The following is a 72,089-nucleotide window of genomic DNA, read 5'->3' as shown; positions in this document are numbered from 1 at the left end:
TTTTGATACTTCACATCTGTCACCAGAATGATTTAATAAGCCACTTGGAAGCCTAAACTTGTATGGAGAGGATTGTCAGTGATTAAGGCTGGCTACAGTATACATTGCGCGTATCTGTGGGATTTCAACAACATCAATGACGCATTCTTGACATCTAGCTGTGCTTGTCATTTCAATGGATTGGGAAAGCTTTTCATTATGAAATGCAAAGTTGGAAGTTCTAATTTTGAATGTATTATGCAGGTACTTTCAAAACCTGATTGGGGGCAAATGTTCACAGGTAAAGGGATGGCTGGAAAATGGGAAGCCTTCAGAAATGAGAGTCCAGAGACAGTATATCCCTGTGAGGGTGAAAGGGAAGGCTGGTAGGTGTAGGGAATGCTGGATGACTAGAGAAATTAAGGTTTTGGTTAAGAAAAAGAAGGAAGCACATGTCAGGTATAGACAGGAGAGATTGAGAGAATCCTTAGAAGAGTATAAAGGCAGTAGGAGTATACCTAAGAGGAAAATCAGGAGGGCAAAAAGAGGACATGAAATAGCTTTGGAAAATAGTGCTAAGGATAATCCAAAGGGTTTTTGCAAGTACATTAAGGACAAAAGGGTAATGAGGGAGAGGATAGGGTTCTCAAAAGATCAGCAATGCAGCTTATGTGTGGAGCCGCAGGAAATAGGGGAGATACTAAACAAATGTTTTGCATCAGTGTTTACTGTGGAGAAGGACATGGAAGATATAGAATGTAGGGAAATAGATGGTGACATCTTGAAGAATGTCCATATTACCGAAGAGGAAGTGCTGGATGTCTTGAAATGCATAAAAGTCGACAAATCATCAGGACCTGATCAGGCATACCCTGGAAGCTGGGGAAATGATTTCTCAGCCTGTTGCTGAGATATTTGTATATTTGCTGAGATAGTCATAGGTGAGGTGCCAGATGACTGGAGGTTGGCTAACGTGGTACCATCATTTAAGAAAGTTGGTAAGGAAAAGCCAAGGAACTATAGATCGATGAGCCTGACATCGTGGTGAGCAAGTTGTTAGAGGGAATCTTGAGGGACAGGATGTATTTGGATTTGGAAAAGCAAGGACTAATTAGGGATAGTCAGCATGACGTTGAGCATGGGAAATCATGTCTCACAAACTTGATTGAGATTTTTTGGAAAAGTCAATCAAAGATTAATGAGGGCAGAGCAATGGACATGATCTATATGGTCGTCAGTAAGGTGTTCGACAAAGTTCCTCATGGGAGACTGGTTAGCCAGGTTAGACCTCATTGAATACAGAGAGAACTAGCCATTTGGATACAGAACTGGCTCAAAGGTAGAGCACAGAGGTTAGTGATGGGGGGGTTGCTTTTCAAACTAGAAGCCTGTGAACAGTGGAGTGCCACAAGGATCAGTGCTGGGTCCACTACTTTTCGTTTTATATATATAAATGATTTGGAATAAATGATATGAGGCATAGTTAGTAAGTTTGCAGATTTCACCAAAATTGGAGATGTAGTGGATAGTGAAGGTTACCTCAGATTACAACAGGATCTTGATCAGATGGGCCAATGGATGAAGTTTAATTTAGATAAATGCGAAGTGCATTTTGGAAAAGCAAATCTTAGCAGGACTTAAACACTTAATGGTAAGGTCCTAGGGAGAGTTGCTAAACAAAGAGACCTCGAAGTGCAGGTTCATAGTTCCTTGAAATAGAGTCTCAGGTAGATAGGATAGTGAAGAAGGCGTTTGATATGCATTCATTTATTAGTCAGAGTATTGAGTACAGGAGTTGGGAGGTCATGTTGCAGCTGGATAGGACATTGGTTAGGCCACATTTGGAATATTGCATGCAATTCTGGTCTCCTTCCTATTGGAAGGATGTTGTGAAACTTGAAAGGGTTCAGAAAAGATTTACAAGGATGTTGCCAGGGTTGGAGGATTTGAGCTATAGGGTGAGGTTGAATAGGCTGGGGCTGTTTTCCCTGGAGCTTTGGAGGCTGAGGGGTGACCTTATAGTGGTTTATAAAATCATGAGGGGCATGGATAGAATAAGTAGGCAAGGTCTTTTCCCTGGGTTGGGGAATCCAGAACTAGGAAGCATAGGTTTCGGGTGAGAGGGGAAAGATATAAAAGGGATCTAAGGGTCAATGTTTTCATGCAGAGGGTGGTGTGTGTATGGAATGAGTTGCCAGAGGAAATGGAGAAGGTTGGCACAATTACAGCATTTAACAGGCATGAGGATGGTGACATGAACAGGAAGGGTTTGGAGAGATATTGGCCTAATGCTGGCAAATGGGCCTAGATTAGGTTGGGATATCTGGTCAGCACAAATGAGTTGGACTGAAGGGTCTGTTCCAGTGCTGTCCCTTTCTATGACTCTAATATATCAGGTCATTTACAATACTTTGTTTAAAAAATCTAGTATTAATTGGGATGTGCAAGGTGCACTGTCTCTTGAAATAGCTTGACCCACTAGTGTTGGATTGACTTCCTCATTTTGCCACTTGGTGAGTCAGCTCGGCTAACCTACTGTAAGCATTTATACCAAGAGATAGGGAGAGAAACAGACCAATGAGAGTTCACAACGGGTAAAACGAATGAAATAGCAGATGAAGGCATGCAAACGGTCACCAAATATTACCAACTTTGTGCCATCAAAGTTTTATAGTATGACGCAGGCTTAAGAGGATCAATGTTAAACTTCCCATGACAAATTCAAATGCACTTCCATTTCCTTCTGACATATTTTCTATGTAACATCAGAAAGGCTGCACAGCACTTTAAATGATAAAGAGAAACATTTCCTCTGGTAGGACCTCCAGGTCAGGGGAGCACACTATAGAATTCAATAGGCTACTCATGGGTCATGTCAGAAGGTCTGTCATCACATACAGGACAATGGAAACACAGGACTCTTCTTCAAAACATCGTTTTGGGATAACACAATAACAATGGATGGATTGTTATTAAGCAAGGATAAAACAGGTTTTAAAAACTTAGGTGCAATCACCCTATCCATGCCTCTCATGATCTTATGCACCTCTATAAGGTCCCCCTTCAGTCTCCTATGCTGTAAAGAGAAAATCTAGTTTGTCCAGTCTCTCCCTATAATTCAGACTGATCATTTGGGAACTTGGGAAGTTGGTGGTGATATCTTGGGGACAGTCCATATCATAGTAAAGGAGGTGTTGAATGTATTAGAATGTATGAAGGTGCATAAATCTCCTGGTCCTGACTAGGTATATCCAAGAACACTCCAAGAGGCTAGAGAAGAAATTGCGGGGGCCCTGGCTGATATTTTTGCATCATTGTTAGCCATGAGTGAGGTCCTGAAAAACTGGAGGGTAGCGAATATGATGCACTTATTCAAGAGGAGCTGCAAAGAAAAACCTGGGAACTATAGATCAGTAAACCTAACAGAGTCGAAGGGTGTTGTGCTAGAAAAGCACAATGGGGCAGGCAGCATCCCAGGAACAGGAGAATTGACGTTACAAGCATAAGTCCTTCATCAGGAATGAGGTTGGTCAAGGGGGCTGAGAGATAAATGGGAAGGGGTGGGGCTGGGGGGAAGGGAGCTGGGAATGCATTAGGTGGATGAAGGTGAGGGTGAAGGTGATAGGTCGGAGAGGAGGGTGAAGCAGATAGGTGGGAAGGCAGATGGACAGGTAGAACCTTTCAACTGGGCAGTGCCGAGTTAGAAGGTTGGGACTGGGATAAAGTGGGGGGAGGAGAAATAGGGAAACTGGTGAAATTGGGTGTATCGGATGAAGTAGATCATGTGGCCAATCGCTGTGGTCTCTTCTACGTTGGGGAGACAGGGCGCTAACTTGTTTCAGAGAACATCTCTGGGACCCCTACACTGACCAACTCCATCGCCATGTGACTGGACACTTCAACTCCTCCTCTCACTCCACCAAGGACATATAGGTCCTGGGCCTCCTCCATCGCCAAACCTTAATCACCTGACACCTGGAGGAAGAATGTCTCATCTTCTGCCTTGGGACTCTCTAACCACATGGGATCAATGTGGATTTCACCATTTACCCCATTTTCCCTTCCTGCACCTTATCCCAGTCCTAACCTTTCAACTCAGCACTGCCCTCTTGAACAGTCCTGTCTGTCCATCTTCCTTCCCACCTATCTGCTCCACCCTCCACTCTGACCTATCACCTTCACCTCCATCTTCATTTACCTATCGCATTCCCAGCTAGCTTCCTCCCAGCCCTACCCCTCCCATTTATCTCTCAGCTCCCTTGACCCACAAATCTCTTTCCTGACGAAAGACTTATGCCTGAAACATCGACTCTCCTGCTCCTCGGATGTTGCCTGACCGGCTGTGCTTTTCTAGCACCACACTCTTCAACCCTGATCTCCAGCTTCTGCAGTCCTCACTTCCTCCCAGTAAGTCTAACATCTGCAGTAGGTAATTTACTCGAGAAGATTCAGAGGGATAAGACATACATGCATTTGGAAAGCAGGGTTTGATTAGAAATAGTCAGCATGGCTTTGTGCATGGGAGATCATGCCTTAGAAATAAGTCAGAGTTCTTTGATGAAGTGACCAGGAAGGTTGACGAGGGGAGGGTGGTAGACATAATCTGTATGGCTTCATTTTACGGGAGCCAGAGGGAGAGGTCCGGGGACTGTCAGGAATATATTTGGGCAGCAGCTAAACCTGAGATACTACACTGTAGTGTCTCCCACTCGCCCTCTCCTTGAACCAAAAAAAAAGAGGCCTCTGTGGTTTGTTGACAGAGTAGGGTTTTTCTATTTATATTTCTTCTGTATCATGTGATTGGTTAGATATTTACTTTCTTTTTTATTTATTAACTGATTATTTGAATAAGACCATGGGAGAAAAATATTAGAAATTATTTAACTCATAAATTTGTATAAATTAATTACCTAAGTAGAGATGGCTGGGCAGGTGATGTGCTGTAGCTGTATGATGGGGGAGCTGGCTGATCCCATTGTGAATGGCAACAATCACATCTGCAACAAGTGTTGGTTGCCGGAAGAACTCCAGATCAGAATTGATGATCTAGAATCTGAGCTTCAAAAACTGCGGCACATTCGGGAGGGGGAGAGTTACCTGGACGCTTTGTTTCAGGAGGCAGTCAACATCTGGTAGATAAGTAATTTGAATTCAGTTTGTGATCAGGGACAGAGGGTGTGTTTGCAAGTGAGGCAGGTAGGGGGATCCTGAGTTCAGGAACAGAGGACCTCAGCTCTTGACCTTATCCAACAGGTATGAGGTACTTGCTCCCTGTGTGGATGAGGGAAAGGGCTGTGAGGAGGATGAGCCAGCTGATCACGGCACCATGGAGCAGGAGGCCACTCAAGAGGGGGGAGCAAAAAGACAAGTGGTAGTTATTGGGGAGTCTATAAGTAGGGGGACAGATAGTATCCTTTGCAAGCCAGATTAGGAGTCCCACATGGTGTGTTGCCTGCCCAGTGCCTGGATGCAAGGCACCTCTGATTGGCTTCAAAGAATATTGGAGTGGGGGGGGGAGGATCCAGATGGTGTGGTCCAAAATGGGACAAACAGCATAGGCAAGGCGAGGAAGGATGATCTGTTTGGGGATTACCAAGCACTAGGAAAGATATTAAGGTACAGGTCCTCAAGGGTAATAATCACCAGATTACTGCCTGAGCCACCTGCAAATTGGCTTAGGGATAAGAAAATTAGGGAAGTAAACACGTGGCCAAGAGATTGGTGTGGGAAAGACGGATTCCATTTCATGGGGCATTAGCATCAGTTTTGGAACAGGAAGGGTCTGTACTGATGGGACAGTCTCCACTTGAACTGATCTGGTACCAGTGATCACTAGGACTTTAAACTTATGAGTCAATGGGAAGGGAAAGGGAAAGCGACAGGAAGTATGGTGATAAATGCAAAGATAAGCAGCAGGTTAGCATGTGTGGTGGGGTGGGGGGGTGGTTTAAAGCAGGCTATGAAAGAAGCAAAAAGTAAGGAGAACTCTGCAGACATTATTAGAAATGTTGTGAATCATGATGGCAAGAAAGCCAACATAAAGGCACTTTACCTGAATGCTCGCAGCATTCGTAACAAGGTTGACAAGTTAGTGGCACATATCATTGTGAATGAATATGATTTAGTAACCATTACAGAGACATGATTACAGGATGGTCACAACTGAGAGTTAAATATCCAGAGGTATCAGACTATTGGGAAGGACAGACAGGAAGGTAAGGGAGGTGGTGTAGCTCTGATATTCAATGACGATATCAGGGCAGTGCTGAGAGACGATAGGGGTTCTATGAAATATGAGGTTGAATACATTTGGGTGGAAATTAGAAACTATAAGAAGGAAAAGTCACTGATAGGCCCCCAGATAATAACATTGCATTGGGGTGGGCAATAAACAAGGAAATAACTAATGCCTGTAAAAACGGTACAGCAATTATCATGAGGGATTTTGATCTACATGTAGTTTGGTCAAACCAGCTCGTTCAGGGTAGCCTTGAGGAGGAGTTTGTTGAGTGTATCCACGATAGTTTTCTTGAACAGTATGTAATGGAACTGACAAGGGAGCAAGCTGTCAAAGATCTGGTCCTAGCTAATGAGTCAGGAATAATTAATAACCTTATAGTTAGGAACCCTCTTGGAAGGAGTGATCACAGTATGGTCGAATTTAGAATTCAGCTGAATAGTGTGAAGATAAAGTCCAATAGCAGGTTCCTGTGCTTGAACAAGGGAGACTACAATAGAATGAGGGAGGACCTGGCTAAAGTAGACTGCAAGCAAAGATTTCACGGTGGGACAGTTGACGAGCAGTGGAGGACTTTCAAAGAAATGTTTCAAAATGCTCGGCAAAAGTATATTCCAGTGAGAAGGAAGGGCAGTAAGGAGAACCTGTATGGATGTCTAAGGACATAAGGGAAGCTATCAAATTGAAAGTGAAGGCATTCAAAGTGACCAAAAACAGCGTGAAACCGGAAGATTGAGAAAACTTTAAAGGTCAACAGAAAGCCACAAAAAGAACTGGAAAGAAAAATAAGATAGAACAAGAGAAAAAGCTAGCACAGAATATAAGGACAAATAGCAAAAGTTTATATAAATATATAAAAGAAAGAAGAGTGGCTAAAGTAAATGTTGGTTCTTTATAGGATGAGAAGGGGCATTTAGTTATGCGATATGATGAAATGGCTGAGGCATTGACAGATATTTTGTGTCAGTCTTCACAGTGGAGGATAGGGATAACATGGCCAGTAATTGACAAAAAGGTGAAGGGAGGTGAGGACCTGGAAACAATAATTACTACAGAAGAGGTAGTATTGGGCAAGCTAATGGAGCTAAAGTCTCTTAGCCCTGATGGAATGCATCCCAGGGTACTAAAAGAGATGGCAGGAGAAATAGCAGGTGCACTAGCAGTAAATTTCCAAAATTTGCTGGACACTGAAGCAGTCCCAGCAGATTGGAAAGCAGCAAAAGTGACACTGCTGCTTAAAAAGAGGGGTAGACAAAAGATGGGGATTTATAGACCAGTGAGCGTAACCTCTGTAGTAGGGAAGATGCTTGAGTCTATTATCAAGGAAGAAATGGCAAGGCATCTTGAAAGAAATTGCTCCGGTGGACAGATGCAGCATGGGTTCATGAAGAACAGGTCATGCTTGACAAATCTTTTGGAATTCTATGAAGACATTTTGAGCAAGGTGGACAACGGGGACCCAGTGGATATGGTTTACCTAGATTTCTAAAAGGCCTTCGAAAAAGTGCCACATAAGAGGCCGCTGCATAATATAAGAATGCATGGTGTTACTTGTAAAGTCTTAGTATGGACTTTATATTGGTTGACTAATAGAAACCAAAGAGTGGGGATAAATGAGTGCTATTCTGGCTGGCAATCAGTGACTAGTGGTGTGACTCAGGGATCGGTGTTGCAATTATTTACAATTTATATAAATAATTTGGAGCTGGGGACCACATGTATGGTGTCAAAGTTTGCAGATGGCATTAAGATGAGTGGCAGAGCAAGGTGTGCAGAGGAGTGTGAAACCTTGCAGAGGCTGAGTGAGTGGGCAAAGGTCTGGCAGATGGGATACAATGTTAATAAATGTGAAGTCACACATTTTGGTAGGAGTAATAGTAAAAAGGATTATTACTTGAATGATAAAAGGTTGCAGCATTCTGCTTTGCAAATGGACTTAGGTGGCCTCGTGCATGAAGTACAGAAGGTTGGTCTGCAGGTACAACAGGTAATTAGGAAGGGAAATGGAATTCTATCCTTCATTGTTAAATGGGTTGAGTTTAAAAGCAGGGAGGTTATGTTGCAGCTGTACAAGGTGCTGCTAAGACCATACCTGGAGTACTGCATGCAGTTTTGGTCTCCTTACTTGAGAAAGGATGTACTGGCACTGGAGGGGGGCAGAGGGGGTTCACTAGGTTGATTCCGGAATTGGGGGGGGGAGTTAACTTACGGGACAGGCTGAGTAGTTTGGGATGATATTCACTGGAATTCAGAAAAATGAAGGAGATCTTATAGAAACATACAAGATAGAAGTAGAGAGGATGTTTCCACTGGCAAGTGAAGCTAGGACGAGAGGGCACAGCCTCAAAATTAGGGGGAGCAGATTTAGGACTGAACTGAGGAGAAACTTCTTCACCCAGAGGATTGTTAATCTATGGAATTCTTTGCCCAAGGAAGTAGTTGATTCAGTGAATGCTTTTGAAGCTAAGATAGATTTTTTTTGAAAAATAAAGGAATTAAGGGATACAGCGAGAGTGCAGGTAAGTGAAGCTGAGGCCACGAAAAGATCAGCCATGAACTTACTGAATGGCAGAGCAGGTTCGAAGGGCTGGACGGCCTACTCCTGTTCCTGGTTTTTACGGATTTTAGAAAGGCTTTTGATAATATTCCACATAGTCGGCTGCTCTGGAAGATTAGGGCGCATGGAATCCGGGAGAGCTGGCAAACCGGAGACAAAATTGGCTTGATGGTAGGAAGCAGAGGGTGCTTGTTGGACTGGAGGTCTGTGACTAGTGGAGTGACTCAGAGGTCAGTGCTGGGCCCATTGCTGTTTGTTATCTATATCAATGGTTTGGATGAAAACATACAAGGCATGATTAGTAAGTTTGCAGATGACACTAAAATAGGTGGTATCTTGGGTAGTGAGGAAAGTTATCAGAATTTGCAGCAGGACCTTGATCGGCTGGTAAGTGGATCGTGAAATGGAAAGTGGAATTTAATATAGATAGGTGTGAAGTCTTGCATTTTGGAAAGTAAAATTGAGGTAGGAGTTTCATGGTAAATGGTAGGGCTTTAAGGACTGTAGGGATCTTCGGGTTCATGTGCATAATTCTCTGAAAGTGGAGACATGGGTAGAAAAGGCAGTGAAGAAGGCTTTTGGCCTTCATCAGTAAGGGCAATGAGTATAGAAGTTGGGAAGTTGTGTTGCAGTTGTACAGGACATTGGTGAGACTGCAGTTGGAGTATTGTGTTCAGTTTTGGTCACCTTGCTATAGGAAGGATGTCATTAAACTGGAAAGAGTGCAGAAGAAATTTACAAGGATGTTGCCAGGACTCAACAGTCTGAGTTATAGGGATAACTATAGTTATACTATGTCTCCTACGCTCTAAAGAGAAACATCCTAGTTTTTCCAATAAGGGGCAATCTTATTAAAGTAGACAAGGGCGGCATGGTGGCACAGTGGTTAGCACGGCTGCCTCACAGCGCAGTGAGATCCGGGTTCAATTCCTGCCTCAGGCGTGAGTTTGCACATGTGTCGAGTTTGCACATTCTCCCTGTGTCTGCGTGGGTTTCCTCCGGATGCTCTGGTTTCCTCCTACAGTCCAAAAATGTGCAGGTTAGGTGAATTGGCCATGCTAAATTACCCGCAGTATTAGGTGTAGGGGAATGGGTCTGGGTAGGTTGCGCTTCAGTGGGTCGGTGTGGACTTGTTGAGCTGAAGGGCCGGTTTCCACACTGTAAATAATCTAATCTAAAGATCATGAGAGGTATGATGAATGCATTCAGTCTTTTTCCTGCGGTTGGGGAGTCAAGGACTAGAGGGCATCTGTTTAAAGTTAAATGGGAAAAAAATAAAAGGGTACCTGCGGTTCAACCTTTTTACACAGGGTGGTATGCATATGGAATGAGCTGCCAGCAGAAGTGGTTGAGGTGGGTATATCAACATTTAAAAGCTATTTGGATAACACATAAATAGGAAAGGTTCAGAAGGATCTGAGCCAAGTGCAGGGAAATGGGGTTGGTGTGGATGGACATTTTGGTTGCCATGGACCAGTTGGGCCGAAGGACTTGTCTCCCTGCTGTAGAACTCTATGACTCTAAAAGATAATCTAAAGGCTACTTCTAATCTGAAGGAAGGAAACCACTGACAGTTCTGGTTTTGTAATTGAGCAATGTGAGCAGCTGATGTTGATAACATCTTTATCCACGGTTTAAAGCCAATTCTGACTGACAACTAACAGAGAAACAGATGCTCCTCTAACTTCTTGGCTCCATTGTCACATGTTTGTGTCTGCACTCAGTCTGTGAGTCATCAAGATGGTTTGCTTTGCCATCAGCTGTGATTCCTAATGGAATAAACACTTGGGGGAAAAGGAGACATGGTAATTGCTTCACAACCAGCATTTAAAATCATTGTGCCCTATAATAACAAACAAACTGTGCAACATTTCCCTAACTGAGTACTAATTCATTGCATATTGAGATCAGCAAGTTGCCTAGTGGAGACTTAACTATTCAATACAATGAGAAAGACCACATGAATCTTCAGCTCGTTATGAAGGTCTGATTCACACTGAAGCCTTCCGTGTTCACAATGCAGCAAGACCTTGACAATATCTAGGTTTTGGCTGACAAATGCCAATTAATATTTGCATCACAAATTGCAGACAATGACAAACTCCAGTCAGAGATAATCTAACCACCACCCCCTCATATGCAAAGGTATCATCATCAGTGAATCCCACGTTATCAACACCCTGGAGGTTTCCATGGATCAGACCTGAAATGGACTAGCCATGTCAACACATTGGCTATGAGAGCAGGTCAAAGGCTAGGAATACTGGAGTAAGGAATACAGATCCTGACTCCCCAAAGTCTGGCCACCATTTACAAGGCGCATATCAACACTGTAATGGAGTACTCCCCGCTTGCCTGGATGAGTGCAGCTTTAACAACAGCCAAGAAGCTTCACACCATTCAGCACAAAGTAGCCCACTTAATTATCTCCCCACCCACGAAGGTTCACTCTCTCTACCACCAATGCTCAGTAACAACAGTGTGTACTAACTTAAAGATGCACTGCAGAAATTCACAACGGTTCCTCAGACAGTACCTCCCAAGCACATGACCACTTCCACCTAGATAGACAAGGGCAGCAGATACATGGGAACACCGCCTCCAAACCACCCACCATCCGAATTTGAAACCCTATGACCAAGCTTTTAATGTGTTTTCCTTCCATGAGTGTTTTCCTGTACTTTTCCTCAGTTTGCATGTTTCCCCGTGAAAGTAAAAAAACCATTTAAAGGAAAAGGAAAACCAAGCACTGAAACTGAGAGTCCATTTTGTTTATTAGTAAAGCAATACCTTAGTTATAGCTGGTTAGGATGTGAGCACCTCTTTAATCCACAACTTCTTTCTTCATGGTGAATCTAGTGGTTTTGCATATGAATATAATGGATCAGAATGGACCCATTGGCCTGAACTACACACCTTATGACACCATATCCTTCACAATACACACATTCCCAGTTTGAAGGAAAGTGAATGTGATCTGAGAGAGATTTAAAAAATCTAATAAAATTCCATGCCAATCAATGAAAAGAATTCTTCCCTTCAACCACATTAGTTGGTAAAAATTAATCAGGAGACCACGCTGGCCCTGAGGAATGCCAGCCTGTGCCGACCATTTGTATAAAGTGGTCTGCATTCTAACCATGGGTTATATCTGAATCCAAAGTTCCCATTTGCTGTTAAGGCTTCACACATTCCTATAAAATCCCAATTTCAAAAATTGAAAATAACTTATCTTACTCTCATACTAACTGCTCCCCACTGCCCCCCCCCCCCCCTTCCCAAGACAGGGTCAGTACAGGTTAGATACAGGATATGCTGCTTCCGCCCATTAAGCACACCCTGGACAGGGGCAGCATGGGGTTAGATGCAGAGTAAAGCTCGCTCTACATTGTCCTCCATCAAACACTCCCAGGACAGGGAGTTAGATATCACTGCTTTGACCCATGATTAGAAGGTAAACACGATCTTTTAAGGCCCAAAGTAATATGAGTGTGGATGGGAAAGCCGAGAGAGCCGATTCGGATGTCCAGCAAGGCTGTTCTCAATGTTGGGAAATTTTCCAACTAGTTTCCAAGTGGTGAGGTGGAGGTTCTTATTGAGAAGCAAGACACCTATTGACAGGGATTAGCACACATTATCACCCTGATGAACATGAATCTTATCTCATTTATAAGAAGTTCCTATTTGTCCATGATAGAAACTAGACCCCAAAAATTCCTGAAAAGAAGGTCTGAGCCAGAACCAGGTGATTTGCTGCTTCCTTCTCCAATCTGTGATTTTAGTGAGTCCATGGCAGCAGCTGTATACACTCGCCATTCATGGACACTGGTATCTAATATGTGCCCCCTTCCTGAGAGGTGGTGGTCGGGATGTGTTGAAGGATTGGCTGCACTCTTGACCATAGCCACCATGACAGCACCAGTGGTAACTGCAAGACACATAAGAGAAAATTCCACAACCAAGAGGTAGAAATTGTGGCAAGTTATGATTGAATGCATATTGGGAGTTAATGGGAAAATAGAGTGATGACAATGTTTCTTACGTGGTTGCCAGGTAATTGATGTTTCAGCATCTCCACAGGACCTGGTCTTATTCAACCAAGACCAAGATCCTCTCCACAGAGTCAGCGAGGAGTTGAATGCCCAGCACCCCTCCACCAATCTTGGCCCTATGATGGCCCGTTTTCTCCTTTAATGAGAGAAAAGGGTCATGGAGTGCGATGTAAGTGGGTGGTACAGCCTTTAGCACAAGCATTGCTGGGCAAAGTGTGATGGGGTGCCCTGAGTGAGCCAGCAGGCCACAAAGAGGGCATACAAGTTAGTAGCATTGGGTGGTTGACTGAGGGAAAATGTTGCATGCAGTAGTGAGTGGTGGAGCATGACTCTTTGTGGGAGGTAGAACAATACAGGCCCTTCAGCCCTCGATGTTGCACTGACCTGAGAAACCAATGTAAAGTCCATCTAACCAACACTATTCCAGTATTATACATATGTTTATCCAATGACCATTTAAATGCCCTTGATGCTGGCGAGTCCACTACTATTGCAGGCAGGGCATTCCACACCCTTACGTCCCTCTGAGTACCTCTGACATCTGTCATATATTTATCACCCCTCAATTTAAAGCTATGTCCCCTCATGCTAGCCACCACCATTTGAGAAAAAAGACTCTTACTGTCCACCCTATCTAATCTGATCATCTTGTATGCTATTATTAAGTCACCTCTCAAACTTCTGATGAAAATAGCCTGAATTTCCTCAGCCTTTCCACATATGACCTTCCCTCCATAGAAGGCAACATCCTGGTAAATCTCCTCTGAATCCTTCCCAATGCTTCCACATCTTTCCTACATCGTGGTGACCAGAGCTGTAAGCAATACCCCAAGTGCAGCTGCACCAGAGTTTTGTACAGCTGCAGCATGACCTCGTGGCTCTGAAACTCAATCCATCTACCAATAAAAGCGAACACACCGTATGCCTTCTTAACAACCCTATCAACCTGGGTGGCAACTTTCAGGGATATATGCACATGATCTCTCTGCTCATCTACACTCCCAAGAATCTTACCATTAGCCCAGTACTCTGTATTCTTGTTAGTATTTCCAAAATGAATCACCTCACATTTTTCCATATTAAACTCCATTTGCCACCTCTCAGCCCAGCTCTGCAGCTTATCTATGTCCCTCTGTAACCGACAACATCCTTTAGCACCATCCACAACTCCACCGACTTTAGCGTCATCCCCAAATTTACTAACCCATTCTTCCAAGCCCTTATCGAGATCATTTATAAAAATGATAAACAGCAGTGGACCCAAAACAGATCCTTGCAGTACACCACTAGTAACTGAACTCCAGGATGAACATTTCCCATCAACCATCACCCTCTGTCTTCTTCCAGCTAGCCAATTTCTGATCCAAACTGCTAAATCACCCTCAATCCCAAGCCTCTATATTTTCTGTAATAGCCTACCATGGGGAGCCTTATCAAACACCTTACTGAAATCCAGATACACCACATCAACTGCTTTACCCTCATCCACCTGCATGGTCAACTTCTCAAAGAACTCAATAAAGTTTGTAAGACACGACCTAACCTTCACAAAACCATGTTGACTTGTTTAATCAAATTATTCCTTTCTAAATTATTATAAATCCTATCTCTTATAATCCTTTCCAAAATTCTGCCCACAACAGAAGTAAGACTCACTGGTCTATAATTACCAGGGTTGTCTCTACTCAGCTTCTTGAACAAGGGGACAACATTTGCTATCCTCCAGTCTTCCGGCAGTATTCCAGTAGACAATAACAACATAAAGATCAAAGCCAAAGGCTCTGCAATATCCTCCCTAGCTTCCCAGAGAATTCTGGGATAAATCCCATCCAGCCCAGGGGACTAATCTATATTTTCACAATTTCTAGAATTGCTAACACCTCCTCCTTATGAACCTCAATCCCGTCTAGTCTAATAACCTGTATCTCAGTACTCTCCTTGATCACATTGTCTTTTTCCTTTGTGAATACTGATGAAAGATAGTAATTTAGCGCCTCTTCTATCTCTACGGACTCCATGCACAACTTGCTGGCCCTAATCCTACCCTAGTCAGTCTTTTTTTCTGAAATGCCTGTTGAAATCTTTACAGTTTTCCTTGATACTACTTGCCAAAGAGTTCTCATGTCCTCTCCTGGCTCTTAGCTCTCTCTTTAGCTCCTTCCTGGCTAACTTGTAACACTCAAGAGTCCTAACTGAGCTTTCACATCTCATCTTTACATAAGCCTCCTTCTTCCTCTTGACAACAGATTCAACTTCTTTAATAAACCATGGTTCCCTCCCTCGACCACTTCTTCCTTGCCTGACAGGTACATACTTATCAAGGACTCTCAGTAGCTGTTCCTTGAATAAGCTCTATATTTCAATTCTGCCCATCCCCTGCAGTTTCCTTCCCCATCCTATGCATCCTAAATCTTGCCTAATCACATCGTAATTGCCTTTCCCCAGCTCTAACTCTTGCCCTGTGGTATATACCTATCTTTTTCTTTTTCCATTGCTAAAGTAAACATATCTGAATTGTGCACTCAGTCACCAAAGTGGTCACCTACCTCCAACTCTAGAACTTGGCCTGGTTCATTACCCAAATCCAATGCTTCCTCGCCTTTTGTTGGCCTGGCTACAGACTCTGTCAGGAAACTGTCCTGCACACATTGGACAAAAAATGACCTATCTAAAGTACTCGAACTATAACTTTTCCAGTCAATATTTGGAAAGTTAAAGTTCCTCATTATAACTACCTTGTTACTTTCGTTCCTATCCAGAATCATCTTTGCAATCCTTTCTGCAGAGATAGAGTGTGTGTATGCAGCTGCAAAGAGAAGATGATGACACTTATCCTGATGGACCAGGGTATGCTAGTGACCTCTTTCTGCTCTACTGGGTATTTCTTTGAACAGTTGAGACCGTACTGACCAGATGGTCATCTTGGCACAGGATGCCATGTTTTGGTATCATGGCATCCTCTGATGGCCCTGAGGGAAGAGGGGCAACAGTAATCCACTAGGTACCTGCCTGCAAAGCATTGTGCCAATTCCCCTTGTCTGCCATTGTGTTTAAACAATTATATGCCATCTGCCGCTCTGGAATGCCAGCGCTTTACTGGGTGTACAAAGGCATTTTTGAGACAATTTCAGCACCAGGGATGTCAGGCTATTCTGGGATATCTGACTAGTGGCAAAAAGTTCCACCTATCATGAGTGGTGGAATCCAGATGTCATCAGGTGGGAGTGGCACCAGAGGAGCAGAGTAGGCAGATATTGAGGCGTGTTTGGGAAGATAGCGAACCAAGAGTCTGCCTACCGAGGCAAGAGTATATAAAAGAAAGAGATGAAGAGGTTTGGTCAGCACATTCCAAAGGATTAGGCACCAATAGTAGAATGAAGGAATTTGAGGACATGCAAAAAGAAATGTAGAGTTCTCAGGAAGTTGCAAAGCTGGGAGAGATTACAAAGTGAAATAATCTGGCACCCATTCAATGACTGTACAGAAAAAATTCTTAAATACTTTGGGTGTAGCAATTTGTGTTGATTGATGCCTGAGATATCAGACAGTTGATCTTAATGGGCATCATGGTGACTCAGTGATTAGCACTGCTGCTGCACAGAGCCAGAAACCCGGGTTCGATTCCAGTGCTAAGCTGATGCAGGTTTCCTCTGGTGTATTGGTTTCCTCCCACATTCCAAAGACATACAGGTGAGGAGGATTGGCTATGTTAAATTATCCATGGTGTCCAGGGATGTGCTGGCTAGGTGGTTTAGCCATGGGAATTAGCCATGAAGGGTTGCAGGGTTAGGGTGTACGGGTTTTGTCTGAGTGGGATGCTCTTTCAAGGATCGGTGCAGACTCAGTTGGTTGTATAGCCTGTATCTGCACTGTAAGGATTCTAATACAAAAAGTTACTTAAAACACTTCAGCTCTGAATAGCAATCAAAGGAATGAGGATTTGGATATGTAAATATTTCATTAAAAGTCCTCCATCTTAAATCTGGGTAAATACTTTAACTTTTTGCCTTTGTTTTGCTGTTATTGATTCCTATGTCCATATTTATGACAGACACTGTCAACGTAAACTGGTCACACTGTAATTAAACTTTCCCATCCATGGTGATGTCGCAGGGTTTCAGGTTATTCCCAGTTTAACCTTACTTCACACTTGATCTTACATCCTCTGGGATTAACCTTCACAACCTGGCAGTAAACTGGGGGCGAGGGGCAGCTCATCACTTACAATGGAGCTGGCTGGTTGTATTTATCCCCCACTGAAGACCTTTGGAAATGGGCAGAGGAGATTCCTACTGAGCATATCCTACTGGACTCGGCAAAGTAAAGAAATTACAGCAGCCAACCCATTTTAGATTTAATCCTAGCCCAGTCTGACGGCTGTTCTTGCCAGTGTAAATTTAAAGCTGAAAATGTGTTGCTGGAAAAGCGCAGCAGGTCAGGCAGCATCCAAAGAGCAGGAGAATCGCGTTTCGGGCATGAGCCTTCTTCATTCGTCGATTCTCCTGCTCCTTGGATGCTGCCTAACCTGCTGCGCTTTTCCAGCAACACATTTTCAGCTCTGAATTCCAGCATCTGCAGTCCTCACATTCTCCTAGTGTAAATTTAAAGTTGAATTTAGGTGACAAGGAGAAACTATCACACAGACCGTCTTTAACATAAGGTGCTTCAGGACTGCATGCCAAATTCTCACATGAAGAGACATTTTTCTGAGTGAACAAAATAATTGTAACTTGGAAACTTCCTGTGTGCTCTGTAAAATCTGCACTTCATGTGGTCTTGAATAAGCCTTGCTCATGGCTGAGATAAGGTTTCAAGAGCAGATGATTCAGCCATCCTTTACTCATCGCAACAAGCTTGAGCCACATGTTTGCCTATTCTTAGCTTGCGATAAAAAAACGATACAGTAGTTTGAAGTGAAAACGACAGGACTTATACAATAATATCATTAGATATGGGAGCACAATTATGCCATTCTTTCTATTATGTTTGTCCTATTGGAGACAAGGTGCCAGCGTGGTATGGGTTGGAAAACCATTGTTCTGAACTTTTATTTCTGCAATGCTGGACTTTTTTATTTCTCTATTTTTCTAAGGTCTTGTAACTGAAGAAGCTGTACCTAGATACCTTTGTTCCTAAGATGGCACTGGAAGTGGCGACTTATGCACTTTTCACTGTACTCATTTGAGTACATGTGACAATAAAGCCAATTCTAATTCTAAATTCACGGCTGATATGATAATTTGCAACTCCACTTTCCTGCCTTTTTGCCCTAAGTGTTGATTTCCTTGCTGATTAAAAATGTGTCTGTCTCAGCTTTCAATGTACATAGGACCCAATCTCCATAACCTACTGCAGTAAAGAATTCTATAGATTCACAACAATCTGAGACAAAAAAAGGTCCTCCTCATCTATGCTTTAAATGTAGAACTCTTAAATCTCAGATTCTGTCCTTTCGTCCCAGACTCTCGCACAAGAGGAGACAACCTCTGAACATCAATGCTGTTAAACCCCCTAAGAATCCAGTATGTTTCAAGAAGGTGTCCTGATTCTTCTAAACTCTGATGAGTTCAAGTCCAAGCTATATACTTCTCCTCATAAGGAAATCTCTCCAAAAATGGGATCAACCGAATGAACATTATTGGGACAATGTATATACTGTATATATTTCCTTAGATGAGGGGACCAAAACTATTCACATCTTTTTAGGTGTTGTCTGACTAGTATTATGTATAATTTAGAAGGATTGCTTTATAAATGTCAACAATCCATTTGCTTTCCCTATTAGTTGTTGCAATTAGGTAGTTTTCAATGATTCGTGCAAGAGGAGCCCAAAATCCTTCTGTGCTGCAGCTATCTGCAGTTTTTCTCTATTTAAATAATCTTCAGCTCCTCTATTCTTCCTGCCAAAATGCATAGCCTTACATTTTCCAAAATTATATTCCATCTGCAATTTTTTTCCTATCCATTTAGCCTCTCTGTCTCCAGAATCTTTGTGCCATCCTTACCACTTTTCCATCTATTTTTGTGTCATCTACAAATTTGATGATAGTACATTGACTTTCCTTGTTCGGGTTATTTTTTTATAGATTGTAAATAATTATGGCCCCAGCACTGATCCATGTGACATTTCACTGGTTACAAGTTGCCATCCTCAAAATGTCCCTTTATCCCAACTCTCTGTCTTCTATTAGTTAGCCAATCCTCAATCCTTGCTAATGTACTATACATGACACCATGTGCTTGTACCTTATACAGTAGCCCTATGAGCAATATCTTATCAAAACCCTTCTTGAAGTCCAAATATATTACATCTCCTTGTTCCTCTTTATCAAGTCTGCTTGTTAACTTCTCAAAAGATTGTAATCAATTTGTCAAGCATGATTTCCCCTTCATGGAGCCATGTTTTGGAAATAAAGAAGCTTAAGATGTTAAGTCTAGTTTCCTGATTTTTTGTTGTCTCACTCCCTTATTAACTAAAGGTGTTACATTGGCAGTGTTCCAATTTCAGGACTTTCTCAGAAACCAGATTCTTGGATAATTACTAACAGCGCATTCATTGTCTCTGTAGTTAATTCCTTTAAAATCCTAGGATGCAACCAATGACATTGAGGGGGCTTGTTGGCCTTTAGTCACATTAGTTTCCCCAGTACTAGTTATTTTTCTCGAATGATAGTTACTGTATTATTTAATACTTTTGGAATGCTCATCAAGCCTTCCGATAATTCATCACAAGCCAAAGGCTACCTGTTGAATGTTTTTGAAACACAGTCCCTAGTGTAACATGAACAAATGCAGCAGCCACTTGGTAAAGATTAAAAAGTTCCACACATAATGATGTGATAGTGATGAGATCCCAGTCATGCATATCCACTCAGAGGTGTGATGATACCAGCACAATGGAAGCATGAAACTCAAAAAGTTATCTGCCAAGCTTCTTTCCATTTCCAGTACAGGTTGCACAGTGCATGCCAACCATAAGACCTCTCATTTGAGAATGCAAAGCAGGCGGGAGGCAATGGCATTATCGCTGGACTATTAATCAATAGACCCAGATAATATCCTGGGGACTCGGATTTGGTAAATGGCCGAATTTGAGTTCAATGAAAAAGATGTGGAATTAAGAGTCTAATGATAACCGTGGATTTTATCAAAGTACATACCATTCTCCAAAGTATCTGTCTCTTCAGATTGACACAAAGTACAGACCAGGTTTCTGTACTGAACAAAAATCGTAATTTAGCACTAAATAGATTCTAGCTACAGATATGAATTGTCAACATATAGCATGATTTGGAGATACCTGTGTTAGACTGGGGTGTACTATTCAGTTCTATTCTGAATGACGATGGCTCCTCCTTTATCTGCTGGTTTGATGACAATGTTGTGATTGGTTTTGAGGGCATGGATGGCGTCACATTGTGATGTTCTGCTCTACCTTGTGAGTGTGGCTGATGAATGTGGCATTTATATATTTCCTGATGGTTGAGCCCAGGGTGATAGCCCTCTGGTGGGGTCAAAGTTGACTCCTTCTTTGGTCGCTTCTACACACACACACACACACACACACACACACACACACACACACTCCTACAGACCCATACACTTATGCAGACCCTCTCTCATTCGTTCACACATACACATGTACCCTCTCACAGACTTATACCTGTTTACACTCACATACACACACTCCCTCGCAGACACTCAGAACCTCCCTCCCACCCCACCAACATCACACACACACACTCACATGCACATATAAGTTTGTGGGGTGAATTTGTACTTGCAGAATTACATTTTACTTTGTTCAAAAACTGCATGAATCCATGTAAGATTCTGTAAATCTTTTTTTTATTAGAATCAGTCTGACCATTGTGGCACAGACAGTCTCACACAGGGCAGCTCACACCTTCAATACATTATCTGGGCCGACATGACACCAGTTGATAAAGTTCACTTGAGAATGTAACTTTTAAATGTTCTGCAATTTACATCTGCAGGAACTGAAACCAACATGGTCATTCTAAAAGATGAGAGACTTAACAAGCAATCTGGTCTTTCTCAATATATAATTTCAGTTACATCACGCTGTAAACTTTTGCTATAAATTCTGTGCCTTACGATAGTATTCTCCACAACCACTAGACAAAGAAGCAATGCTCCAAAAGCTGGTGCTTCCAAATAAACCTGTTGGATGATAACCTGGTGTTGTGTGATTTTTAACAACATATAGCAATAATAAATAAAACTCCAATTCCCTTGTAAAAACTCTCCCTACTCGCACATACAAATATACAGAGACCCAAAAATCAATTGCTGTTATGGGTAGAGGGATACTGGAAAAGCGCAGCAGGTCCTGAAGAAGGGCTTATGCCCAAAACGTCGAATCTCCTGTTCCTTGGATGCTGCCTGACCTGCTGCGCTTTTCCAGCAACACATTTTCAGCATCTGCAGACCTCACTCTCTCCATGGGTAGAGGGATAAACTGGCAGGCAGTTCAACAGCTCCTGTCCACCAGGTCGCTGAGATGATCCTTTTGGCTTTCCAGAATTTACTAATCCTTGATCTCTCTTCTCCAGATACTCTACACTTGCCGGCAGGAGGCACAGAGCAACTGATCATGATTTATAAAGTCTACAATTTATCAGTTTATAGCAACAGCTTGGAACAATTGGTGAGTGAAAACTAAGTGGTTTTGATCAGTCTTTTTACTGCAGAGAAAAGGACATAATCTCCCCCTTTTGGAGTTCCAGAGGCTTCTAAAGATCTCGTTCACATTCACACCCACAAGCTGTTTGGCTATCTGGGAGCTTATGACATCATCATTTGCAGGCAGAAGACCTTTGTCATTAACAACGGGTAAGAACTTCACAGACCAATCAGTTACTTGTTGCTGACTAAATCTCACATTGTACACACCCATGTTGCCTGTTTATCTGCAACTAACTTACCCTACTGGTGGAAGAACAAAACAATATAAACAGCACTTACAAGAAATTCTGTTCGCTTCTTTTAAAAAGAGCAGCAATCCCTTTGCAATCTTTGGTTTTTAAAATAGTACTTTGCCTATTTCAGTTCACATTCTGAAACACAGAAAAATTAAAATATACTGTCTTTATACTATCAAGGATTTTAAGATGTTTCTCTAGCTCCATTGCAGCCAGGGTATTATATAAGTTCCCTATGTTTCACTAAAATGTAGTCACTAAACAGTCAGCTCTTAAAACCCAACCTGCAGCACTATAGTGGGGCACAGTTGGCATTGTCAGTGCCAGGCCAAGATCACTGTAGCCTGAAGCATTTATGCCAGGAAATCCTTCTATTCAGCAGGAGGTTATCTTATCACACCCAAGTGTTCACATATTAGTGAGGAAAAAGGCCCTGATAGAAGGATTGGGGAGTTTGGCATCTTCTCACTTATCAGAGGACAGTAGGAGGTGACATCACTTGACTTTGCCTGGCTAGGGGAATTCTCATTCTGCTGGCTATATCTGACAGTGTGCATGTGGTCTTGGCCCTGGGTGTTAGCCAGATGTATTCTGCAACTAAGCTCTGATGGTCCTGTCAGTTAATGCCCACTATCTCAGCTGTCAGCTCTAATCACTCCCTTTGGTTTGCTCACTGTGCATGTATCCAGATTTGTGGAGATCTACTGGAGTCTGTATAACCCATGCTATCATTAGAGTTCAGCCTTTGTCACCGTGTCATTGGATGTTAGCTTATGAGAGGAGATAAGATAGGTGAAGGAAAGGTGGATAAACCATTGAGACACCTTCGCCCTTAGTGTACTGTCTATGAATAGATACACAAATGTCAGTTTCCGTGAGATGTCATCCCCACAGCAGAACTGCTCCACTATTCCCAGTTTTCAATTCCTTCATTGTACGTCCTGCTTCAATTGTGAAATGAAAGCCACCATCAAAAATCTAAAGCAACTTTGTCCAACAACCTGTCCAGTCACAGAGGAAAATACTGAACTATTCAGCTAAGTGCATTCCTTCTGTGTCTGTCTTCAAGGTGCTTTTGCCTGTCCTGGTGCTCCTAGCCAATGCTGCAATGTAGCTAACATCTATTGATATTCAATGGGGCAATATACCGACCACCACAAGCAGCTCTGCCTCTTTCAGGCTGGGATTTGGAATTGACTGAATGGAATTGATCGCCTGGGCCTCTTGCTCCCGTTCACTTCCTAGGATGTGTCTCCGAGGCCCTTCTGTTTCTCCATGGAGTCATAGCTGCTTTCTTCCCTGTTATCTCTGTTTTTAACATCTCCGCTGTGGATCAGAGAGTGTGGGATACTTTTCTTTGCCATGTTATGCCAATATGCTATGCTGCGCTTTCTGTCATGGCCTTCTTTATACTGGTCAAGCAGCCTTGTGAGATTTTCCTCTTTCACATTGGACCCGGAGCCATGATGGCAGCTGTCAGAATCAATATGGCAACTGGCAAAGATTTTGTGTCTTTTGTCTGGACTTCGAATGAAATTCTGTACAGACGTAGGAGATTACAACAGCCTTAGATAATGTCAACAAGGAAAACTGTTCCCATTATAATACATCGACCGGCAGATACTGATTGAAGATTTTGGGCAAGAAATACTGGGAGAATGTGAGGAAGTACATTTCTCAGCAATAAGTGCAACTGTTTTTCTCTTCTACATATGCTTACCTACATCAAGGCACAAACCTCATACAAAGGACTGAGTAACACAAAAGTACCTAGATTAGTTTATTAAGAATTTGACCACCTGGTAGTAATACTACACAACTGAAGTTGTACACAGGACTGAATTTGTAGCTACCATAGGCTGCACCCCATGACTAAATCACATGATATATTGCATCATTTCCCTTTTAGTATTGCATATAGAGAAAATAAGCATATCCACTTAAAGGTCTACTTCAACAAAAATGGCCTGCAACTCACTGTTCATGAGGGTGGTGAAATTATCAATGATTTTAAAGCAATTTGTAATGGTGCTTGAAGGAAATAAGCTTGCAGGAACTTAGGGATTGAATGGGATAATGGGACTGACTGGATTGCTCTTCAGGAAGCTGATATGGTTTAGATAAGTTCAATGGCCTCCTTCTGTGCTGTAAGTAGCTCTATGAATAACTTGGCTCCCAGATGCTGCTTCACAATTAGATCTACAAGTGCTGGTTGTGAATTGCTCCCATCTCAGTCCATGCTAATGTAGTTGGCTTCCAAGCTTTGTGTGAAGCCCAGTATAAGTTAGAGCCAGTCTGCTCCATACTCCTTCACAGTAACAAGAAGTTCCATGGCAGTCCAGCCAATGCACTCCATATCTCTGCATATGTCACATTGTCCTTATATGTGCTGCCTCATTAAACTCTTCATCTAAGACCCCCCACAGCAGAACTTGCTTTTGTCTTTTATCCCAAGGGAGCTGTCACATGCCAGCTTTCATTGTCTATTCTTACTGCAGCCATTCATGTCCACTGCCTCACTATGTTGTGATCCTGACTCTATACTATCGTCTGAGGTATGTGCACAGCCAATATCTGATCTGGCACCTGAACCAATGATGGTGCTTCTTCATATGAGATCAGCTACTGCTCCCACACTTCACGCTCAGGAGTTGAAATACAGAAAAGGAGAGTTAGGGTGAAGGAAGGGGAGTTGGGTAAAAAAAAGCAAGGAGAAAGTGAGGTCTGCAGATGCTGGAGAGCAGAGCTGAAAATGTGTTGCTGGAAAAGCGCAGCAGGTCAGGCAGCATCCAAGGAACAGGAAATTCGACATTTCAGGCATAAGCCCTTCATCAGGAATTCCTGATGAAGGGCTTATGTCCGAAACGTCGAATTTCCTGTTCCTTGGATGCTGCCTGGCCTGCTGCGCTTTTCCAGCAACACATTTTCAGCTAAAAAAAAAGCAAGACACGCATGGGCACAGATGAGGATGGTTCACTGACCTTGCCTTCAGGAATCAACCTCTTTGACTACCTGCTCCCATTCCTTTCCCAGGATGTGTCTCCTGATCCTCTGTGGAGACATAACAATCCGCTTCCTCACTTTATTTTAACATCTGCAGTATGGATCAGAAAACATGGGATTCTTCCCTCTGCCATGTTATGCCATTTGCTGACATGTTCTTTCAATTATAGCCTTCCTCAGACTGCTCAAGCTGCTCCAAATGTACAAATGCAGCTCCCCACCACAAGGCAGTGACTGAGGCCCATGATAACTATACAATGTTCTGGGGACAATGTTCCACAGCAGATGGTGGAATTTGAATTCAATACAATTCTGGAATTATGTGGTTTTTTTTTAAATGACCGAGAATCCATTGTTGATTGTCAGAAAAACCATCTGGTTCACTAAGGTCCTTTAGGGAAGGAAACTGCTGTCCGTACTTGGTCTGGCCTACATGTGACTCTAGACCCACAGCAACGTGGTTGGCTCTTAACTACCCTCTAGGGAATAAATGCTGGTAATGCTGGCCTTGCCAGTGATGTCCACATCTCATGAATTAATAAATAAAAATGCTCCAAAGGTCAATCTAATAACGGGGATGGCTGAAGGTCTGTATTGGACTCTGAGAACATTTGCGGTTGAGTGATTTAAGTTCTAATAAATGACTAACATAAGAAGACTAGTAACTGGGACAATTGCCAGCCTCAGCATGTTGTTGCTCATATGGTTTGAGCCTTTCCACAATTATTCCTCAAAACCTCCAGAGTCAGTTGCTAATGAGACTGAGAAAGGTCTGGTAAATTCAGAATGATTTTCTCCATTATTATTGATCAGCAGTTCTGAGTATTCTGTACACCTGTGGTCTTGCCACATCTGGTTGTAGTGCTCTCCCTCCTCCTGCCAGGCATTATGAATCAAAGACAGATTCTATCCATGTCGCGCCACAGTCAGGTCTTCCTCATGTTTTTGTTCATTCCAAATGCACGCAGAATGACATTGCAATGGCGTATGGGAGAAAAAGGAACACCAAGTTGAAGAATGTGCATATAATTGCCAAGGCTAGTGGAATAAACTGAACACAATGAATGAATATAAATTGCACTCCATGTTTCATTTTCAAAATATTTCTGCTTGGTGTGTGTGTGTGCGCGCGCGCGCGCGTGTGCTGAGAGCCACATTTATGACTTTCTCACATTGTGTCAATATTTCGAGCAGATTTAGGTGAGGAATTTTACACACCACTAAAACTCACAGTGAGACTGGCTACTACAGAGGAAGAGAACCAGAAGAATTGTGGGAAAAAAGGAAACTTTCTTCTTCTTATCCTTCCATGAGACCTGAGTGTTACGAGCAAGCCTCGTGTCTGTTGGCCACCTCTAGTTGCCCTTTAACTGAGTGTCTTAATCAAACGCATTGCTTTGGGTCAGGAGTCACATGTCGACAAAGCTAGGGAACTCCAGCAGATTTCACTCCCAAAAATGCAAGAGTGATTACTGGCACGGGTGATTGCTGCATTAACTGCAACGACGCTCAGTTATTAGCTAAAGCCCAGAAGTTGCAGCAAATGGTCGAAAGATAAATGTTTCACAAGCTTGCATAGAATCTGCAAAAAAGTACAGAAAAGCAAATCAACTTAAATTTTTGCAATGGAATACTTTGAACCATAACAACCAAATTCAACTGAAGATGGTATCTACTCTGTTGCTACATTCTCCAACAAGGACAATTACTGCACTTACTACACTTGGATATTGGTTTCACATCACTTTACCGACAGATCACTTAAAGGGGGCAGTGGGACAACATTTTGTTCTTCATTCTTACATTTGGAAGAGATCTTCTGGAGTGATTGACCCCCTACCCCTTCAATAAAAAAGCTCCCTGGACTAAGCTCTAATCATGTACTTAAGAGTTGACAGGTAACATTCTTGGTAAATCAGAAACCTTGGCAGTGAGGTCATGCTTTGTCAGAAGCTGCCAGCCAATTAAAGATCAGCAACGGGCACCAGAAAAATTAGCGACTGGAGGGGAAGTTTTCATTGGGAGAGGGAGGCAAGGACAGGAGGGTGGCCTTCATAAGCTATCTCACTCCCCAAACTTACCCACAAGAAAATATTATTTATCTATATTACTCAAAAATAATAAGAAAAGCTTGTCTATAAAAAGTCAGTTTTGTCTCATTCCATTCACAAGGAACCATTCTGGTTGTGTGGTGCCATGCGAGTGGTTCGGTTGAGAATCCTGGTCTCTTCTGTTGAATATCCTTGGTTATTGTATGTCAGCATCTTGCATTTTGAACTGGGTCATGAGACCCCCATCTATTTTGAAGAATCACTTGGTCCATGAACAAATACCCTTCTCAGTAACTCTGGCAATGCAGAACCTCGTGGCTTTGCACTAGAGTCTGTTTGGTTGGACGCCCTTACTAGAGTTTGGTACTTCAAGCGAAGGGGAATAAAAAGGTGCATAGTATGTTCACCAATGTGCTATTCAGATTGTTAATTGTCTTCCTTCTGTTGCTTCACTCATTTTCAGTCTATGATTGGCATCTTTAAGCAGACCAATCCTTAGACCTAACAAATACTACAGTAGACCTTGATAGCTGTACACTACGATCAGTCAAATGTTATGATCATTGGAACTATGGATCAAACTGATCACTTGTAGATATTTACTTATTCTGTTCAGGCATGGAGAGAGTGGGACTTAAACCCAGTCTTCTGGCCCAGACATAGGGACACTACCGGTCTACCAGACAAACCCTTCTAATCCTCATTCCATCGTACTTTTATAAACTGAGCTGAAGCAATGTCTCTGTGCAATGGAAATTCAAGCATTAGCCAGTCTAAGTCTGACAGGTGGTTGGCATGCAATGCAGACCTTTCTATGCGCATCAGTCAGATTGCACTTTCTTAGAGAATCCTTAGCGAAGTGGAGAGGGGTGGGGGAGGACAGGAGAACCAAGCAGGAACCTCTGTGAGGCCTCAAAAACAGTGAAAAGGTTATTTAAGAGGAGCGTGTGTCAAAAATGTGCTCTGTATTTCAAGACGTCTCGACAAATACTGAAATGCTACAGACAGTCTTACCACTGAAATTTGTGAAATAGTACAGTCCTTTATAAGCCAGCTGGAAGACAGCCCCAGACCTGTTGCTGGACCAACCTCAAGAATCCAACAAGTGTCAGAGAGAGATCGTCTGAGAGCTGTGGGGCAAGATAGATACTTTCATGTGAAAATAACAGCAGTCTTCATGAAAAGGAAAGCTGAGGGTGAGGGAAAGTCAAATACTTGAATTAGAAACTATCTAACATTGTTCAGACAGACTCCATTAAGGCGTTCAGAGTCATACATTTGCATAAGTAATTGGAAAATGTAGACAGCTCTTTCACCTGTATAACCAAGAATATTTTTGTGGCACTATTTTTTACTTCATTTGATGTCTTTTCAGCCACAAATCGAATTCCCATTTCTGTTAAATTCACATCTAATTGTAATTCCATGTGCAACTTGGTCGTGGCTTTTGCTTCAACTTCCAATAAAATTCTTGGCCAGTTATTTTCAACTAAAGAGCACAAATGTATAAATGTGGAAATGATACATATATTAATTCAGACAAGAATTATGAGCTTTGAACCACACTTTAGTTCTCAAGTGAAAAAAAACATCATTAGAATGCATACCTCCGTCAGGCTAGGAAGGGGGAGAAACTAGTATCCCAGAGCAGACCCAGCAGATGTGGTGGCACAGTGGTATACATTCAAGAGGGTGTTGCCCTGGGAGTCATGATTTGGAGATGCCGGTGTTGGACTGGGGTGTACAAAGTTAAAAATCACACAACATTAGGTTATAGTCCAACAGGTTTAATTGGAAGCACAGTAACTTTCAGAACGATGCTCCTTCATCACAACCACCTGATGAAGGAGCGTCACTCTGAAAGCTAATGCGTTTCCAATTAAACCTGTTGGACTATAACCTGGTGTTGTGTGATTTTTAACTTTGCCCTGGAATTCCTCAATAATGACTCCAGACCCAGGAAATCTTTTCGCTTCAGTTTAAACATGGACAAGGAAATCTCCTACTGATTATCATGTACCATCCTCCCTGGCTGAACAACACTTGGAGGAAGCACTGAGGGCGGCAAGGACACAGAATGTTTTCTAAGTGGGGGTCTTTCAATGTTCACTACCCAAAGAATGGTTCTGCAGCAGCACTACTGATTCAGATGGTCAGGTCTTAAAGGACATAACTGTTAGACTGGCTCTGCAGCAAATGGTGAGGGAACCAGCAAGAGGGAAAAACACACTTGAACCTCATCCTTATCAATCTGCCAGCTGGAGATGCACTTGCCCATGGCAGTATCGGTAAGAGTGCCAACCATACAGTCCTTGTGGAGGCAAAGTCCTGGCTTCACATTGAGAATACCCTTCATTGTGTTGTGTGGCACTATCGCCAAGCTAAATGGGGCAGACTTTGAACAGATCTGTCAACTCAAGACTGGGCATCCATGAGGCCATCAACAACAGAGGAACTTAACCCTATGACAATTTGTCACCTCATTTGCCCAGCATATACCCCACTCAAGTATTATCAACAAGCCAAGGGATTAACCATGGTTCAATGGAGAGTACAGGAGACATGTGAGGAGCAGCACTAGGCATAGCGGACAATGAGATGTCAACCTGATGAAGCCACCAAACAGGTCTACTTGCATGCCAATGGCATAAGCAGCAAGTGACAGACAGAGCTGAGTGATCCCACAATCAACAGATCAGATCTAAGCTCTGCAGTCCTGCCACATCCAATTGCCAATGGGGGTGGACAATTGAATAACTCACTGGAGGAGGACGGTCCACAATTATCGCATCCTCAATGATAGAAGAACCTAACACCTCAGTGTAAATGATAAGGCAGAAACATTTACAGTGATATTCAGCCAGAGGTGCCAAGTTGATGATCCATCTTGGCCTCTTCCAGTGGACCTCAGCATCACAGATAACACTCTCTAGACAATTTGATTCATTCCACGTGATATCAAGAAATGATGCCAGGGACTGGATACTACAAAGCTGATGAGCCCCGATGACATTCTGGCAATAGTACTGAGGACCTGTTCTTCAGATTTCACTGCTCCCTGCACTGAGCTCTTCCACTATAGTTACAACATTGAATCTAACCAACAATGTGGAAAATTGCACAAAAAGCAGGACAAATCCAACCCAGCCAATTACTACCCTATCAGTCTAATCTCAATCATCAGGTAAGTGATGGAAGGTGTCACCAACAGGGCTATCAAGCAGCACCTGCTCAGCAATAACCTGCTCAGTGACACCCAGGCTGGGTTCTATCAGGGCCACTCAGCTCCTGACCTCGTTACAGCCTTGGTTCAAACATGGACAAAAGAGCTGAATGACAGAGGTGAGGTGAGAGTGACAGCCCTTGACATTAAGGCTGTATTCGAGTCTGGCATCAAGGAGACCAAGCAAAAATGAAACAATGGGTATTTTGGGAGAGCACTGTCTACTGGTTGGAGCCATACCTGGCACAGAGGAAAATGGTTGTTGTTGATGGAGGTCGGTCTCCTCAGCTCCAGGACATCTCTGCAGGTATTCCTAAGAGTGGTGTCCCAGATCTGGCCATCTTCAACTTCTTCATCAATGACATTCTCTCTATCATGAGGTCGTAAGTGGGGATGTTCACTGCAGACAGCACCATTTATGACTGAAGCCATTCATGTTCAAATGCAACAGGATCTGGACAATGCCAAAGATTGGGCTGACAAGTAATCTTCACTCCACACAAATGCCAGGCAATGACCATCACCAATAACAGACAACCTAAATACTGCCCCTTGACATTCAATGATGTTACCATGACTGAATCCCCCACTACTAGCATCCTTAGGGTTATCATTTACCAGAAACTCAACTGGACTTGGCACAGAAACATGGTGACTACAGGAGTAGGTCAGAGGCTAGGAATACTACAGTGATTCTCCAAAATCTGTCCATCATCTCCAAGGCACAAGTCAGGAGTGTAATTGAATACTCTTCACTTGTCTGGATGAGTGCAGTTCCAACCACACTCAGGAAGCTTGACACCATTCAGGGCAAAGCAGCTCACTTGACTGGCACCACATCCACAAGCATCCACTCCCTCCACCACTACTGCTCAGCAGTGTGTACTATCTACAAGATGCACTGCAAAAATTCACCAAAGATCCTTAGGCAACACCTTCCAAACCATGACCACTTCAACTAGATGGACAAGGGCAGCAGATACAGGGGAACACCACCACTTGCAAGGGCCCCTCCAATCCTGGAAATCCCCTTTCTAATGGCATTGTGCATCAACTCACAGCAGATAGACTGCAGCAGTTCAAGAAGGCAACTCACCACCACCTTCTCAAGGGCAACTCGGGGGCAGGCAGCGATACCCATATCCAGGAGTGAATTTTTTAAAAAAGTCTAACAGCCAACTGAGTACTGTCAAAGTGCAATCATTGTTAGAAATATAAAAGTTCAGCAAATGTGCATGCAACAAAGACCCACAAAAATCAATTAAAGCAGACTAGAAATATTAGCAAGGACACTGGGAAGAACTTGATTACTCTTTAAGTAGTACCATGGTATCTTTGATATCCATCTAAGACACAAATTAAACCCTGACATAAAGTCTCATGATAAGACAGTACCTCCCACTGTCAAGCACACCATCAGATTGTAACATATGTCCTGACAAGCCTGGCAACTTCCTTAGAACATGACAATGCAATTCCAAGGAAAGCTTAATGCTTCCAATTTTATTGTATATGGCTTAATAACTAACTGCGTTGCAGCAGGAATAATTGTAACCACAAAAGTTTGTAAATCATCTTACGCATAGTAATATTTCTCACACCTGTAACCCTGCACATCCTGAGTTCAGTGAGGGCAGAAAGGGAAAGCTCTGCCAGAGTACAAGAGAATTTGGGTTGGAACCCGATCTTGCCATGACTACCCTTCCCTGTAAAAATTGATTGTGTTGGTAGACAATCCATCAACAATTGCTTCAACTTCATGTTGAGAGGGCCTGTCTGGGGAAGTCCAGATTGTGCCAGGGCACTTTTCCTGCGTTCTATCCACAAATTCTGCCAGACCTGCTGACATTTTCCAGCAATTGCAGTTTTATTTCTGATTTCCAGCATCCACAGTTCTTTCAGTTTTTCCTTCTTCCTTCTCACCTTTCAAAGGACCTCACATTTGAAAAGTGACATCAGTTGAGAGGTGACAGGGATTTTCATTAAGCCTTCTCAATCTGTTGGCATGGCAACCATTTAACAATCTAGTCAATTGTTCAGATGAAGCCTTTGTAGAAATGATGTAGCAATCCCTAGGACTAGGTTCTCGTGTTTCTAGTTCTGAGCCAGGAGATCTGAATTTAAGTCCCAGTCTGTTCCAGTGGTGTGTATTAACACATCTGAGTTGGATGAGTGATATTATCTCAATCCTTGGTGTTTGAAATTGAGGGTTTGCATTTTTGAACTTGTGTGGAACGTGGGCTTTTCTAAACTTCAAGATGTGGATTGGCCATGCTAAATGGCTTGTAGTGTCCATGTATGCACAGGCTAGGTAGATTAACCATGGGAAATGGGGTGGGTCTGGTGGGATGCTCTTTAGAGGGTCAATGTGGATTCGATGGGTCAAATGGCTTGCACTATAGGAATTCTATGATTAAAAAGTGAAAAGAAGAATCATATCATTGTGCATAGACAGGTGGCAGATCAGAAGCCTAAACTGAATATTATTAATAAATAGGGAATACTTGTGGCACAAGAGGAAGCTAGAAAAAAATGCAGATAGATAACAATAGTCTCTATAAATATGTAAAGAAAACAAGTGCTGATACATTGGACGTTTCTCATAAAGGAATTGAGGTTGGGGGATTAATAATGGAAAATAGGAAGTGGCAGATGAATTGAACAGATATTTTGCAGCAGTGTTCACTATAAAGCATTCCAGAATATTCCAGAAGCAGCAATAAATTAATTGGTGGAATGGAGGGATAAAGTCAGAAAAATCACAGCCACCAGAGCAGTGGCAATAACTAAATACAGAGGAACCTCGATTATCCGAACGAGATGGGAAGGCACTATTACGTTCGGATAACCAATTGTTCAGATAATCGATTTTACGTTAAACAAGGGAAGCCAAACTGATCTAACGCTGTGTTGAGAGTGTGTTGCTGGAAAAGCACAGCAGGTCAGGCAGCATCCAAGGAGCAGGAAAGTCGATGTTTCGGGCAAAAGCTCTTCATTAGGGTTATGCCTTAAAAGTCGATTTTCCTGCTGCTCGATGCTGCCTGACCTGCTGTGCTTTTCCAGCAACGCACTCGACTCTGATCTCCAGCATCTGCAGGCCTCACTGTCTCCTGATCTAACGCCGTGCTCTACCGGAGAATTTGATTAAATCTATAATTTTAAAGAGTCTGCCATTTAAACAAACTAATCCTTGCAGTCTGGAAATTACAGGTTAAAATGCGAAGGAATTACCATCACATAACACTGTATATGAAATCCCAGCATTAAACAAGGTCCTGAACAGCTTCTATGATCACAAGAGCATTTGTCAGTTTCTGGGAACGTAGTCTCGTGATAGAAAGACAGAGGTGCCACATTGTGTATGCATTTCCAGTCTTGGCCATTTGAATGGCCTGATAAAGTGAGGGGAATGCAGTACTATAAAATACTTACTTTTGTAAAGGGCTGTGTAACAACCCTTACCTTAAAAATATCCAGTCGCTGACACTTGAGCTGCTTGTGTTTTTGTTGCTTTTGCCACCATTTTCACCTGTTCTGCAGTACAGACACATCGAATACATTTACCTCTTTGATGCAACGTTTTTGTGAGACCTTGAGATCTATTTTGGATAATCCGATATTCAGATAATGGATATTCGGATAATCAATATTCGGATAATCGATATTCGGATAATCGATGCTCCTCTGTAGTTGGAGCTGCAGCATGAGAAACGCTCAGGTCCTGATGGACTTCAGCCTAAGACCTTAAAAGAAGTGGCTAGTGAGGAACTTCCTTGATTCAGAGATAATTGTCCTAATTTGGAACAGGAGAATGTAAATCCTTTATACAAAGGGACGAAGACAGAAAGCAGGAAACCACAGGACAGTTAATGTAATATCAGTCTTCAGGAAAATATTATAAGCTATTTTTAAAATAGCTTGGGTAAGTTCAAGGTAATCAGAAAAGGTCAGCATGGCTTTGTTCAAGAAAAATCATGTTTGACTAATCTACTGGAGTTCTTTAAAGAAGTGAAGTGCCGTAGATAAAGGTGAACTGATGGATGTACTGTACTTAGATATTCCGAAAGCATTTGTTAGGGCGTCACATCAAAGGTTATTGTGGAAAATTAAAGCTCGCGGTGTAGGGAGTAACGTATTAGCAAGGGAAGGTATTTTCATAGAATAATGGAATCCCTATAGTGCAGATAGGAATCACACCTAAACTGACCTCATCTTGTAACCCTGCATGGGTTAGCATGGCCAACCCACCTAAACTGTACATCTTTGGACCGTGGGAGGAGACCCATGCAGATATGGGGAGAACATTACAAACTCCACACCAAAAGCCAGCCAAGGTTAGGCTTGAACCCGGGTCACTAGCACTGTGAAGTAGCAGTGCTAGCCACTGTGCTAACCCACTGACTGGAGGTATGTAGCCAGTAGTGTTTTACAAGAATCACTGCTGGGATGTCTGTCGTTTGTAATATGTATTAATTATTTGGAAGAAAATGTTGGTAGTCTAATTAGCAAGTCTACAGACTTCACAAAAATTGTTAGAGTTCTGGATAGTGAGGAGGGTTATCAAAGAAAACAGCATGATATAAATCAGTTGGAAAGTTAGTCAGAGACGTAACAGATGGAGTTTAATCCAAAAAAAGTATGAGGTGATGTATTTTGGGAGGCCAAATCCAAGAAGGAATTGCATAGTAAATGGCAGAACCATCGATATATAGAGGGATCTTGGGGTCCAAGTCCAAAGCTCCCTAAAAGTGGCAGTAGAAATGAATAAGATGGTAAAGAAGGCATATGGCATGCTTGCCTTCATTGATAGGGGCTTTAGGTATAAAAGTTAGCAAATCAAATTGCAGCTGTTGTTGACTTAATTAGGCCACATTTGGCATCTTGTTGACACTATAGAAAGGATATGGAGGCTTTGGAAAGGGTGCAAAAGAGGTTTACCAGGATGTTTCCTGGATTGCAGTGTATTAGCTATAAGGAGAGGTTGGACAAACTTGGATTGTTTTCACAAAAGTGTTGGAGACTGAGGGGTGGCCTAATGGAAATATATCAAATTATGAGGGGCATAGATTGGGTGGATAGCTAGTGTCTTTTTCCTGGGTGGAAATGTCAAATATTAGGGTGCGTAAGGATAAGATGAGAGGGGAAAGTTTAAAGGAAGTGTACAAGGAAAGTTTTTTTTTACACAGAGGGTGGTAGGTGCTTAGAACACACTGACAGCGAAGTGATAGAAGCCAATATGGAAGCAAAGTTTAAGAGGCATTTAGACAGACACCTAAACAGCCAGAGCATTACACATCAAGTGCAGGCAGATAGGATTAGTTCAGAATTACATCATGGTTGGTATAAAAATGATTGGCCAAAGGACCAGTGCAGTGCTGTTCTGTGTTCCAGGTTCTAAGGATAGAAGATTAGGTTGCTAACACATAGTAGAAAGTAGGCATAAATGACACATTCCAGATTGGCAGGATATAGTGAGTGGTGTTCTGTAGAATATTAGGAGGTCAAATCTTCACAATTTATGTAAATGACTTGAACAAAGAAATTTGCTGATGACACAAAGATAGCAGGAAAGTCCATTGTGAAGGGGACATAAGGAAGCTACATGACAAATGAGGTGAGCATGACAAAGATGTAACAGATGGAGTATAATATTTTAAAAAGTGCAATTGTCCATTTTGGCAGGAAGAATAAAAAACTTTTTTTTAAAATCATCTAAATGGTGAAAGATTGCAGAATTCTTGGGATGCAGAGTGATGTAAGTGACTTCATGCGTGAATCACAAAAGGTAGATAGAGCAGGTAATTAGGAAAGTTAATAGAATGTAATTATTTATGTAAGGAATATTACATACAAATGTCAGGAGGCTGTATTTCAATTTTGTAGGCCAATAGCATCTGGAATGCAATTTGTTATGGATCAGGATAGACCCCCTCAAAATTTTTCAAGTAGCCCAGACCCTAACCTTGCTAATTGTTTTAAGCAGTGGATATTCCAGGAGTGGCCCAAACACTTAGTTTTAAACAAAACAGAATTTATTTGAAAGTTACTGAAAGAAAAACAAACAAAACAGAACAGAATGTAGAATAACTTAACCTGTTGTGGTTCTGTTCGCCGAGCTGGGAGTTTTTCTTGCAAACGTTTCATCCCCTTTCTAGGTGACATCTTCAGTGTTTGGGAGCCTCCTGTGAAGCGCTTCTGTGCTGATTCCTCCAGCATTTATACTGGTTGGAATTTGCCGCTTCCGGTTGTCAGTAGCTGTCCGCTGCAGTGGCCGGTATATAGGGTCTATGTCAATGTGTCTGTTGATTGAATTCATGGATGAGTGCCATGCTTCTAGGAATTCCCTGGCTGTTCTCTGTTTGGCCTGTCCTATAATGGTGGTGTTGTCCCAATCGAATTCATGTTGTTTGTCATCTGAGTGTATGGCTACTAGGGATAGCTGGTCGTGTCGTTTCGTGGCCAGTTGGTGTTCATGGATGCGGGTTGTTAGCTGTCTTCCTGTTTGTCCTATGTAGTGTTTTGTGCAGTCCTTGCATGGGATTTTATAAACCACGTTGGTTTTGCTCATGCTGGGAATTGGGTCCTTTGTCCTGGTGAGTTGTTGTCTGAGAGTGGCTGTTGGTTTGTGTGCTGTTATGAGTCCTAGTGGTTGCAGCAGTCTGGCTGTCAGTTCAGAAATGCTCCTGATGTATGGGAGTGTGGCCAGTCCTTTGGGTTGTGGCATGTCCTCATTTCGTTGTCTTTCCCTGAAGCATCTGTTAATGAAATTGCGTGGGTATCCATTTTTGTTGAATACCTTGTATAGGTGTTCTTCTTCCTCATTTTGTAGGTCAGGTGTGCTGCAGTGTGTTGTGGCCCTTTTGAGTAATGTCCTGATGCAACTTTGTTTGTGTGTGTTGGGGTGGTTGCTTTCATAGTTCAGGACTTGGTCTGTGTGTGTGGCTTTTCTGTATACCTTTGTGGTGAATTCTCCGTTCGGTGTTCTTTGTACCATTACGTCCAGGAATGGGAGCTGGTTGTCCTTTTCTTCCTCGCTCGTGAATCGGATTCCTGTGAGTGTGGCGTTGATGATCCGGTGTGTGTTCTCTATGTCTGTGTTTTTTATGATTACAAAGGTGTCGTCCACGTATCTGATCCATAGTTTGGGTTGTAGTTGCGGTAAAATTGTTTTTTCTAACCTTTGCACAACTGTTTCTGCTATCAGTCCGGAGATCGGTGAGCCCATGGGTGTTCCGTTAATTTGTTCATATATCTGGTTGTTGAATGTGAAGTGTGTTGTGAGGCACAGGTCTAGTAGTTTAAGTATGCCGTCTTTGTTATTAGGTTCAGCGTCCTGTTGTCTGTTATGTATGTCCAGCAAGTTGGATATTGTTTCTCTGGCTAGGGTTTTGTCAATAGAAGTGAACAGTGCCATTACATCGAATGAGACCATGGTTTCTTCCTTGTCTATGTGTATATTTCTAATGCTGTCCAAAAGTTCTTGTGTTGACTGTATAGAGTGTCTGGATCCGCTAACCAGGTGTTTCAGTTTCTGTTGTAGCTCCTTAGCCAGTTTGTGTGTTGGTGTTCCTGGTAGTGATACTATGGGTCTGAGTGGGATGTCTGGTTTGTGTACTTTAGGTAGTCCATAGAATCTGGGGGTGTTGTTGCCTATATACCGGCCACTGCAGCGGACAGCTACTGACAACCGGAAGCGGCAGATTCAAACCAGTATAAATGCCAGAGGAATCAGCACAGAAGCGTTTCACAGGAGGCTCCCAAGCACTGAAGATGTCACCTAGAAAGGGGATGAAACGTTAGCAAGAAAAACTCCCAGCTCGGCGAACAGAACCACAACAACGAGCACCCGAGTTACAAATCTTCTCAATAACTTAACCTATCTGAAAGCCCAACAGATTATCTCAATTTAATGATGCTGTTCCAAATTCCTGCAACAATCCTCATAAACGCCCCTTGGCAAAAAAGGAAATATCAAACAGAGGGTCTTACAGGAGACAGAGAGATGGCAGACAGATTCAGCAGGAAAGCTACTTCTTGGACCAGCAGGCTCAAGAACTCACTGCTTGCTAAAACCAAACCAAACCAAACCAGAGAAAAACTGAGCCTGGCAGAACTGGCCACTTCTCTTTCATTGTCCAGGTGTTTTTTTTTAACTTGAATGCCTTTTGCTTGAGGCAGTATCTGTTAGCTATAATCAAATTGGCCCTAAAGCCTGTTCAAGCCAGACTTCTCAGCAACTCTGAGTTTATGACCCCTCTGATTAAAAAACACAAGGACAACATAACAGTGTTAAAGGAGCAGCATCATCACACCATTCCCCCTCCCCCCCCCATTAAAAAAATGAACAATCGATATACAAAAATAACTTCATTTTAAAACCCACACTGCTAAAATTTGGTGTGAATTTTCAATAAAATCCACTCAATTGCAGGGGTTGTAGTACTGCTTCTTTTTGTCGATGATATGGGAAACTCCCCAGTTACCTTTGTTTTTGTATTCCATGGGGCCATTTGTCCATGTCCAATAACATGGCCAAGGGAGGTGACTTGGGCTTTGGCAAGTTCATTTTTAGCCAGGTTTATCACCAAGCCTGCCTCCCGAAGTCAATTGAACAATTCTGCTAAATGTTGTAAATGTTCCTTCCATGTGTGACTAAAAAGCACCAAATCATCAATATAAACTACATAATTGGGTAATCTGGAAATAACCTTATTGGTTAGCCTCTGAAATATGGCTGGCACATTTTTCATACAAACCAGCATGAATTTAAGCTGATATTGTCCACTTAGTGTGACAAAAGCCGAAATTGCCTTTCAGACAATTTTTTCAGACAAAGTTACTGCCAGTATTCTCTGAGCAAGACCAACTTAGAAATGTAAGTTGCTGGTCCTACCTTTTCAACACAATCTTCCAAACTGAAGGGGATATGCATCAGTCTTTTGTAATGGCATTGACTTTGTGGTAGTCCACACATTACTGTTGGGTACTATTTGGTTTTGGCACAATTACTATGGGTGAGCTCCAGTCACTGTAACTCACTTCAATAATGTTATCTTGGAACATGCATTCAATCTTCTTTTGAACCTGTACCACCTTTAGAGTGTTGTGCCTATAAGGATGTAGCTTAATTGGAACAGCATCTCCTATGTCTACATCATGTAAAATTAGGTTACTACTTCCCAGCTTTTTCCATATATCTCCCCATGTGATCATAATATCTCTTGCAGATCATTTTGATTTTTCTCTGGAAGGTAATTCAAAATTGTATCCCAACTTTTGACAACTTCCTCGTTGTCCAATTTAATTTGAGGAATGTCCAATTCATAATCTTCTGAACTTGGTTCTTCACTCTGTGTTATGACCAATAACACAGTCTGCTTTTGCTTTCCTTCCCCGTCAAAATACCTTTTGAACATATTCACATGGCACATTCTGTGATATTTCTTTCTGTCTGAAGTCCTTATAAAATAATTCACCTCATTCAATTTCCTTTCAACCTGATAAAGTGCACTAAACCTTGCTTTTAAAGGTTAACCTATCACTTGAAGTAACATTAACACCTTATCTCCAACAGCAAAATTGCAAGTTTTTGATTGCTTGTCTGCTTCCCGTTTCATCGTATGCTGTGATACTTTTTAATGCTGTCTAGCTAGCTCCCCTGCTCTATTTAATCATTCCCTAAAATTTGACACAGAGTCCAAATATGTGGTCTCTGAATTATGACTTACCAATTCCTCTTTAATCAATTTTAGCGGTTGTCTCATTTCATGCCATAATTCACATGAACTGAATCTGGTCAATTCATTTGATGCATCTCTGATTGCAAAAAGCACAAATAGAATTCCCTTATCATAATCATCTGGATAGTCTTGACTATAAGTCCTCAACATGGTCTTTAATGTATGATGCCACCTTTCTAGCACTCACTGCGATTCTGGATGTTATGCAGTGGGTTTGATTTATTTTATTCCTAATCTGTCTGTAACTTCCATGAATAATTTCTATGTGAAGTTTGATTCTTGATCTGATTGTATTTCTGTGGTAGTCTGCAATGAGTGAAAAGTTTGAGTAACTACTCTACAATACGTCTAGCTGTAATATTGCATAATGGATAGCCTCTGGAAATCGAGTGGAAAACCCATTCTTGTTAGCCAATACTGGTTCCCACTTTTTGTTTTAGGTAGGTTTCCTACACAATCAATTAAGATTCTTGTAAAAGATTCTTCAAATGCAGGAATGGATATTAAAGGTACGGGTTTTATAACTGCCTGCGGTTTTCCAATTACCTGACATGTATGACATGTCTGGCAAAATTTACCTACCTCCTTGTGCAGTCCAGACCAATAAAAATGGCTTTCCCAACCTGAGGTAGTAGGAGGGATTACAGTTGAGGTTGCCCTCATTAAATATAGTTCTGTCAGTTAGTCAATAGGAGATGGAGCGCATTGCTTTCTATTTCGCAAGCATAATGCAGCAAATTAGAGGGGGGTAGCAAATTAGAGGAGGCAGCAGATTTTAGCAGTAAATGAAGGTGAAATGGAAACTCAATCGTTCTGAAAACTGGAAACTGTTTTAAAGTATGGTTGTAACTACACAGGGCTGAATGAAGCAGGGAAAAGACAAAGTGAAGGCAATCTGTATGAGAATATGAATCCAAGCCTGTGGGCTTGTGGCAGTCACAAGCATCTTGGCACCATAGCCCAGTGCAAACCATCCAATCAATCAACTGGCAACACTGCTCACTGCTTCAGGCAAATTCAGAGAAGGTAGGTGGCATTGACCCGATCCCCAGGCTCTACCAACAATTGGGTCAAAACCACAAAGTGACTAGTGCATAATATCAATCTCATACCACACTACACATTCTACATCCTCGTTATGGTATCAATGAAACTTCAATCAGGAATTCTACTTGACAAAATATCCGTGTAGCATCATATTGGGGCTCCAGTTTCAAATTTCCTACCGAGATCCATGACACCTCTCATCACTCTGCAAGCTGTTTATCCTTTGTTGCATCAACAGTAGCTGAAAGCTCAACAATGGTATTTCCTTCAAAAATTCAATCTGATTACGACACAGGATAATGGCCACTTCCTTTTCGGTACTAGTCTGCATGAACCACTTAAAAGTCCTCCTCATCTACAGGAGACTACGTGATCAGCCATACAGTAACGCTTCTAGATTTTTTTCTCACTGTTGGCTCCTCCCAAATTATTGTTCCTTGCCAAAACTGAGAGGTCTCTTTTGAGTTTTCAAACCAAGAAAATATGATGTAGCTCAGAGTGAAAATAGAAAACAGGAAAAGAGGAAATGAGCATAAATAAATATTGAAAATATAATATTAAGTAACAACTAAGACTGAATGTACTAAAACAGTAATGGTAGTTTAAATATTGAGGGTGGAGGGAGGGGGGAGGTAACTTTTCAGGTCATTTCCCTGTTTCCCAGTGTTGAGCTGCCTTCAGGTTGAGAGTGCACTTAATGCCTAAAAGCACAGGAAATGTTAATCCTTGCAACATTGAAAAATCTGCTCCACTGAGTCTAAAATGCTGACTTTTACACACAGTTGGGAATTCCCTAACTACTCAATGAGAAAAGCAACAGCGATTCTAAAATACGCATTATTCCCAGTGCTATTTCTACTGTCAACATGTAACAACTGAGTTCAAACCTAATGCAGTAAAAGTCTTGAGTAATGTCATCGATGAGACAGGACTATGAAATCATGTCATAATAAGGAATAATACTGAGGATTCAGTACATAAAGTCTTCAGTTGGTTAATTATTGATGTGCTAAGGTTATTTGATACAGGTATGTCTTTTACTAACTATCCAGTAAAAGATTAAAAATCACTCAACACCAGATTATAGTCCAACAGATTTATTTGGAAGCACTAGCTTTTGGAGCACAGCTCCTTCATCAGGTGGTGATGAATGGGGCAGTACTCCTGATGAAAGAGCAGCACTCCGAAAACTAGTGCTTCCAAATAAACCTGTTGGACTATAACCTGGTGTTGTGTGATTTTTAACTTTGTCCACCACAGCCCGACACTGGCTCCTCCACATCCAGTAAAAGAGAGATTTTTAAAAACATGAATGCTGTGTATCCTAAAAAAAAATTGGAAAGCAGACTTTATTTAAAACTCATTCTTGTGATGTAAGTGTGACCAGCAAAGCTGGCAAATTTGACCAATCCTACTTCCCATTGAGAAGGTATGGATAAACCTTCTGAAACCACTGCAGTGCATTTGATGAAGAAATTCTGAACAGACTTGATGGATAGGGATTTCCAGGAGTTTGACCGAGGGATGGCGAAGGAATGTGTGGAATAGCATTTCACAAGGTGGCCATTTATTTCATCGATGGCTTTAATTAATTGCTGTTTCCCTTTCTTTTTAAACATCTTTCAGCCATTTTCTAATTTTACTTCTGATTTATTTTATTCACCATACTTACTTACGTAGTATTTTAAAACCTGAAAGCATTTGCTGAAAATCATAACCTTGATTGATCACAGAATCTTTGCAGCTTTTAAGGAGCATTGTGAAGAGCTGAACCAAAGATGCCTTCTCATAATTATTCTGTTTGCAATCTGATGAGACTTTTTGGAGGACTTGTTAATGGGGCCAATTTTTAAGGAGACAAATTAGTCATCCACAATATGGGTGGTATGGTGGCACAATGGTTACAGCGCCAGAGACCTGGGTTCAATTCCCGACTCAGGCGACTGACTGTGTGGAGTTTGCACATTCACCCCGTGTCTGCGTGGGTTTCCTCTGGGTGCTCTGGTTTCCTCCCCCAGTCCAAAGATGTACAGGTCAGGGGAATTGGCCACGCTAAATTGCCCGTAGTGTTAGGTAAAGAGGGGAATTGGCAGGTCGGTGTGGACTTGTTGAGCCGAAGGGCCTGTTTCCACACTGTAAGTAATCGAATTTCCAAATAGAAAAAATAATAATGTTTGATGGTGTTAGAGATGATTTGAACTTAGAAGTCACTGTTTGAGTTCCAAACAATCTTCTAAACTACAACATTTTAAATGGGTAGGTAGGCTGACCAATGAGTTAACTGATTTGGAAATGGAAAATTATAGAAATATTTAGCAGCCCTGGAAGGATCTGTGGTAAGAGAAACACACTTTCTAAAATAAAAGAGAAAGTATGGGAGAAACTCAGAAAGTCTGGTAGAATCTGTGGAGAGAGGGACAAGTTGATGTTTTGAATCCGATATGATTCTTGATCAGAATTGAAGAGAACTTAAAAATGTGTTGCTGGAAAAGCGCAGCAGGTCAGGCACCACACACATCATTTACTGCATCCGCTGTACCCGATGTGGCCTCCTATACATTGGGGAGACCGGGCGCCTACTTGCGGAACATTTCAGACAACACCTCTGGGACACCCGCAACAACCAACCCAACCTCCCCATGGCTGAACACTTTATCTCTCCCTCCCACTCCGCCAAGAACATGCAGGTCCTTGGCCTCCTCCATCGCCAGACCATGGCAACGCGATGCCTGGAGGAAGAGCGCCTCATCTTCCAAATAGGAAACCTCCATCCTCAAGGGATGAACTCAGATTTCTCCAGTTTCCTCATTTCCCCTCCCCCCACCTTGCCTCAGTCAAATCCCTCGAACTCAGCACCGCCTCCCTAACCTGCAATCTTCTTCCTGACCTCTCCGCCCCCACCCCACTCTGCCCTATCACCCTCACCTTGATCTCCTTCCACCTATCACATCTCCATCGCCCCTCCCCCAAGTCCCTCCTCCCTGCCTTTTATCTTAGCCTGCTTGGCACACTCTCCTCATTCCTGAAGAAGGGCTTATGCCCGAAACGTTGATTCTCCTGCTCCTTGGATGCTGCCTGACCTGCTGCGCTTTTCCAGCAACACATTTTTAAGCTCTGATCTCCAGCATCTGCAGTCTTCACTTTCTCCAATGAATTGAAGAGAGTAAGTCAGAATTAAACCTGTTTGACTTGGGTACAATAGAGGTAAGGATCAAAACAAAGAGCTGTCAAAGCCATCAAAGGGTGGCACAGTGGCTCTGTGGTTACCACTAGAGCCAGGGACCCAGGTTTGATGCCACCCTCGGGTGACTGTGGAGTTTTTAAATCCCATGTCTGCGTCGATTTTGTTCAGGTGCTTCAGTTGCCTCCAAAAGTACAAAGGTAAGGATTAGGTGGATTGGCCATGCTAAATTACCCACTGTATCCAGGGCTGTGTAGGTTAGGTGGATTAGCCGTGCAAATTACAGGGATAGGGTGGGTCTGGGCTGGCCGCTCTTTGAAGAGGCATCATTGACTCAGTGGAATGAATGGTTTGCCTCCACACTGCAGGGAGTCTAAGATTTCAGACAAAGGCACAGAGTCTCCAAAAATTGAAGACCAATTTCCAGGACACGACTGTCTTTAACACTGGATAAAAGCCATATGAGCATTAAAAATTATTATTATTTTTGTTATTTTTTTTAACACGTAGTTGTATTAAACAGAAATACATTCAAAATGGAAAACATTGGGCTCTTTGGCAGACAGTCAAACATTGTGCAACTGGTAAGGAGTATTTTTGCTTTCCAATTGTTATCAGAATGCAGTGCATTACTCAGGTGATGTGTGAGCTGACGAATGATTGGAATATGGGGCGACTTCCAGGAAAAGTTTCCAACTCTACAGAATCAAGTAGCCTGCTAAAATATCCACAAAATGTCCTAGCATTATTGCAAAGTATTTAGAACTAATGTTTATGAAATGGTTAATTATGCTTGTTCCAAAAACGTTGGACCCAAAGTATGATCCTAGTGTATAATATCAAATATGCTCTCAACTAAACATCAATATGGCAATTGCCAAATGACAGTATAGCAAGCAAGGCCAAAGAGCAATAATCTTATCACAAGAGGAACAACATTCCTACGGCAGTACCATGATGTCAGCACATTGTACCCACCCTTGATGGTTCTTTTTTTTGCTTTAATTAAATGTTACAGTGAAAATTGAAAAGGTTACAGGAACAGCAACAGACAAGGGTATGAGCCAAGGGGAAGACAAAATACCAACACAACGGTGGATATTTGGGCCAGGTTTTGTAAAAACAACAACAACTTAAATAGCATCTTTAGATAGGCAAATGCCCCAGATACATTTGGCAGGAGTGTTAACAAATGAAATTTGACCCACATAATTCCTCAGCAAAGTCTTCATGTGTTTATCAGGATTCAAGTACCGTGAATGATTAAGTAACAAGGTTAAAAAGAAAAGTTTTAAGAACAATTTTAAAATAAGAGAGAGAACTGAAGTGATACAGGAAGGAATTCCAGGGTTTCGCCCTTAAGCAGCTGAAGATATCACCATTGACACCATGTGATTTGTAACTTTGTCTATCCCAATCCAGCACCGGCACCTTCACATCATGGCTACCAATAATCAGGTAAAGGAAATCAGAGCACACACGCAGAGGCCAGAATTGGAGAACATCAGAGATCTCAGATGGTTTTTGCACTGGAGGAGGTTACAGGGAAAGAGTGGAGTGACTCTGTGACAGGATTCTAAGAGGATGAGAATTTAAATTAGAGAAATTAACCTGTCTGGAAAAAGGTCAATCAATGTGAACAGCCCTAAAATATATCAGTTTTCTCTAAAACACCAAATAAAGTATTCTATTCTTGTCTGATACAACAAACCTTTATCTACCCACCTCCATAACCAGCGCTCCTCAAACATTCCAGAAGATTCCCCTGGCCACGGAAACACCATGAGCCATGCGGCTGATGCAGCTTCCACCCCCACGCTGATTGATGATGTCACTTCCGCCCCCATCATGGCCACTCCCAAAGCCACTTCCGGCCCTCACATCATCGCTGATGCCACACGCTCAGTGACTTACGCCACCCCTACTGCCGTGTCTGCCACCACTTCCGCTCCCACCATCGTCACTCACCTGCAGTCTGCTGACACGCCCCCCACAGACCCCACTGTCACTATCCCCAGCCCCCAGAACCCTGAGGGGCACATTACCCCTGCTCATGACTCCACTCCCATTCCCCACACCATCACACCCACTCCAGGTACTGGCTCCGACCCCACTCACAGCTCCACACCCACACCAGATCCCAGCTTCCAGCCCTGCCGAGTTTTCACCATCCCTCCAGACCTCTCCCTCACTGAGGACGAACGATCAGTCCTCAGCAAAGGACTCACCCTCATCCCCCTCCGTCCACGCATCAATGAATTTAATACACGCCGTGACGTCGAACAATTCTTCCGTCGCCTCCACCTCCGAGCTTACTTTCACAATCAGGATTCCTGCCCACCTTCCGAGGACCCCTTCGCCCACCTCCAACACACTGCATCCACCTGGACACCCCGCGCTGGCCTATTACCTGCCCTCAACCTCTTCATTTCCAACTGCCGCCGGGACATTAACTGCCTCAACCTTTCTACCCCCCTCCCCCACTCCAACTTCTCACCCTCAACGCGCAGCCCTCCAATCCCTCTGCTCCAATCCCAACCTCACCATTAAGCCAGCAGATAAAGGGGGTGCAGTGGTAGTCTGGCGCGCTGACCTCTACACCGCTGAAGCTAAACGCCAACTCGAGGACACCTCTTCCTACTGCCTCCTAGACCATGACCCCACCCCCCATCACCAAACCATCATCTCCCAGACCATACAGAACCTCATCACCTCAGGAGATCTCCCACCCACAGCTTCCAACCTCACATCCGGGAACCCCACACTGCTGGTTCTACCTCCTTCCCAAGACCCGCAAGCCTGACCACCCTGGCCGACCCATTGTCTCAGCATGCTCCTGCCCCACTGAACTCATCTCTACCTACCTCGACACTGTCCTATCCCCCCGAGTCCAGGAACTCCCAACATACGTTCGAGACACCACCCACGCCCTCCACCTCCTCCAAGACTTCCGTTTCCCTGGCCCACAACGCCTCATCTTCACCATGGATATCCAATCCCTCTACACCTCCATCCGCCATGACCAGGGCCTCCAAGCCCTCCGTTTTTCCTCTCCAGACGTCCCCAACAGTACCCTTCCACCGACACTCTCATTCGTTTGGCCGAACTGGTCCTCACCCTTAACAATTTCTCCTTTGAATCCTCCCACTTCCTCCAGACCAAAGGGGTAGCCATGTATGGGCCCCAGCTATGCCTGTCTCTTTGTTGGCTACGTAGAACAGTTGATCTTCTGTAATTACACCGGCACCACTCCCCACCTCTTCCTCCGCTACATTGATGACTGCATTGGCGCCACCTCGTGCTCCCACGAGGAGGTTGAGCAATTCATCAACTTCACCAACACATTCCACCCTGACCTTAAATTTACCTGGACCATCCCTGACACCTCCCTCCCCTTCCTGGACCTCTCCATCACCATTAATGATGGCCGACTTGATACTGACATTTTTTACAAACCCACCGACTCCCACAGCTACCTGGATTACACCTCTTCCCACCCTATCTCTTGAAAAAATGCCATCCCGTATTCCCAATTCCTCCGCCTCCGCCATATCTGCTCCCAGGAGGACCGGTTCCACCATAGAACACACCAGATGGCCTCCTTCTTTAGAGACCGCAATTTCCCTTCTCACGTGGTTAAAGATGCCCTCCAATGCATCTCGTCCACATCCCACACCTCCACCCTCAGACCACACCCCTCCAACCGTAACAAGGACAGAACGCCCCTGGTGCTCACCTTCCACCCTACCAACCTTCGCATAAACCAAATCATCTGTCGACATTTTCGCCACCTCCAAAAAGACCCCACCACCAGGGATATATTTCCCTCCCCACCCCTTTCCGCCTTCCGCAAAGACCGTTCCCTCCGTGACTACCTGGTCAGATCCATGTCCCCCTACGACCCACCCTCCCATCCTGGCACTTACCCCTGCCACCGCAGGAACTGTAAAACCTGCGCCCACACACCTCCTCCCTCACCTCTATCCAAGGCCCTAAAGGAGCCTTCCACATCCATCAAAGTTTTACCTGCAAATCCACTAATATCATTTATTGTATCCGTTGCTCCCGATGCGGTCTACTCTACACTGGGGAGACTGGGCGCCTCCTAGCAGAGCGCTTTAGGGAACATCTCTGAGATACCCGCACCAATCAACCACATCGTCCCGTGGCCCAACATTTCAACTCCCCCTCCCACTCTGCCGAGGACATGGAGGTCCTGGGCCTCCTTCACCGCCGCTCCCTCACCACCAGACGCCTGGAGGAAGAACGCCTCATCTTCCGCCTTGGAACACTTCAACCCCAGGGCATCAATGTGGACTTCAACAGCTTCCTCATTTCCCCTCCCACCCACCTCATCCTAGTTTCAAACTTCCAGCTCAGCACTTTCCCCATGACTTGTCCAGACTGGTCCAACCCGCCTATCTTCTTTTCCACCTATCCACTCCACCCTCTCCTCCCTGACCTATCACCTTCCTCTCCTCCCCCACTCACCCATTGTACTCTATGCTACTCTCTCCCCACCCCACCCCCTCTAGCTTATCTCTCCATGCTTCCAGCTCACTGCCTTTATTCCTGATGAAGGGCTTTTGCCCAAAACGTCGATTTCGCTGCTCATTGGATGCTGCCTGAACTGCTGTGCTCTTCCAGCACCACTGATCCAGAATCTGGTTTCCAGCATCGGCAGTCATTGTTTTTACCACCCTGATGGAGGTGGCATGCTGGCGCCAGGGATGAAGGCAAGATAAGGAAGACAAAGATATTAATATGATACAAATCTATGTGGTATTCATCCTGTGCCAAGGGTGAATGAGGGGGCACTTAGCAATGTGAGTAGAAAGGGATGGTAGGCAGGGAAAGAGCTATCACAAAAACTCAATCATTCACGGCACTTGAATCCTGATAAACACATAAAGACATTGCTGAGGAATTATGTGGGTCAGGCTTTATTTTACATATCTGCTCTATTCTGATGTCTGGCAGGAGGCTGGAAGAACACAGCAGGCCAGGCAGCATCAGGAGATGGCAAAGTTGATGTCTCAGGTATAACCCTTCTTCAGGACTTCAGTCTTGAAGAAGGGTTACACTCGAAATGTTGACTTCTCCACCTCCTGATGTTGCCTGGGCTGCTATGTTCTTCCAGCCTCCCGCCTGTCTATTTTGGATTCTAGCATCTGCTGTTTTTTTATCTCTATTCTGATGTCAGTTATTAAACAACCGGATGGCTTGGGATAATTTTTTTTCAAAATGTATAATAATGAGCAAATCAAAAATAATAAAGGAAGAGTTGAAATTATATAGCGCCTTTCATGATCTCAGAGTATTCTAATGCAATGAGGTACAACCAATGAGGTAATTTCAAACAACAGTGACCATTATAATATACAAAATGTTATTCTTTGAAGAAGTAATGAGCAGGTTAGATCTAGGAGAGTCAATGGATGTAATCTACCTGCACTTCAAGAAGGCCTTTGACAAGGTACCGCACAGGAGGCAGCTGAGTAATATATGGACCAATGGTGTTAGGGGCAAGGTGCTAGCATGGATAGAAGCTTGGCTGTCTGGCAGAAAGCAGAGAGTGGAGATGAAAGGGTCCTTCTCAGGGTGGCAGCCGGTGACAAGTGGTGTTCTGCAAGGCTCAGTGTTGGGACCACAACTTTTCACTTTATACTTTAACGATCTAAATGAAGGAACTGGGGGCATTCTGACTAGGTTTGGAGACAATACAAAGATAAGTAGAGGGAGAGGTAGTATTGAGGAGGTGGGGAGGCTGCAGAAGGACTTGGACAGGTTAGGAGAGTGGGCAAAGAAGTGGCAGATGGAGTACAATGTGGGAAAGTGTAAGGTCATGCACCTTGGTAGGAAGAATAGAGGCATGGGCTATTTTCTAAATGGGGAGAAAATTCAGAAGTCTGAAGTGTAAAAAGACTTGGGAGTTCTAGTCCAGGATTCCTTCAAGGTGAACTTGCAAGTTGAGTCAGTATTTAGCGAGGCAAATGCAATGTTGGCATGTATTTTGAGAGGACTTAAATATAAAAGCAGGGACATACTTCTGAGATTCTTTAAAGCTCTGGTCAGACCACATTTGGAGTTTTGTGCGCAGTTTTAGGCCTTACATCTCAGGAAGGATGTATTGGCCTTGGAGTGGGTTCAGAGGAGGTTCACAAGAATGGTCCCAGGAATGAAAAGCTTAACTTACGAGGAACGTTTGAGGTCTCTGGGTCTATACTTGATGGATTTAGAAGGATGAGTGGGAATCTATTTAAAACTTGCAGAATACTGAATGTCCTTGAAGTGTAAATGTTGGGAAGATGTTTCCATTGGTAGGATAGACCAGACCCAAGGGCACAGCCTTAAAGTAAAGGGTAAACCTTTTAGGACAGAGATAAGGGAAACTTCTTCAATCAGAGAGCAGTGAATCGATTGAATTCACTGCCTCAGAACTCTGTGGTGGCCAGGTCATTGAGTATATTTAAGACTGAGATAGATAGGTTCTTGATTGTCAAGGGGTTTAAGGCTTGTGGGGAGACAGTGGGAGAATGCAGTTGAGAAACCTATCAGCCATGATTGAATGACGGAGCAAACTCTATGTGCTGAATGGCCTAATTTCTGCTCCTATGTCTTGTGGTCTTATGGTCTTGTGCTATGATTAATTTGCACACAGCATTGTGCAGCAAACAGCAATCACATATAAGATAAATGGTCTGCTTTAATGTTAGTTGAGGGATAAATATTGACCAAGACACTAGTGACAACTCCTTTCTTCTCTGAAGTAGGTATTTTTGTGCCTACCTGAAAGAGAGCAGTTGAGGTTTCAGTTTATCTGAAAGACAGAATCGTTAAGAGTTCAAAACTGCAAACAACCAATATGTTGTGCTGAGGTAGGTCTTGAACCCACAATCTTCTGAGTTGAATATGATACTACTAGCCACAGAAAATGTTGCAAAATGCTGCTTTTCTTCCATTTCCTGTCGCAGGCTGTCACTGCAATTATCAATTCAAATGTTCAAACACTGAACTATACTGACAAACGTAAACTCCATTAGCTGATCTGTGGTATGATTTAGGTTTTGGATGACGTCAACAGCGTCCAAGCCTTCTATCCTCCCTTCCCCCATTGACTCTACACTCTCCTGTGGTCTAACTCCATCCTCAATGGCCAAATCTTTTCTTGCAGCTGAAGAAAAAAGCCTACAGTTCCCGAAAGGTGGAGCAGAGAGTTTCACCTTTGGCAATATTAGCCACAATGGAGGTGAATGTCTTAAATGTTGGCAGAGTGGCAATGGTGTGGTTCATTACAATTGCAAAGATGGGGATGGCACAGGCACCAGGTGAAAGCATAAAACATCATGTTGGTGCTGATCAGTAGAGCTGTTTCCACTAAAATATTATACCTGCTGGTCTGCTGGTATTTGGTATTGAACCCTCTATCATTTACGTGCAGCACTAATGAACGTCTTCCATTTTCCCAGAGCAGATGTTTAGTAAGAGACAAGGGCAGATTCATTACAGTCCACAGAGGAAGAGTAACACTCTAAGGAAGCACCATTATATGAGTTATGGACCCTTCACAATTGCAGGTACACGCACATCAGTGAGCTCAGCATCACAAATAGAAAGGCATATGAGTGCATGTCAATCTCCAGTGAAAGAGTGGCTAACCTCATGAAGAGTCATTTGTAGTAGGTCAACAAGCAAACACAAGTACACAGTAATAGCCACCCCATGATCATGATGGTGGCAAACTGGGAAGAATTGACATAACTCCTGTGTAATGTTTTCTGGTCAGCTTACCTTTAATAGACATGCTGGTGGCATCGTCTCAGGGTACAGGATCTCTGACTCCAGATTAACTCAGATCACTTGAGGCATGACACATTCTAGAAGCATGCTGTTTTGTAACTGATGTGCCTAAAAATATTAATATTTATACATAACCATTAGCTGTAATAAATATTGTTTAGATTCTTTACTGAAAACAATAAATGCTGGAGATCACAGTGGGTTAGGCAGCATCCATGGAGAGAGAGAGCAAGCTAACAATCTGAGTCGAGATGACTCTTCTGAAACATTAGTTTACTCTCTCCCATGGACACTGTCTGATCCACTGTGATCGTCGGCATTTATTGTTTTCAGTACATCTGCAGTAATTTACTCCTACATTTTGTTAAGATTCTTTTCTTCGTCATTGTACCACAAGGTCCGAAGATTATTTTATTTATGTTACAAGGGATAATATAATCATTGCCACATCAAGTAAAATACCCTTCTAGAGGCAAGCCACACATCAGTAACAGTCACCTTGATGATTGCAATTCCAATCAATTGCATTACCCATCTAGATGCACAAAGGTAGCAGATACACGGGAAACACCATAACCTGCAAGTTTGCCTCCAAGTCGTATATCATCCTGAATTAGAACAACATTAATCCTTCACTGATGCTGGATCAAAACCCTTAAACTCTCTGTAAGCACCATAACCACACATACTGCAGTAGTTCAAATAAGCAGCTCATCATCAGCTTCTTGAGGGCAATTATGGATGGGTAATAGAGTCATACAGCATAGAAATAGACCCTTTGGTTGAACTATTTCACACCGATCATGTTCCCAAACCAAACTAGTCCCACTTGCCTGATTTTGGTTCATATCCCTCCATATTTCCTATTCATGTTGTTATCCAAATGTCTGTTAAATGTTGTAACTGTACCTGCATCCAGGACTTCCTCTGGCAGTTCATACGAATCACTCTGTGTAAAAAGGTTGCCCCACCATGTCCTTTTTCAATTTTTCTCCTCTCAGCTTAAAAAAAAGTCTCCTAATTTTCAACTCCTCCACCCTAGGGAAAAGACAGTTGCTATTCACCTTATCTGTGATTTTATAAAGCTCTAGGAGGTCACCCTTTAACCTCCAGTACATAGTCCATTTCCCTCTATTCCCTGCCTATTTATGAGTCTGCCTAAATTCCTTTTCAACATTGTTATCGCATCTGCTTCCACCATCTTTCATATTAGCATGCTGCAGGCACCTACCACTCTCTGTGAAAAATACATAGCTCACATTTATCCTTTAAACCTTTCCCTATCACCTTAAACCTATGCCCCCCAGCATTAGATATTTCCATTCCAACTAGCTACCCTATCCACGCCTCTCATAATTTTACACATTTCTATCTGATTGCCTCTCACTCTTGTGAAAACAATCCAAGTTTGTCCACCCTCTCCTTGTAGCTAATACACTGCAATCCAGGCAACATCCTGGTAAAGCTCATTTGCACCCTATCCAGAGCCTCCACATTCTTCCTATAGCGTGGCAACCAGAATTGCACACAATACTCCAAAATGTCCCAGCTGATGAAGGCAAGCAAGCCCTTCATCTTCCAGGCCACTTAATTCAATTGGAGCCAAGGCAGGAAGGTCATTGATGTCCTAAGTCCTCAATCAGGTCTCTTACCATACAGGTTCTTGACCCGCTAATGGCCTCACTTTTTCCTGAGGTGAAGGGCCAGATTTTCAGCAGAAAAATTCAGAGTAACCGACCAATCAGGCTACCCTCTGCACTCACCAACCAAAAGAAAGCCCATCCTCAAGTCCCTCGTTCCAAGGTAAGCTGTTTCACCACATGCCAAACTATGGCATTTCCATGGCGAAAGTGAGGACTGCAGATGTTGGAGATCAGAGTCAAGATTAGAGTGGTGCTGGAAAAGCACAGCAGGTCAGGCAGCATCCGAGGAGCAGGAAAATCAACTTTTTGGGCAGGAGCCCTTCATCAGGATTGAGGCAGGGAGGCTCCGGGGTGGAGAGATAAATAAGAGTGGGGTGGGGTTGGGGACGAGGTAGCTAAGAGTACAATAGGTGGTTGGAGGTGGGGATGAAGGTGACAGGTCAGAGAGGAGGGTGGAGCGGAGAGGTGGGAAGGAAGATTGGCAGGTAGGACAGCTCATGAGGATGGTGCTAAGCTAGAAGGCTGGAACTGGGGTAAGATGTGGGGAAGGGAAATGAGGAAACTGGGGAAGTCCACATTGATGCCCTAGGGTTGAAGTGTTCCAAGGCAGAAGATGTGGTGATTTTCCTCCAGGCGTCGGGTGGTGAGGGAGTAGCGGTGGAGGAGGACCAGGACCTGCTTGTCCTTGGCAGATTGGCAGGGGAAGTTGAAATGTTCAGAATCATGACTCTCTCTCTATTTTTAAAGAACTCCTGGGTCATCCAAAACTGTTGAAAATCCATGCTCAAGTCCCTAGTATTCCATCCAGAACTTTCCCGGCTCACGTGGCTTAGCTGTTCACTGAATGAACTGGTCGAATTGCCAAAGGAGTAGCCTTTGCTTTGTTCAAAATGATTAGCTTTCCCACAGAGCCGCCAAATATGGCTGAAGAAAACAACTGAAACGAAACTGAAAATTGCTGAAGCGGCAGATCCTGCCTAATTCTGATGATGTGAAATGATACAGCAAAGGCCTGGCAAAGTTCATTGGGGTCACCAGCAACAACTGAGAACAGGCCCATTAATTTATCTGTGACCATGACAACAAACATCCTGCAGGCACATTGTGAATGCTCACCACTTGATTTAATGCTCTGACCCTTCCTGCCTTCACACAATAGCTTTTTCCTCACTTTTGATGCCAATGCTTCTTGTCACTTATCTGTCTATGGACCCTGTGAGTAATTCTTTCAGCATATGGCATCACTGTTTGTGGTCACTATAATTCTGTGAGCTTCATTCTGTGTTGTTCATACATGAGATGTCTGTACGCCCCTGTAAAAAGGAGGGAGAGCATTTGTATTTATGTCGAACTGTTCTTGAGATCAAAATATCCCGAAAGTATTTTTTAAGCGATACTTCAAATATGTAATCTCTGCTGTAATGTCAGGAAACACAAGGGGTATCCTATATCGACAAAACACTTAGAAAATCGTAGCAGGAGTTCTCCATTCGGCCCATCGAGTCTACTCCATTATCTAATATGGTCAGAGTTGATCTTTTACCTCAAAGCCATACTGCACACTACCTCATATGCCTTGATTTTTTAGTGTCTAGAAATCTATGTATTAAATAAATTCAGTGACATGGCCACCACAGCCATATGCCGTATGGAATACCATCGGTTCACCACTCCCTGAGAGAAAAATAGTTCCCATCCCAGTCTCCAAATGGTTTCCCCTGCATTCTGCAACTGTGTCCCTTTTTTTCTAGTTTCCTCAAGAGAGAGAGAGAGAGAGAGAGAGAGAGAGAGAGAGAGAGAGAAATCATCACTGCATCCACTCTGTCCAGCCAAATTGTTTTGGGACACAGTTCAATGAGATCCCATCACATTCTTCTGAGCTCCAGTGAATACAGGCCTTGTCAACCCAAGCTCTCCACAATCAACATGTGTGATGGATGACAAGTGAAACAGTGTATTGGTTGACAGTTAAATATTGAGTAAAGATCCTGCTCTTTTTTTTTAATTTGCTGTGAATCTTTGAGAGTACCTGCATGGGATTTCTGAACGTTTGGTAGAATGTCTTACCTGAAGAATGGCACCTCCGACCAAGCTGCACCCTTGGTGCAACACTGCGAATTTGAGATTCCCATGAGTCGATAGGGATATTGCATTTCCCAAGGAGGTTTTGAGGGCACCCTTGCAGAGTTTTTCCTGCCCTCCTGGAAACAGCTTGCCATGATGGAGAAGGTACCCACCATCTTGAAAATCACCAATGGGCCCAGACAGTGGCCAATTACAGACAGTGGTATGGAGTGTGCAAAAACCCAAGCATCCCATTCATCCACCGCTTCAATCACCAGTTGGCCCATCTGTGGTAGGCTGTGTGGATCCAGCAATGGACTGTTTAGTCACCACCCACGCACATTGGAAGAAAGTCTGCCTCGGTTTCAGGCAGTTGCCCAAGAATAACAAGAAATTATGTGAATGGTAGTTTCCACAGTCAAGCCTCTGAAGTGGGAGTTAAACAGAACACATTCCAACGCATGAAAGCAATAGTGAGTTGCAACTGTTGCTATTGTGTATGATCCATAATTTGTGAACTTGAGGGAAACTAATTCACTGTGACTGTGGCAGATTGGAAAGGTAGTGTGCTCTGTGCACCAACAAGGTGATCATTCCAGATAAAGCAAGGTGGAAATAGACTGACATTAGTGATAATTTAAAGCATTTTTTGTCTTTATTGTTCCTGGGATCAAGGTGTCATTTATTACCCATCTCTTGTTGAAGATATATATCAGTTAATCAAGCAGTGAGTGACTGCAGGCAAAATGGAACAGTGGATACCAGTAACCTCTCTTCATGGGGAGTCAGTGGATTATTATTGCAGTCTGGCAGCTTTTATAGTCTTCTTCCAGCACCAGCCACAGTTAAGAGAACGTTTGTGTGAAAAGACCAAAAAGTAAATAAAATGTGAAACAAACTGTTCTAAGTAACATGAGGCCTAATTTTCTGATCAGATGTGAATTGTAGGGAGTAATGCTCTGAGGGGGTGTGTGTTGGGAAATCACAGGTCTGATATAGCCGATTCTTCTCATTGATAAAGACAACAAGCACTATTTGCTTTTCTTGAGGAAATTGCCACTGATGTGATTTCCAATTTCAGGGTCAACTTAATATGAGCGAAGGTACAGTAAACAACAGGGGGCCTCTCACCTTGTGTGTGGCCAAGAGCTCAAGTTTGATTCCCGTTCCAGCTAAGGTGGGGCTTCCTCACCAGGATCTGTGAATGGAAGGGAAAAGCCAACCACGACTGAGGAAAACTGCCAAGAAAAGCAACTGAGGATGAAGCATCAGTAGACAATGGGCTAAGGACCTACCTTTGGGCAGTGCACATCTGACGGAAGAAGAAGTGAACAATATCATATAGAAAACAGTTGTACTTACTGGTGGAACCCACACTGAGTTTCTGCAGAATCGGTGAGAACTGTGCATTACAGCAATTTCCCTCAATTGTCTTCCTGCCTTAGGAATTGATTGCTATCTTTACTTATCTTTTTTACATCCTCATATTGTTTAGTGGTCTGCTGCAGGTCAAGACAGATTCACCCTGTGTACTACTTCTTCTCAGGCTTATATGTGAAATAAGGAGAGGGAAGGGATTTTTTCTCCCCCCTGTGCTGGAGGTTACTGAGTATCTCAACAGCATTCAGCAAGGTTCATCATTTCTCATTAAACAAAGCCAACTTGAGTATTAGATACAACTAAAGCTTTTTGGTTTAATACAGTTGCTGAAAGTAAGCATACAGCAGGCAAATATTATGTTGACCTTCATAGTGAAATCATTCGAGTACAGGAGCTTTTGTACTTTTGCATTTACTTCTATTCAAATACTGCATTTTGATGAGATCACACCTGGTATAATATGTGTAGTTTTGATGTCCTTATCTGAGGAACGATGTTCTGATTGTGGAGGGATAGCTACAAAGATTTCCCAGTCAGATTCCTGGGACAGCAGGACTGATGCAGGGAGTGAGGCTGGATCGGTTAGGATTATATTCACTGGAGTTTAGGAGAATGCAGGGCGAATCTCAGACAAACCTATAAAATTCTAACAGGGCTCTAGATAAAGCAGGTTAGAAGGATGGTCTCAATAATCAGGGAGTTGGGGTCCAAGGGCGACGCTAGAAGGGGACACGGTAGACAATTTAGGACTGAGATTTGGAGAAATTTCTTTACCCGGTGAATGATGAGCCTGTGGAATGCTCAACCACTGAAGGCCAAAACATTGAATACTGCCAAGAAGGAGTTAGATATAGTTCGTAGGGCTAAAAAGATTAAAGGTATAAGGAGAAAGCAGAGACAGGGAGCTGAGTTGGAGGATCAGTCATCATCTTGTTGAATGCCCTACTCCTGCTCCTATTTTCGATGTTTCTGTGTGATCATTCCTGCCAATGAAAAAGTGCAGGATTGGAAGCCCACAACATGTAGTTGCAGAGATTGGAAATCAAATCTCCTGCTCTTGGTTTTAGGAGTTTGGCCTCTTGTAGTGAGGTACCACCCTGCCCACAGCTCCTTATTGTAGCAGTTATGAGAGCTCGTAAAACCCTCTTATTACTTTGGATGAACCACTCTACCAGCTGGTGCAAGCTGGCTGTGGCCACAGAAGAGTCATTCATGCCATGGATCTGTCAGACTATTAATCAGCTGCAAATCCATCGACAACTTCATGCTCTTATTCAAGAAGGAGTGACTGCATCAATAATTTGACATTAGATTAATATGTCCTGATCATTACAACTAGCTTATGGGTTGCTTAGAGTCTTATAAAAGTATCTTCTGCATTACAAACCAACGATCAATCAGTTGCCTGACTGGTAACTGATACCTGAAGAAGGGCTTATGCCCGAAACGTCGAATCTCCTGTTCCCTGGATGCTGCCTGACCTGCTGCGCTTTTTCAGCAACGCATTTTTAGCCTGACTGGTAACGTTGACTTATGTATGAGAAGCAAATAGCAATCTCACATGGTGGGTGTATTAAACTGAATCAATTCCCTGATCAATTCAACAATTATCACAGAAAATTCAGAAGTCATACAAAACCAGGTTATAGTCCAACAGGTTTATTTGAAATCACAAGCATTTGTAGTGCAGTCCATTGAGAGGTAGACTACACCTGATGCAGGGGCTACACTCCGAAAACTTGTCATTTCAAATAAACCTGTTGGACTAGATCTGATGTTGTGTGACTTCTGACTTTTTGTCCACCCCAGTCCAACACCAGTACCTCCACATCACAAATAATTCTGTATAGATGTTCCATGTGAGGGCCTATTGAAATATTTACTCCTTGAGAGAGGGAGGCGGGATCACTTCTCTGAGAAGGACAGTATTTTACAAGAGAACGATCTCTGAATAGTGCTTGTTTTGTGTTCAATCAGTTCTACTGGAGAACTACCTGTGATTAATGCTTGTGACATGTTCAGTCAGTTTTACCGGAGCACTATCTCTGAATAGTGCTTGTTACATGTTCAATCACCTAACTGGAATAAATTTTAAAGTCGTAGTGTGAATCTCATGAAATTCAAACCTGAATTTGCATTAATGTTTGTGCGATATGATCAGTTGTGGTTGTTTATGTCACTTTGTCGTAACAGTCAGTTGTAAAAACGATACAATAAAAACATACTTACGTTTCTTTTTGTCATTCAGACTATGTCATCTGAGAGTGATGGGGCTGATGTGGGCAATTTTAAAGTTGATCAAACTGATAACAGTCAAATTTTGAGAATAATATGTTGTTTTCTTTTCAACATTGCTGGCAGTGAAATGACTGCTTGGCTCATAAAAGTATCCATATTATGAAGTGTGAGGCATGCAAGGAGAAACAGACATCTCATTGAAGGAAGTATTAGTAAGGGAGTGGGAATATGTTGAGCTCAGTTGGCTGAGTTGTTGGTTTACAAAGTAATGTGATACCAACAGCGTGGGTTCAATTCCCATTGCTGGTTTGAGGTTATCATGAAGGACTCCTCTTCTCTTGCCTGAGGTCTAGTGGCCCTCAGGTTAAATCACACCAGTTATTTCTCTCTAATGAGAGCAACCCCTATGGCTGGTAAGACTATGGTGACACAGCACACATTAGGTGAGCTGAGAGATTTTAACTCCCTCTGTTTAAGTATAATGGGAGTTCATTTCTGAGAGGGTGTCTGAGGAGTTTCCACCAGACTCAAACTCAGGCAGAAGCCTTGTGAATTTGTGAGACTGCCACCATTTTAATGTATAATCGAAAGAAGAATTCACTGCAGAAACTGTTCTGGATGGTAACATAAAAATGTGGACCAGCTGTTGAAATGCACCAGGACTTCCCCTCCCCTCTCCACAAACACCCATTGCTGCACATCAGAAAGCAGGTCCCTAATTTCCATCATCCGAATGGGAGTTCCATTTCTCCTTAACAAGTGATATTTGAAGTATTGTCCAGCCATCAGCTGTGAGTTTATATCAGTTATAACCTTCAACCCCTGGCAAACTTACTTGACATTAATCCACTGTCCAGTCCTGAGGGGCTTTGGTAATTTCATGAGAGTGAATAACATGCAATAGAATTAAAAATAGAAAATATTGGAAGTACAGGACAATTAGCATCTTGAAAGAATCAGACAGGTTAGCATAACAGGTGTAAGCCATTTGTCAGAACCTGAAGTTTATGAGGAAGATAGATTATTGCCTTCTTACCCACATTAAGACAGGCACAAGTTGGGCTTTGATTCTCACTGGTCTAGTCATTCAGTAGTCTAGCTCAATAGTCTAGAGAGTGTGACAATTTGAGAATGTCCGCTAAATTTTGAAAAACAGCTGGAAGCAAATAGCTGGAAGAGCAAAAGTGATCACAAAGCTGTTTGATTTTTCTCAACAACCCAACTTGCCAATTTATCTCTATCAGAGAAGGAAAGCTACAATTTTTACTCCATATCACCGAGTCTATCTGTGAGGCCTTTACCAATGTGGCTGACTTTTAGTGCCCCTCACAAATGGTCAATTGAGCCATGAAGCTGCATGAGATGGACACAAACCTTATCTGCAATAACTAAACCTTGAAAATGTCTAAAAATAAAGAAGACAGTTCCAATCAGCACTAATTAATGAGCCCCTGTACCTTATCTCAAGTAGGGACTCCTAAATCATCCACTAACCTCAGCTGCAAACACATAGTAGAGAGCCCAGCTGAACCTGATAACTGAATACTTGTGAAAAAAAGGATACAATTTCTCAGGAATGCTCCAAAATTAAACTTGAACGACAATGAAAAAATGCAATGTATCTTACATCAATCAATACATCTCTTTGTTGTTCCTAGACTGTAAGGAATGTTCTGGCATGCTCTACAAATGCTGCAAGGCATTGTTATAGTTTGATTTTAATTTAATAGCTGCACAGATAATGCCTGTTGGTTTAAATCCTGCCTCTTGGCCCCTTACACCCTTCTCCACTGAGTGAAACACCAAACACCAGCTCAACTTTTACTATTCCCTCCCAATGGTTTTCCATTGATCTCACAAAAGAGTTTCTAATTACAGACAATCTAAGGCACCGCAGCAATCCCTCTTTAGTAGGGGCCAGGGGAGTACACTTTTATGGAGTCATCTCATCTCCCATCGGAGACTTTAGACAGTTATATTAAATCTATATACTGTGATTAGGCACCATACAGCAGTGGCAATCACTTCTCTCTCTCTCGCTGCTCTAATAAATCCCTTCATAATTTTGGAGACCACTACTGAACAGAATGAGTGTGTTTTTATAGAGCTGACCCAAATATGCTGCTCCCTGGAGCTAAAGTGTCATTATTTATGAATGACTTTGATAGGATGCGTTCACAGACAATGCTGAGCACCTCATTTTAACCACCTCTGCCTTTCACAGACACAAAACTGGGCACATACAACTCTCTTTTCCCACCCTGACCTGACCAAAATTTTGGATATGGCAAGGAAGCTTGGCTGATCAGGCAAGGCAGAAGGTCTTGTGCGAGAATCTCCAGGAACATTGGAGTTGGTAACCCTGGCTCTGATTCCTTGCAACATTTCCTATCAGCAGTCTCTTTGATTCTCCCACTCACTATGTTCTGTGGCTCAGGATGGCTTAAGGGCTGGTAACCTGTGAGGATACCTCTTTCGGTAAGTGCAGGAGAAAGCTTTGAATTGTTACACAAGATGCAGCTTGATTAGGTCATTATCTTACACTGTATTAACATGATTATTACCCTATAAATGACTATGGGTTGAATTTCGCTATTAGAAGTTAAAAGTGTGGGAAATGTCACACTGTTATGGTGTGGGACGAATGTCATAATGCAATCTTCTGCTTTACACCTCATTAAGGGTGTAACTGAATAGTTGGGAACAATTTCCAGAGGATTACACGGCTACAGAATCAGCAGTCAAACCACGACAAACACTGCAAGCCAGGAACAGCCCCTTACCCTGCAGAGCTTGACCCTGACAATGTCACAGAGGGAAAGCAAGCTGCCTCCAGGCCTCTAGGCCAGCTTTCTGGAGACACCATTGGGAAAGAGGGTGGAGAGGAGGGCTGACCAACACTGGCAGCAGCCTGTGAACCTCAACAAAGCAGGCAGTGTTGAGACCCTGAGCTCCACCTTCAGTCAGTGAATGCACAGAGGCTGTGCTGCCAAGGTTTTCACCAGTGGCCTTCCACCAGCTCAGGAACTTCCATCTCGGTGGTTACTTTATTTCAATTAGACTCAGAAGCCTTCCAGTAACTGGTCCAGGTGGAAACACTCCAGGCCTCTGGCACTCCGAGGACTGCTAATAGAGATTAGGCATCTGCTCAACCCTAGGCAGAAGGTGAATGACTGCCCTCTGACATCAATGACTTGGTCAAAATGCACAGACAGGCATGGGAATATCTGCTGGCTTTGCCAGAGGCACTCAATGCCTGGATGAAGTGAAAAGCTCACCAACATTATCAACATCATGCTGGCCATGGCAGTAGATATGCACTTGATTATCCCCATGAACAGGGAAAGCTCATTGGCTGCCGGATATTCACACAGACCCAGAATCCAATGTTTTAACCATGGACCCGCCAACATCAGTAGCAAGGTGAGAGGGCACCAAGGAATCTTGTCCTCACTACAGATCCCTTTTCATCTCAGGAAGACAAGGTGGTTCCAAAATGCCTCCATGGCAGGGGGAGCAGGAAAAGACAGGTTCCTAAGAAGCTTCTTCCCAGGATACTCTGGAAGGATCATGCCCCTCCACCTCTCCATTGGCTGCATTACCAAAAGCTGCACCAGTACACATCAGCAACCCTTGGCCCTCAAGGCTCACGTGTGTGAGAGGATGACCACCTGAGTCTTACAAGTCAAAAGAGCACAATCTCTCTGCTGCAGCACTGAATTGAGAATGCACTTAGACACAGTGCAAAGACAGGAAGTAGTAAACTTACTGAGAGTGCATATATGGCTCAGGTGAAATATAATTAGAGTCATAGAGATGTACAGCATGGAAACAGACCCTTCAGTCCAACCCGTCCATACCGATCAGACATCCCAACACAATCTAATCCCATCTGTCAGCACTCAGCCCATATCCCTCCAAACCCTTCCTATTCATATACCCATCCAAATGTCTTTTAAATGTTGCAATTGTACCAGCCTCCACTACTTCCTCTGGCAGCTCATTCCATACATGTACCACCCTCTATGTGAAAAGGTTGCTCCTTAGGTCTCTTTTGTATCTTTCTCCTCTCACCCTAAACCTATGCCCTCTAGTTCTGGACTCCCTGACCTCAGGGAAAAATCTTCGTCTATTTATCCTATCCATGCCCCTCATGATTTTGTAAACCTCTATAAGGTCATCCCTCAACCTCCGACAGTCCAGGGAAAACAGCCCCAGCCTGTTCAGCTTCTCTCTATAGCTCAAATACTCCAAACCTGGCAACATCTTGGAAATCTTTTCTGAACCCTTTCAAGTTTCACAACATCTTTCCGATAAGAAAGAAACCAGAATTGCACGCAATATTCCAACAGTCGCCTAATCAATGTCCGGTACAGCCGCAACATAGAACATAGAACATAGAACGTAGAACATAGAACAGTACAGCACAGAACAGGCCCTTCAGCCCACAATGTTGTGCCGACCACTGATCCTCATGTATGCACCGTCAAATTTCTGTGACCGTATGCATGTCCAGGAGTCTCTTAAATGTCCCCAATGACCTTGCTTCCACAACTGCTGTTGGGAACGCATTCCATGCTCTAACAACTCTGAGTAAAGAACCCGCCTCTGACATCCCCTCTATACCTTCCTCCAACCAGCTTAAAACTATGACCCCTCATGTTAGCCATTTCTGCTTGGGAAATAGTCTCTGGCTATCAACTCTATCTATGCCTCTCATTATTTTGTATACCTCAATTAGGTCCCCTCTCCTCCTCCTTTTCTCCAATGAAAAATGTCTGAGCTCAGTCAACCTCTCCTCATAAGATAAGCCCTCCAGTCCAGGCAGCATCTTGGTAAACCTCCTCTGAACCCTCTCCAAAGCATCCACATCTTTCCTATTATAGGGCGACCAGAACTGGACACAGTATTCCAAGAGCGGTCTAACCAAAGTTTTATAGAGCTGCAACAAGATCTCACGACCCTTAAACTCAATCCCCCTGTTCATGAAAGCCAAAACACCATATGCCTTCTTAACACACCTGTCCACTTGGGTGGCCATTTTAAGGGATCTATGTACCTGCTCACCAAGATCCCTCTGTTCCTCCACACTGCCAAGACTCCTATCCTTAATCCTGTACTCCGCTTTCAAATTCGATCTTCCAAAATGCATCACCCCGCATTTATCCAGGTTGAACTCCATCTGCCACCTCTCAGCCCATCTCTGCATCCTGTCAATGTCCTGCTGGAGCCTACAACAGTCCTCTATACTGTCAACAACACCTCCAACCTTAGTGTCGTCTGTAAACTTGCTGACCCATCCTTCAATACCCTCACCCAAGTCATTAATAAAAATTACAAACAGTAGAGGCCCAAGAACAGAGCCCTGTGGAACACCACTCACTACAGACTTCCAGGCAGAATATTTTCTTTCTACTACCACTCACTGTCTTCTGTTTGCCAGCCAATTCTGTATCCAGACAGCTAAGTTCCCCTGTATCTCATTCCTCCTGACCTTCTGAATGGGCCTACCATGGGGAACCTTATCAAATGCCTTGCTGAAGTCCAGATTCACCACATCCACAGCTCGACCCTCATCAACCTTTCTAGTCACATCCTCAAAGAACTCGATAAGGTTTGTGAGTCATGATCTGCCCCTCACAAAGCCATGTTGACTGCACATAATCAAGCCATGGTCTGCCAGATGGCCATAAATCCTATCCCTCAGAATCCTTTCTAACACCTTGCAGACGACAGACGTGAGACGTATTGGTCTGTAATTGCCAGGGATTTCCCTTTTTCCTTTCTTGAAGAGAGGAATTACATTTGCCTTTCTACACTCCTCAGGTGCGACTCCAGTAGAGAGCGAGGATGCAAAGATCTTCACAAGTGGCGAAGCAATTGCATTTCTCGTTTCCCAAAGCAACCGAGGACAAATCTGGTCCGGGCCTAGCGACTTGTCAATCTGAATGTTTGACAAAATTATCAGCACATCAGCTTTCTCTATCTCTATCCATTCCAGCATGCACACCTGCTCTTCAAAGGTTTCATTCACTAGAAAGTTTGTTTCTTTCATAAAGACAGAAGCAAAAAACTCATTTAGGGCTTCCCCTACTTCCTCAGACTCCACACACAAGTTCTCTATCCTATCCCTGATCGGCCCTACTCTTTCTTTGACCATTCTCTTATTCCTCACGTAAGTGTAAAATGCCTTTGTGTTCTCCCTAATTCATTTTGCCAAGCCTTTCTCGTGCCCCTTCCTGGGTCTCCTGAGACCATTTTTGAGCTCCTTCCTTGCCTACCTGTAATCCTCTCAAGCTGAGCTTGACCCTAGCTTCCTCCACCTTATTAGCTACCTTCGTCCTTTTGACGAGAAACTCCACTGCTCTCGTCATCCAAAGTTCCTTTATCTTACCCTTCTTGTCTGTCTCAGAGGGACATATTTATTCATCACTTGCAACAATTGTTCCTTAAACAGTCTCCACATGTCTATAGTTCCTTTACCTCCCAATATGACCTCCCAACTCTTGTACTCAATACTCTGACCAATAAAACAAAGCATACCAACCGCCTTCTTCACTATCCTATCGACCTGCGACTCCACTTTCAAGGAGCTGTGAACCTGCATTCCAAGGTCTCTTTATTCAGCAACACTCCCTAGGACCTTACCATTAAGTGTATATGTCCTGCTAAGATTTGCTTTCCCAAAATGCAGCACCTTGTATTTATCTGAATTAAACTCTATCTGCCACTTCTCAGCCCATTGGCCTATCTTGTCAAGATCTGTTGTAATCTGAGGTAACCTTCTTCACTGTCCACTACACCTCCAATTTTGGTGTCATCTGCAAACTTACAAACTGTACCTCTTATGCTCACATCCAAATTATTTATGTAAATGACAAAAAGTAATGGATCCAGCATCGATTCTTGTGGCACTCCACTGGTCACAGGCCTCCAGTCTGAAAAACAACCCTCCACCACCACTCTCTGTCTTCTACCTTTGAGCTACTTCTGTATCCAAATGGTTAGTTCTCACTGTATTCCGTGAGATCTAACCTTGCTAACCAGTCTCCCATGGGGAACCTTGTCAAACGCCTTACTGAAGTCCATATAGATCACATCTACCGCATCTACAATCTATCAATCTTTGTTACTTCTTCAAAAAACTCTATCAAGTTTGTAAGACATGATTTCCCACACACAAAGCTATGTTGACTATCCCTAATCAGCCCTTGTCTTTCTAAATGCATGCACATCCTGTCCCTCAGGATTCCCTCCAACAACTTGCCCACCATTTACATCAGGCTCACTGGTCTATAGTTCCCTGGCTTGTCCTTACCACCCTTCTTAAACAGTGGCACCACGTTAGCCAACCTCCAGTCTTCCGGCACCTCACCTGTGACTATCGATGATACAAATATCTCAGCAAACGGCCCAGCAACCACTTCCCTAGCTTCCCACAGAGTACACCTGATCAAGTCCTGTGGATTTATCCACCTTTATGCGTTTCAAAGCATCCAGCACTTCCTTCTCTGTAATCTGGACATTTTGCAAGATGTCACCATCTATTTCCCTACATTCTGTATCTTCCATTTCCTTTTCCACAGTAAATGCTGATGCAAAATATTCATTTAGTATCTCCCCCATTTTCTGCGGCTCCACACAAAGGCTGCCTTGCTGACCTTTGAGGGGCCCGATTCTCTCCCTAGTTACTTTTTTGTCCTAAATGTATTTGTCAGAAAACCCTTTGAGTTCTCCTTAATTCTATTTGCCAAAGCTATCTTATTTCCCCTTTTTGCCCTTCTGATTTCCGTCTTAAGGATATTCCTACTGCGTTTATACTCCTCTAAGGATTCACTCGATCTATCCTGTCTATACCTGACATATGCTTCTTTCTTTTTCTTAACCAAACCCTCAATTTCTTTAGCCTTCCAGCGTTCCCCATACCTACCAGCCTTCCCTTTCACCATGACAGGAATATATTTTCTCTGGATTCTTGTTATCTCATTCCTGAAAGCTTTCCATTTTCTAGCCGTCCCTTTACTTGCGAACATCTGCCCCCAATCAGTTTTTGAAAGTTCTTGCCTAATAGCGTCAAAACTAGCCTTTCTCCAATTTAGAAATTCAACTTTTAGATCTGGTCTATCCTTTTCCATCATTATTTTAAATCTAATGGAATTATAATCGCTGGCCCTAAAGTGCTCCCCCACTGACACCTCAGTCACCTGCCCTGCCTTATTTCCCAGGAGTAGGTCAAGTTTTGCACGTTCTCTAGTAGGTACATCCACATACCAAATCAGAAAATGTTCTTGTGCATACTTAACAAATTCCTCCCCATCTTAACCCTTAACACTATGTAAGTCCCAGTTTATGTTTGGAAAGTTAAAATCCCCTATCATAACCATTTTATTATTCTTACAGATACCTGAAATCTCCTTACAAGTATGTTTCTCAATTTCCCTCTGATTATTAGGGGGATCAATAATACAAGGTAAAAACAATGACAGCAGATGCTGGAAACCAGATTTTGGATTAGTGGTGCTGGAAGAGCACAACAGTTCAGGCAGCATCTGAGGAGCAGCAAAATCGATGTTTCAGGCAAAAGCCTTTCATCAAGAATAAAGGCAGAGAGCCTGAAGGGTGAAGAGATAAGCTAGAAGAGGGTGGGGAGAAAGTAGCATGGAGTATAATAGGTGAGTGGGGGAGGGGATGAAGGTGAAAGGTCAGGGAGGAGGGTGGAGTGGATAAGTGGAAAAGGAGATAGGCAGGTAGGACAAGTCATGGGGACAGTGCTGAGCTGGAAGTTTGGAACTAGGGTGAGGTGGGGGAAGGGGAAATGAGGAAACTGTTGAAGTCCACATTAATGCCCTGGGATTGAAGTGTTCCGAGGCAGAAGATGAGGCGTTCTTCCTCCAGGCGTCTGGTGGTGAGGGAGCGGCGGTGAAGGAGGCCCAGGACCTCCATGTCCTCAGCAGAGTGGGAGGGGGAGTTGAAATGTTGGGCTACAGGGCGGTGTGGTTGATTGGTGCGGGTGTCCCGGAGATGTTCCCTAAAACTGGATGTAGAGGAGACCGCATCAGGAGCAACGGATACAATAAATGATATTAGTGGATGTGCAGGTAAAACTTTGATGGATGTGGAAGGCTCCTTTAGGGCCTTGAATGGAGGTGAGGGAGGAGGTGTGGGCACAGGTTTTGCAATTCCTGTGGTGGCAGGGGAAGGTGCCAGGATGGGAAGGTGGGTTGTTGGGGGGTGTGGACCTGACCAGGTAGTCACGGAGGGAACAGTCTTTGCGGAAGGCGGAAAGGGGTGGGCAAGGAAATATATCCCTGGTGGTGGGGTCTTTTTGGAGGTGGCGGAAATGTCGGCGGATGATTTGGTTTATGCAAAGGTTGGTAGGGTGGAAGGTGAGCACCAGGGGTGTTCTGTCCTTGTTACAGTTGCAGGGGTGGGGTCTGAGGGCGGAGGTGCAGGATGTGGACGAGATGTGTTGGAGGGCATCTTTAACCACAATCCCAATAAGGTGATCATCCCTTTCTTATGTCTCAGTTCCACCCAAATGACTTCCCTGGATGTATTTCTAGGAATATCCGCCCTCAGCACAGCTGTAATGCTATTCCTTATCAAAAACACCACTCCCCCTCCTCTCTTGCCTCCCTTTCTATCCTTCCTGTAGCATTTGTATCCTGGAACATTAAGCTGCCAGTCCTGCCCATCCCTGAGCCATGTTTCTGTGATTGCTCTGATATGCCAGTCTCATGTTCCTAACCGTGTGCTGAGTTCACCTGCCATCCCTGTTCAGCCCCTTGCATTGAAATAAATGCAGCTTAATTTATTAGTCCTACCTTGTCCCTGCCTGCCCTGACTGCTGGACTTGCTTCTGTTCTCAGCTGTAGCCGTCTCAGATTAATCTCTTTCCTCCGTATCACCCTGGGTCCCACTCCCCACCACTTCCCTGCCAGTATATTCATCCCCTTCCAATTTAGGTGCAAACTGTCCTTCTTGTACATGTCACTTCTACCCCAAAAGAGATTCCAAAAATGTGAATCCTTCTCTCATACACCAGCTCCTCAGCCATGCATTCATCTGCATTATCCTCCCATTCCTGCCCTCACTAGCTCGTCGCACCGGGAGTAATCCAGATATTACTACTCTTGAGGACCTCCTTTTTAAATTCCTGCCTAACTCTTTGTAATCTCCCTTCGGAGTCTCAACCTTTTCCCTTCCAATTTCATTGGTTCCAATGTGGACAATGACCTCCTGCTGGCCCCTCTCCCCCTTGAGAACATTCTGCACCCTCTCTGAGACATCCTTGATCCTCGCACCAAGGAAACAACACACCATTCTGCTTTTTCGCTGCTGGCCACAGAAACATCTGTCTGTACCTCGGAGGACAGAATCCCCGAACACAATTGATCTCTTGGAACCTGATGTATCCCTCATTGCATTAGAGCCAGTCTCAATACCAGAAACTTAGCAGGTCGTACTAAGTTCCCCTGAGAATCCATCACCCCCTACATTTTCCGAAACAACATACCTGTTTGAAATGGGTATATCCACAAAAGACTCCTGCACTAGCTGACTACCTCTCTTATCTTTCTTGGAGTTAATCCATCTTTATGACTATATCTGAGACTTTCCCCACTTCCTATAACTGCCATCCATTACATACTGTAGCCGTTGCAAATTCCTCATTGCTACTAATAGTCTCTCCAACTGATTCGATTTGATAAGATTCACAACCAACAGCATTTATTGAATATATAATCTGCAGCAACCCTTAAACTCTCTTTAAACTCCCACATCTGACAAGAAGCACACATCATCTACTAAAGGCCATTTTTGCTCCTCCTCAATTTACAGACCCAGAAAATAACACCGTCTTATTCCTCTACAAACACTGCCCCAGATTAGATTAATAGTTACGGCATTATATTTAAGTTTAATCAAGAGACATATCTCAAAAAACATAAAATCAAGAAAGAACCCACTCTACTCACTACTGCAGATTTTCTGTCGGCCACTTAAAACAATTAACTTATCTAATTCTGTGCTGTGAACTTCGCTCAAACATTTCCTCTAAGATCAGTTATGAATTTAGCTGTTTGCTAATTTTCCCAGACGCACTCTGATGTCCAGTGATACATGAATTCAAACAGCAAGGGCAGTAACTGTGCAGGTTCACTCTGGTGTCAGTTTCTTTCTCTCTCTCTCTCTCTCTATCCTGCACTGACCTCTCTTTTAAAACTGCTGTTGTTTTGACTTTTTTTCCCAAAGTTCCAAAACAATGCAACAGAATATAAAACAGTAATTGCTGCTCCAGGAATTTGAGTAAATCACCTCCAGCACCTAAAATACCTCAAACAAAGAGCAGCTGTTACAGCCAGAAACTTTTCCCATCCTCCATCTTGGATTACCCAGAATCCTCTTCTAAATAAACATTTTCACAATATTCTGCTCTGGTAACATTCGCGCGATTGGAACTGGGTAAGTCACTCCCATATCAGGAATCAGCAGCTTTATCAGACTTCCGAAGGATGAAGGAAGTTACAATCATCAATCACTGTTCATCTCTTAACAGTAACTACTCCTAGACTGCAGATACCTTCTGTTACTAGGGATTCTTGAAGAATGATGCTGAGGGCCACAGGCAAGCATTACTCTATCATGTGGACAATGCTAACGTTAAATACAATGTGCAGGGAATGTGCAAGGGCCTGGCCCACACGCAGCATTCCACACTCAGACCCACCTTATTGAGTGAGAAGATGTGATCAGTGATGATTGCACACATTTCTGGAGGGAAACATTAACTCTATTTATCACCTTTCCAAGGGAGTGCTCTACAGTTTAAAGCTGGGAGATATAGGAAGAGCAGTTTACAAGTCCTCTCTCCCTCATAGCACAGTGGTCTGTTGAAAAAAGCTACATAACATACTGCTCCTCATTTGTTAACAATATAAGATCATGAAAACTCAGAGTAGGAGTAGGCAATTCAGCCCCTAGACACTGCTCCACCATTTAATGCAATCATGGCTGATCTCATTCCGGCCTTAACTTCACTTTTCTACCCACTCTCCATGACCTTTCAACCCATTACTAATTAAAAATCTGTTTATCTCCTCCTTAAATTTATTCAGTGTCCCAGCATCCACTGCACTCTGGGTAATGAATTCCAGATTCATAATCCTTTGAGAGAGTTCATTTCTCCTAATTTCTGTTTTAAATCTGCTAGCCTCAATCCTAAAGCTAGCATTCCAGCACTATGTTGAATGTTGTGCTACAAGATGCACAAGTATTTCAAGGTAGTTTATCAACCTACACATTCTCTGAAACTTTAAAAGATAATAGAAGAGTCAAAAGGGGATTCCTCAGAATTCCTGTCAACCTGATGACTGTCACACAGAATCTCACTACCCAACTTTGATCTAGTATACTGATGGATGCTTTAAGAGTGACCTAATCTTAGCACCAAATGATGTTAGTGCACTGTCTCACTGACCGCTGTTCCATAGGACATCAATGTGTAGATTCTTTAAAGTAGACTCAGCAAAAAAAACCAAGTGTACAATCAAATGGACAATGAGATAGTTATTCTGCAACACAAATGGTTAAGCGCTAAAAAAGTAACAAGGTCCACTTTTCCTTTGCACTAAGCAGGAGCTGCTTTCCAGATTAGCAACAGGAATTGTTGAACAGCTAAAACTATTCCAAACCCAAATTACTCATCCTGGAAGCGATTTTCAATGAAATTCTCTCTTGCCTATTAGTCTCGGTGATGCCTTACTCTGTTGGACGGCTCTCATGTCAATGCCCTGATCCTCATCTTCACTCTCAGCAGATTGTTGTCATTGTCCCATTCCATCTGCATGAAGGACATTCCCTACTTTGTTGGCTTTAGTTGTGAATTAAGCAGCCTGCCTGAACAATGCAACCCTCCCTTTCTGAGCACTACTGCAAGGTCACGCT

Source organism: Hemiscyllium ocellatum, chromosome 34 (genome assembly GCF_020745735.1).
Source record: "Hemiscyllium ocellatum isolate sHemOce1 chromosome 34, sHemOce1.pat.X.cur, whole genome shotgun sequence".
Classification (NCBI taxonomy): Eukaryota; Metazoa; Chordata; class Chondrichthyes; order Orectolobiformes; family Hemiscylliidae; genus Hemiscyllium; species Hemiscyllium ocellatum.
Note: the sequence above shows the minus strand (reverse complement) of the source record.